Below are 72,089 nucleotides of genomic sequence, written 5' to 3'. Positions count from 1 at the left end.
ATATGCGTATTGGTTCCCCCTGAATGTAATTTGGTTCTTTTCTCTCACAACCTTTAAAATTCTGTCTTTATTTTGTATGTAGGTATTTTCATTATAATGTGCCTTGGTGTGGGTCTGTTGTAATTCTGTGTATTTGGAGTCCTGTAAGCCTCTTGAACTTGATTTTCCATTTCATTCTTCAGATTTGGGAAATTTCTGATATTATTTCATTGAATAGGTTGTTCATTCCTTTGGCTTGTTTCTCTAGGCCTTCCTCAATCCCAATAATTCTTAAATTTGGCCTTTTCATGATATCCCATAGTTCTTGTAGATTCTGTTCATGATTTCTTACCATCTTCTCTGTTTGTTCAGCTTTGTTTTCAAGGTTAAATATTTTGTCTTCAATGTCTGAGGTTCTGTCTTCCAGGTGTTCTATCCTATTGGATATGCTTTCTATGGAGTTCTTAATTTGGTTTATTGTTTCCTTCATGTCAAGGATTTCTGTTTGTTTTTTTTCAATATCTCTAACTCTTTATTGAAATGATCTTTTGCTTCCTGTATTTGCTCTTTTAACTGTCGATTGGTGCAATCAATCAATGCTTGCATTTGCTCTTTCATCTCATCATTCAATGCTTGCATTTGCTCTTTCATCTCCTCGTTTGCTTCTCTGATCATTTTAATTATGTACATTCTGAACTCCTTTTCTGTCATTTCTTCTGCCATGCTGTCATTGGTTTTATTGATGTAACATCTAGATTTGTTTGCAGCATTTTCTTTCCTTGTTTTCTCATGTTGTTCAGATATCAGTGGACCGCTGAGATATTGCAGATTTCCTCTGTTGATTTACAATGACCCTGAAGATTTCTATATATATCCCCTCTTAGCCTTCAGTAGGCTGAAGTCTTGGAGGAGGTTGATAATGCGGTGCTCCACAAGGAAGCTGCCTCTCTAGGAGTGGTGTCCTTCAGGTGGGGTATATTCCCTGCTAGTGGGCAGAGGTGCCTCCACTTGTTGACCAATGGTCATCCAAAGGGGACCTAGGCTGTGGGCTGAGGCAAGGCCTGTTTGGGCCTGTGTCTCTGGTTTTACTGTCCTTGTGGGGAAACCTCACCAGGCAGGGAAGACTCACCCAGTGGGGAGGTCTCGCTGGTCAGTTTCCTCCTAGAGGTTCCCCTCAATTTACAGCTACTGCCTGGGCTGGGCTGCCTTCCTCTGCAAAGTTTCCAGGGGCCCGGCCCTACCTCCTGGGCCTGGGAGCCTCACCCTTCGCAGATGAATCTCCTTAGGCTGCCCCTCCTCAGAGAATTTGCCCGCAGGCCTGGAACCTTCGCTCCGCCCTAAGCCTGTCTCTGTGCGGCTCTTCCACCCAGAAGCCTCCTAGATCCTGGGACCCTGTTCTGCACCTAATCGCCTGGCTGCGTGGCCCCTCCTCTGAGCAGCCACCTGTGGCCCCGAACAATCGCTCTGAGTCCCAGAGACCCGCCACAGGCCTCTTCCTCCAGACAGCCGCCCAGTATGCCGGTGCGGTCACTAGGAGTCCAAGAAACTCACTTCGTGCCTCCTCCTCCCACCAACCACCCGTAGCCCGGGGAAATCAATCACTCCGAGTCGAAGTGACCCTCCCCGTTCCTCCTCCTTCTCCAGATAACCCCCCGGGTGTTCAGGAGCAGTCCCTCTGAGTGGCTCTGAATCCACGTGACCCGCTGCACGGGTCCTCTGGGCACCGCCCGGAGCTCTGGTGTGGCCCCTCAAGACCAAGCGTCCCACCACGCTTCTCCTCCAGGCAGCCCCCCTGTGTTCAGGAGCTGTCACTTTAAGACCAAACAACTCACCACTCGCCTTCTCCTCTGAGCAGCCGCCTGGAGCGCTAATGCAGTCACTGCGAGTCCAAAGGACCCACCGCGCTCCTTCTCCTCCTTCTCCTACTCCTCCGGGCAGGCCCCGGGGTTCAGAAGTGGTCAGAGTCCAAACAGCTCGCCACGCAGCCCCTTCTCTGGCAACCGCCTGTAGTTCCCGTGTAGTCACCCGAATCCAAGCGGCCGCTCCTCTTCCTCCTCGTCCTCAGGGCAGGCCCCGGTGTTCAGAAGCGTCGTTCTGATTCCAAACAGCTCGCCGCGCGGCTTCTCCTCTGGCAACCGCCTGCAGCTCTGGTGCAGTCTCTCCGAATCCAAGTGGCCACGCTCCTCTCCTCCTCCTCAGGGCAGGCCCCGGTGTCCTGAGTCCACACAGTTCTCCCCGCCACTCCTCCCCCGGGCAGCCGCCGGAGCCCCAGTGGCTGCTCCGAGTCCCAGCGCTGTGCCGAGCGGCCTCCTCTATGGCGCTCCAGTGGGGGGAGGGGCGTCTCGCCGGCAGTTCTACTTCACAAAGTTTCCTGCGTTCCGGGACCCCCGTCCCATCCGGGATGCCCCCCCAGGGGGTGAGAGTCACCCGGCTACTTTGAGTTGGTCCCAAGCGTCTCAATATCTCCTCTCTTGAATCCTGAGTTCTGGAGCAACACGTAATGCAGCCACCCTCTAGGCCGCCATCTTGAAAAACCCTGAAGGTACATTTTGCTGGGTATAAGATTCTTGGTTGGCATCCATTTTCTTTCAGGGCTTGAAAAATGTTGTTTCAGGCCCTTCTAGCTTTTAGGGTCTGGATTGAAAAATCTGCTGATATCCGTATTGGTTTCCCCCTGAATGTAATTTGGTTCTTTTCTCTCACAGCCTTTAAATTTCTGTCATTTTTTTATATGTTAGGTATTTTCATTATAATTTGCCTTGGTGTCGGTCTGTTGTAATTTTGTATATTTGGAGTCCTATAAGCCTCTTGTACTTCATCTTCCATTTCAGTCTTCAGATTTGGGAAATTTTCTGATAGTATTTCATTGAATAGATTGTTCATTCCTTTGGTCTGTTTCTCTAGGCCTTCCTCAATCCCAATAATTCTTAAATTTGGCCTTTTCATGATATCCCGTCATTCTTGGAGATTCTGTTTATGATTTCTTACCATCTTTTCTCTTTGGTCCACTTTGTTTTCAAGGTTAAATATTTTCTCTTCGATATCTGAGGTTCTGTCTTCCAGGTGTTCTATCCTATTGGTTATGCTTTCTGTGGAGTTCTTAATTTGGTTTATTGTTTCATTTCAAGCATTTTCGTTTGTTTTTTTTTTTCAATATCTCTAACTCTTTATTGAAATGATCTTTTGCTTCCCATATTTGCTCTTTTAACTGTCGATTGGTGTGATCATTCAGTGCCTGCATTTGCTCTTTCATCTCATCATTTGCTTCCCTGATCATTTTAATTATGTACATTCTGAACTCCCTTTCTGTCATTTCTTCTGACATGCTGTCACTGGATTTTATTGATGTAGCATCTAGATTTGTTTGGAACATTTTCTTCCCTTGTTTTCTCATACTGTTCAGGTATCAATGGACTGCTGAGATATTGCAGATTTCCTCTATTGACTTATAATGTCCCTGAAGATTTCTAGTATATCCCCTCTTAGCTTTCAGTAGCCTGAAGTCTTGGAGGAAGTTGATAATGCGGTGCTCCACAAGGAAGCTGCCTCTCTAGGAGTGGTGGCCTTCCGGTGGGGTATATTCCCTGCTAGTGGGCAGAGGTACCTTCACTTGCTGACGAATGGTCATCCAAAGGGGAACTAGGATGTGGGCTGAGGCAAGGCCAGTTTTGGCCCGAGTCTCTGGTTTTACAGTCCTTGTGGGAGAACCTCACCCAGCAGGGAAGACTCACCCAGTGGGGAGGTCTCGCTGGTCAGTTCCCCTCCTAGAGGTTCCATTTAATTCACAACTACCGCCTGGGCTGGGCAGCCTTCTTCTGCAATGTTCCCAGGGACCCAGACCTACCTCCTGGGCCTGGAAGCCTCACCCTTCGCAGACGAGTCTCCTTAGGTTGCCTCTCCTCAGAGAAGCTGCCTGCATTCCTGAAGCCTTCGCTCTGCCCCTCAGCTTGTCTGTGCAGCTCTTCCACCAAGAAGCCGCCTAGGTCCTGGGACCCTGCTCTGCACCTAATCGCCTGGCTGTGCGGCCCCTCCTCTGAGCAGCCACCTAGAGCACCTTACAGTCGCTCCAAGTCCCAGTGACCCACCTCTGGCAGCCACCTGATATTCCGTGAGGTTGCTCTGAGCCCAAGTGACCCACCGCGCACCTCCTTCTCCTCCAGGCAGTCACCCAGACTTCTGGTGCGTTCGCCACAAGTCCCAGCAACTCACTGTGCACCTCCTCCTCCCGACTGCCACCTGTAGCCCTGGTGCAGTCACTCTGAGCCCAAGCGCCCTGCCGTTCTCCTCCTCCTCCTCCAGGCAGCCCCCTCCAGGCAGCCCCCTGGTGTTCAGGAGTGGTCGATCTGAGTCCAAACACCTCACCATATTCCTCCTCCTCCGAACAGCCACCTGGAGCTCTGGTGTGGCTGCTCCAAGTCCAAGTGACCCACTGTGCTGCCCCTCCTCCTCCAGGCAGCTCCTCTGTGTTCAGGAGTGGTTGCTCTGAGTCCAAACCACTCACCACGCTCCTCCTCTGGACAGCCACCCAGAGCCCTGGTGTGGCTACTCCAAGTCCAAGTGACGTGCTGTGCCCATGCTTCTCCTCCTCCTCTGGGCAGCTCCGGGTGTTCAGGAGTGGTTGCTTTGAGTCCACACAGCTCTTCTTGCCACTCCTCCTCTTTTGGGTAGCCTCCCAGAGCCCCAGGGGGTTGCTCCAAGTCCAAGCACTGTGCTGAGTGGCCTCCTCTCTGATGCTCCCAGTTGTCTGCGTTCACTGCTCCAGCAGGGGGAGGGGTGTCTTGCCGTGCAGCTCTACTTCACAAAGTTCCCTGTGTTCTGGGACTACCGCCCCATCTGGGACACCTCCTCAATGGGAGATACTCACCCGGCTGCTTTGAGTTGGTCCCAAGTCTCTCAATATCTCTTCTTGAGTCCTGAGTCCTGGAGCAACATGAAATGCAGCTGCCCTCTAGTCTGCCATCTTGAATCTCCTCAATTCAAAGTTAGTCAAAAGGGATAAAGAAGAATATTTCATTCTGCTTAAGGGAAGCATAAATAAGCAAGACATAACAATCATAAATATTTAGGCCCCAAACAATGGCACATCTATGTACATTAAACAAATCCTTCACAATTCCAAGAACTAAATAGACCACAATAAAATAATTCTTAGTGACTTTAACACACCTCTCTCACAATTGGACATATCTTGCAAACAAAGATTGAACAAAGAAACCATAGAATTCAATAACACAATCAATAATTTAGACTTAACAGACATATGTAGAATATTCTATCCATCTATGAGTGAATATACTTTCTTAGCAGCAAATGGATCCTCCTCTAAAATAGACCATAAGTTATGTCACAAAGCCACTCTTAGAAAATACAAAAAATCAGAGATAATTCCTTATATTCATCCTATTAGATTATAATGGAATATTAGAAATCAATGACAAAATAGAAAACAGAAACCACTCTAATACCTGGATATTAAATTATATGCTTATTGAATGATGCATGGATAACAGAAGACATCAGGGGGGAGACAAAAAATTCTTAGAGATAAATGGGAACAATGATATAATATATCAAAATCTCTGGGATGCTATGAAAGCAGTAGTAAGAGGAAAATGCATTGCATGGAGTGCATTCAATAAAAGAAGAAAAAGTCAACAAATAAACAACCTAACATTACAGTTCAAAGCCCTAGAAAAGGAACAGATCAACACCAAATGTAGTAGAAGAGAGGAAATAATTAAAATCAAAGCCAAAATCAATAAAATTGAAACCAAAGAAACAATTCAAAAAATTGACAAAACAAAAAGTTGATTCTTTGAAAAAATAAACAAAATTGATAAATCCTTAGCCACACTAATGAAGGAGAAAAAACTCAAATTACTAAAATTTATCATGAAAAAGGAAATATCACAACACACACTACTGAAATACAAAACACAATTAGAATCTATTTTGAAAATCTATATTCCAACAAAATAGAAAATCTTGAAGACATCAACAAGTTTCTAGAGCCATATGATCTACACAAACTAAATCTGGAGGACATATACAATTTAAATAGATCATTTCCAGCAATGAAATAGAAGTAGTCAACAAAAGCCTACCAAACCAAGAAAAGTCAGAGACCAGATGGATTCTAGGTCAGGTTCAACAAGACCTTCAGAGAAGAACTCATTTTAATACTCTCCAAAGTATTCCATGAAATAGAAAATGAGGGAACCTTTCCAAACTCAATCTATGAAGCTAATATCATCCTGACACCAAAACAAGACAAAGACACATTGAGGAAAGAAATATCAGACCAATATCCCTAATCAACATAGATGCAAAAATTCTTAACAAAATTTTAGCAAATCCCATACACAGACATATTAAAAAGATAGTGCACCATGATGAAGTGGGTTTCATCTGAAGGGTGCAAGGTTGGTTCAACATCTAGAAATCAATAAATGTAATTCACCACATCAGTGGAAAACTAACCTATTCACAATAGCCTAAAAAAATACTCTGGAATCAATCTAACAAAAGAGGTGAAAGACCTCTACAATAACTACAGAACACTAGGGAAAGAAATCAAAGAAAACCTTAGAAGATTAGAAAGATCTGTCATGTTCTTAGACAGGCAGAATTAATAGTGTCAAAATGGCCGTACTACCAAAAGTGCTATACAGATTCAATGCAATTCCAATTAAAATCCCAATGATGTACCTCATAGAAATAAAGAAAGCAATTTATGAAATTCATTTGGAGGAAAAAGAGATCCAGAATAGTTAAAGCAATCCTTAGCAGGAAGAGCAAAGCAGGTGTTATTACAATACCAGAACTTCAACTATATTACAGAATAGTAACAAAAATGGCATAGTATTGGCATCAAAATAGACAAGTAGATCAATGGTACAAAATACAGCACACAGATAAGCCCACACAAATACAGATATCTCATAGTAGATAAAGGTGTCAAAAACATGTGTTGGAGAAAAGATACTCTATTCAACAAATGGTGCTGGGAAAATAAAATTAAACCCCTATCTCTCACCGTGTACAAAACTCAACTCAAAATGGATCAAGGACCTTGGAATTAGATCAGAGAATCTGTATCAAATAAAAGAAAAAGTGGGTCCAAATCTTCATCATGTCAGCTTAGGACCAGACTGCCTTAACATGACTCCTAAAGCACAAAAAATAAAAGTAGGAATCAATAATTGGGATAGATTCAAACTAAAAAGCTTTTTTTCAGCAAAGGAAACAATCAACAATGTGAAAAGTGAGCCTACAGCATGGGAGAAAATCTTGCCACACACACATCTGAAGAGCACTAATCTCCAGAATCTATAAAGAACTCAAAAATGTTTTCACAAAGAATACAAATAATCCAATCAATAAATGGGTTAAGGAAATGAGCAGACACTTCACAGAAAAAAATGATCTGCAGGTAATCAATAGATAAATGAAAACATATTCAACATCTTTAGTAATAAGAGAAATGCAAATCAATACTATCCTAAGATTTATTCTCACCTGATTAGAATGGCTATTATCAAGAATACAAGCAACAAGAAGTGTTTGCAAGGATGTGGGGAAAAAGTACACTCATACATTGCTGGTGGAGTTGCAAATTGGCGCAACCATTCTGGAAAGCAGTATGGAGATTCCTTAGAAAACTTAGAATGGAACCACCACTTGAATCAGCTATCCCACTCCTTGGACTATATCCAAAGACTGAAATCAGCATACTACAGTCATGAAGCTACATCAATGTTTATAGCAGCTCAATTCACAATAGCTAGATTGTGGAATCAACCTAGATGTCCTTCAATAGATGAATGGATAAAGAAATGGTGAGATATATACACAATGGAATATTATTCAGCCATAAAAAATAATAAAATTATGGCATTTGCCAGTAAATGGATGGAGTTGGAGAGTATCAGGCTAAGTGAAATAAGCCAATCCTAAAAAATCAAAGGCCAAATGATTTATCTGATAAGTGGATGATGATACATAATATGGGCTGGGGAGGAGGCAAGAATGGAGGAAAAATGGAATGTACAGAGGAAAAGGAGGAATGGGGAGGGGTGGAGGGATAAAAAATAAAATGAGACAAACATCATTACCCTATGTATATGTATGTGTACAACCAGAGAAATGAAATGTACCCCATTTGTGTACAATAAATCAAAGTATAATAAAATAAAATGAAACAAAAGGAATCCCAAGGGAAAAGGGTAGCAGCACAGCATCATACAGTGCTTACTGACTGCATTTTTTCAGAGATGGCAGTCAAATATTCTGGTTTGTGGCTGAATGATCAAAAAGATGGGTTGTGGGTAAACACTGGAAAGCCACTAAGGAGAGCCTGTGATCAGGTGAAACCAGAAACAGTGGCTTGTAAAAGGAGAAATGCATTCATAGAAGAAAAAGACTTCAGCAACTTCAGGGAAACTAACTGGGTGGAAAAGTGCAATCTTTCCTTTGGTGTCTGATGGAAATGTCACCAACCGAATTAGGAAATGGAGGAAAGGAATAGATGAACAGGTCTTAAAATAAGAAATATGAATTGCCCACAATCAAGTGAAAAAATTTTTTTCAACGTCTCTCGCATTCAGGAATATACTGTTCAAAATTCCATTGAAATTTCAGCTCATCCTGTCAAGTGACATTTATCAAGTATTCAAATAATAAGTTCTAGAGAAGATGTGGGAGGAAAAGTAAATAATATTCTGTGAGAATAAAATTTAGCATTTCCACAAATCCACATATGGGGGAGAAAAACAGTTCCCTACAAATTTCTATAATGTAAAATTTGTAACATCAAAATCTTTCTAAATTTATAAAATGATGATATTTTATAGAAAAAATATGAAACATGTAAATTCTTCTCAACTCAAGCACATTTTCTGCAAAGTAAAAATTTGGATTTTCCAAAAGATATCAAGGAAAATTCTATGTACTACCAAAGTTTCCAGGGAGAATCAGAGTGTCTGTTCAAGAGCCTCTTCACTAAGATTAATTTATGTGGGCTCTTTCCCTAGAAAATCAAAAAAAGAACCACGCATTTGTGTTCTTAACTTTTGTAAGACTGAACTGTAGCATAAAACTGTAGTTTGGAGGCACCCACCAAAAGAATCAGGGGGGTATAGAAAGAGTCAGGCATAGATCTACTGATAACACTGGGCAGCTACAGCAAGGTCCTGTGTTCTATCTAAAGAATAGAGACATATAGCATATTCACTGAAACCTGATATTTGCAGCTTTGTGACAGCAAATGCCAGGAATAAGTCTGATAGAAAACAGGATGCATGAAGAACACAGGATCAGATGTACAGGTGAACACACTCTGTTGAGAGTCATTTGGATATGTTGTCCCATTTTCACCACACTGGAGTTTGGAGGTACCCTCCTGGAAATTACAATAGACTACTGGGATAAAAATCTTTTAAGAAGGGTATCATTTTAGCAACACTGAGTGAGAGATTACAAACCACTGTATGTCTTGTGCCTTGAAGACACATAGCCAGCTCTCCTCACAGAATGTTGGAGGTTCACCATTATCATATAGTCTGAAGACAGTGAGAGGAAGGGGCTGAAAACTCTCATAAGAAAGACGTTGTTGTTCTTGTTGGAAAGTTTGTAGATTACAGTTCAACAGGGGCATTGCCACTTTCAAATATGTGCTTTGAGAATAATTATACTGAAGGAGAAGTGCTATTTCAGATTTGAAGCGACAGAAGATTCTCGAACTGCTGGGGCAGCATCAGGTGGGATGATACTTTCAGGAAGTTTGCAGAAGTAATCACAGATTCTGCAGGGATGTCATGTTAACAATGATTCAAGACTGAAAATTCTTAGGAGACTTGGAATCATCCACACTATATTATCACTGACTGCAAAATTCTGTAATGGGATCTTCGTTACAGACTAGTCCCCAGTTTCCACAGACTGGAGGGTTTATCAGGAATATTCTTAATTAGAGAAACCCACATCATTCAGTACAAAACCAAGTACTGAGATTGCATTTCCTCTAACACTTGCAGTGTTCCCTCAGCATTCTCTAGATGGGGTAAGGGAGAAGAAAGCAGGTGAGCTAAGGTTGTGCTTTCCACCACGAAGAAAGGCCTGGTTAAGCTAGAGCAGAAAGAAAACTACTGGACCACATTTGCTTCCTCAAATCTCCTGAAAACTATATGTTTCCAAAATTAGAAATCATGGACAGAGGTCCCTCTATTTCAGTTACATTAGTACCAAAGAAATGGGAAGATTTCAGAGCTTTATAGTGTTTTTTTTTTTCTTTTTCTTTCTTTGGTTTGTTATATCTTTGGATTTCCCAATTTATTTCTTTTCTAATTATATATCTGATTTTCTGAGATATGTTCATTCATTACTAAAGGCCCCTTAATCCCTTTGTCTTCTTATTTTAAATCCTTCCTATTCTAAATCTTCTTGAATTTCATCCTTATCTCCTGCTCAGTTTCTGCTTACTCTCAGCACTTTTAATGTCATTTCTTTTTAAAATTTATTATGATAAATTTATTGTCCCTAAGGCTCTTATTTAGGAGCAGTGCATACTGTTATTTTTTACTGATCCTCTTCAAAGTCTGGGCTTATAAGAACATTTGAAATATACATATAAGAAATATACTATGGATATTTTTCTATGTTTTGTTTGGCCTAATTTACCTTCTGGAAGCAAACAAGATAAGCTGACCACAAATATAAAGAGACACATTTACACACCCATTGCTGGCAATTTTCAATGCCATCAACCCACTCCTGCTCTTTGGCTGATAACAGGTCCAAATGTACTTAAGTTACATTAAATTGTCAGAATGAGCAAATATTGGAACAAAGAAAGGGATAACATGAATAGCCCTGTAATTTTAATTTCAAAATTATAATTTTAAAATAAGCTTAAATTTCGGTGAATGTTTATGTTGTTTGAAAATGTTTGATTCTTGTCTGAAGGGCATAGAGATTGTATACAGGCACAGGTGAATCCTTGCAAAGAAATGTATCACTGCTTCAAATCCCAAGCCTCTTGTATTTGGTAACGGGGGTATACAAATTCCCAAGCATGCCTGAGCCTCTCAAGAATCGGCAGATACAGATGTGCCCCAACATCTCCAAGGGCACACTGAGTTACATAGGGGAAAATTACACTGATCAAAAACTCCTGAGGCACTATAATTCATCAAGTTCAATGCATATGATGAGGCAAAGGTTCAGCCTTTCAAGGAAAAAGGATATTTTGAAGAAAAAAATACAAAATTACAAGAGAAACAAGAGCCAACATAGAGGCCATTCAAAAGATAAATGGATAAAGAATCAGTTAGATATACATACACAATGGAATACCATTCAGTCATTCAATGAATCAAAATGCAGTCTCTATAAAGCTGAAGAAAATAAATGAAAGAAAAAGAAACTTCACATTCCTTACTAGGTCTTTATCAGAATAGTAACTTTCCAAGAACCACTGCACATCATTACTAGAATTCAACATCAACAACAGCAACAAGAGGTCACTGTTCCACTTTTATCAGTGAACCGCATGTTCCTTTTCCTTCCTTTGTCTTCATTTCCTCTATTAGTATTCACTTGACCTCTGGAAGCAGGAATCATGGTGCCTGCTATTCCTGACATAAACTGGATTTGCTTCCCTGGTGCTACCTCACTCATGCACCCTCATTTCTACAGGGGAATAACCACTTGTCCTCTAAATTATTCCCTTTCCTCTCTATTCCACGAGGTCCTGGCCTTCCAGGGGCTGGTTTCCTGGCACATGGGGGTGAACACTTTATATACTGGCAACCATAGTTGAGTGTGAGGTCAGAATCTGAGGCCATGACAGGTTCATGGATGGTACCTTTTTCGAGGTAGGGATTAATGCAGACTTGAAGAGTGAGGGTATCACGCAGAGGCACAAAAACATCACAGTGTGGAAGACTGTACCATGGCATAGAGAAAAGTCTTAAATCAGACCTGTCAGAATGGTTTCATCCATGTTATGGTAAGCATGCAACCCGTCCCTCATTTGTCTTATGGTCTAAAAGTCCAAAGGTTTGATGAGAATCCAGGGGAAGATATAGATTATTTCTCATCACAAAGGATTTTCTTAACTAACTGGATCAGATATATGCTTTCAGAATCAAAGCTAATATATGTAGGGTTGTTTGTTTCATACCCATGGGGGACAGTGGCACATCTCCTTTGACTGAATACTCTGGTTTCGGCCATTTCATGTATCTTTTTCCACCCTTGTGTACAGATGCAGGTTTCACATCTGAAAAGAAAAATGAAAGAATAACACACGATAAGGAATATAGAATTCAGATAAGCCAATCCTAAGCAAAGTGAGTTCTGAAAGCCTCACATATGGGACAGATTGCAGAGAAGGATTTTGCATCAAAGTCTTTGGTATATACACAGTCAGTATCAGTCTACATGTTTGAGGAATAAAAAAATGAATTTCATCACGAATCCTGGTTCAAAATGAATCTACCAGAGCATAGCTAAATGTGATTTCAAATACTTTCAGAAAGGGCTGGCTGTGCAGAAAACTATGTATCTAGAGGTCAGAATTGAGCACCCTGAGAGATGGCACATTTGCCATACCCAGGGATATGGATTCTTTCCAATGCAGCAGTAGATTAGTGCTAGCGGTAGGGGTGATAGTAGTAGTAGTAGTAGTAGTTGTAGTAGTTGAATTAGTAGTAATAGTCAAAGAAGCCCACATAATAATGAAATAATCGCTGCCTTTCAAACAACAAAAGCTTCAAAGTGCTAGGCCTCTCATCTGATTCACTGATATGTTTTCACACATATGAGTGTGGGCCTGTTAGCTATGGAGGAGAAATTCGTATCTGCTGGTTGAACTGATTCTTCCAGTCCATACTGGTTTCAATCATCTGTGCTCCATGATCATCTCACCTTTGGTTTTAAGGCAGCTACCCTGACAGAAGCTGAACTGCATTCTTTCAGATTCCTCCTTTATTCCCTCCAAAATTAGCTAGCTAACATCTTTGGTTTTTCCCTCATTTCCCCTTCCCTTTAGGTTTTTCAAAAGACCCTTTAGAGCTGGGTACATGATCCTTTCCATTTCAGATTCTTTCTATGCCGTATGCCAACTCCTTGCTTGCCAAAGGACAAAATTTATCTAAAAAATGATATTTCTAAATCTGTCTTTTGCACTCTTCACGTTACTCAAGAGACATGCTCAGAATTATAGCAATCTTTATGCTGGAATGTCAGCTGCTTTGTATTCTGATGTGTGGGATCCACTACGATTCTTCAAAATACACCAAAGGGACCTTCTTATTCTGGCTAACAAAAAAAAAAAAAAATTGTCTGCACAACACATCAATGCAAACACCTTTGAATATAAAGTAATCATGAAAGCAAAGATCTGCTGAGTCAGAATGAGATTGTGAACATGGCCACATCACATGATTCATCACAGTTTGCGAATTCCTGTAACAACTTCCTTGCCCTCCAGGACCTCTACCTTAATTTGAACATAGTTCTGGGTTACTCCCTAGGATGTCCTATTCCAATCAAAGTTTAGAACAAGCTGTCAGCTTTCCAAATCGAATTGGACACACCTGTGGTTTTGGGGCCCCTTCATGGTCATTCAAATTGTTTTCTACTTTCATAACTGATGTTTTTCCCCTACAAACGTTTTCACAGGTAGTAGCAACATATTTGGTGTCACTAGATTGTATACATGGACAATCATTTCTGGTAAATAAATGTAGCAATGTGGGATCATCCCTTCTCTTCTCAATTCCTTTCCAACTGCCAACAAGTCAGGAAGGTTGGGTATGTAGTACTCTATCCCTCTTTCAAATTTGGACCTGGAAACTCACGCATGCTTCCCACACATTGAAAGCACTGCTCTTTCCCCTGCTCAAATGTGACCTGAATGACCTTCCAGCTGCTCAGTACAACTGCTCCTTCTTCCGTCATTAACTCCCGGGAATCAGCGCCTTCCTCACTCTTTGATCCCCCTTCCTCTCTCCCTTTCTTTATTTCAACTTGCCCTTGGTTGATGAATGTATCAAAATGCAACTCACAATTCACTTTCTTCTGCACTACCAGCCCTATAACCTGTGGCACAAACCTAATAATGTATGACTCATTCTATTTTTTTGTCCTTGCTAGCCGTCACATCGGTACAACCTTGGAACAGATGAAATACAGTAATGCTCATGTTTGAAGGCCACAGTCTCACCAAGGTAGTGTGCGTCATATATGGTTCTTACCTTCTACATGTCCACTTATGATACTCTTTGCTCCTGGCTTCTCTTCTCCATCAGATCCTCCAGATATGTCAGAAGCACACACCTCTGGATGTTGCTCCCAAATACTCTGTGTAACAGAAATATCAATAAAGAGGAGAGCAAAGATTTCATCAACACTCTTAACACATCACCATATATGTCAGGATGAAATCAGTGTAACTGGAAATAACATGAGTGCCTTCTGAGCGAGAACATTTCCTGGAACTTTCATTACCCTAGGCACTGCCACACGGTATGAGCTCTCATGTTCTTCTGGCTACTGTTGGAGTACATCAGGATGAGGGACCTAGGAAATGTTTTTCCTCTCAACAAACACACTGATGTACATATGACTAAAACAGTAGCATCGATAGCCAATCAGTCAACTTTGTAGTGCCCCAACAAATCCACAAATGCTGTATAAGTCTTCTTTGAAATGTTTTGAGAATTGCACTTGACATTATACACCTTCAAATTTGTAAACACTGAACGGCCAAAATTTTACCCTTAAATTATTATACTCCATTGGATGAGAGAGTTTCATTTCCATCACCTTGCTGCAACACAGTATAATGTGAAAGTTACATGACTTCTGAAGCTATTCCCATCTTTGGGTGCACTTGAATTGCTCAAATTTGAAGAGTACATTATGATGCTTGATTTCCAAATGGATATTGCCTGATTTCCCTTCTGGATGCAAAGAAGGTCAATTGACAAGAAATTCATTATTATTATTTTTTTATTTTTTATTTTTTATTTTTTATTGTAAACAAATGAGATACATGTTGTTTCTGTATACATGGCATAAAGGCATACAATTTGTGTAATCATAAATTTATATAGAGTAATGTTGTTTGATTCATTCTGTTATTTTTTCCCTTCCCCCCACACTTCCCACCACTCTTTTCCCTCTATACAGTTCTTCCTTCCTCCATACTTGTCCCCCACCCTAACCCTAACTCTAACCCTTCCCTCCCCCCATTAGGTGTCATCATCCACTTATTAGTGATATCATTCATCCTTTGCATTTTTGAGATTGGCTTATCTCACTTAGCATGAGATTCTCCAATTTCATCCATTAACCTGCAAATGCCATAATTTTATCATTCTTTATGGCTGAGTAATATTTCGTTGTATATATATACCACAGTTTCTTTATCCATTCATCAATTGAAGGACATCTAGGTTGGTTTCACAGTCTGGCTATAGTGAATTGAGCAGCTATAAGCATTGATGTGGCTGTATCTTTGTAGTATGCTGATTTTAAGTCCTTAGGGTATAGGGCAAGGAGTGGGATAGCTGGGTCAAATGGAGGGTCCATTCCAAGTTTTCTAAGGAATCTCCACACTGCTTTCCAGAGTGGCTGCACTAATTTGCAGCCCCACCAGCAATGTATGAGGGTATCTTTCTCCCAACATCCTCACCAACACCTGTTGTTGCTCGTATTCTTGATAATTGCCATTCTAATTGGGTTGAGATGGAATCTTAGGGTGGTTTTGATTTGCATTTCTCTTATTACTAGAGATGTTGAACATTTTTCCATATGTTTGTTGATTGCTTGTAGATCTTCTTCTGTGAAGTGTCTATTCATTTCCTTAGCCCATTTGTTGACTGGACTGTTTGAATTCTTGGAGTAGAGTTTTTTGAGTTCTTTATAGATTCTGGAGATTAGTGCTCTATCTGAAGTATGATTGGCAAAGATATTCTCCCACTCTGTAGGCTCTTTCTTCGCATTGCTGATAGTTTCCTTTGCTGAGAGAAAGCTTTTTAGTTTGAATCTATCCCAGTTATTGATTCTTGCTTTTATTTCTTGTGCTATGGGAGTCCTGTTAAGGAAGTCTGGTCCTAGGCCAACATGTTGAAGATCTGGACCTACTTTTTCTTCTATAAGATGCAGGGTCTCTGGTCTGATTCCAAGGTCCTTAATCCATTTTGAGTTTAGTTTCGTGCATGGTGAGAGATATGGGTTTAGTTTCATTCTGTTGCATATGGATTTCCAATTCTCCCAGCACCATTTGTTAAAGAGGCTATCTTTTCTCCATTGCATATTTTTGGCACCTTTGTCTAGTATGAGAAAATTGTATTTATTTGGGTTTGTGTCCGTGTCCTCTATTCTGTACCATTGATCTACCTTTCTATTTTGGTACCAATACCATGCCGTTTTTGTTACTATTGCTTTGTAGTAGAGTTGAAGATCTGGTATTGCAATACCCCCTGTTTCACTCTTCCTGCTAAGGAATGCTTTAGCTATTCTGGGTTTCTTATTCTTCCAGATGAATTTCATAATTGCTTGCTCTATTTCTGTAAGGTACGTCATTGGGATTTTAATTGGAATTGCATTGAATTTGTATAGCACTTTAGGTAGTATGGCCATTTTGACAATATTAATTCTTCCTATCCAAGAACATGGAAGATCTTTCCATCTTCTAAGGTTTTCTTTAATTTCTTTCTTTAGTGTTCTGTCGTTCTCATTGCAGAGGTCTTTCACCTCGTTTGTGAGATTGATTCCCAAGTATTTTATTTTTTTCGAGGCTATTGTGAATGGGGTAGTTTTCCTAATTTCTCTTTTTGAAGGTTCATCACTTATGTATAAAAAAATGCATTAGATTTATGGGCATTGATCTTGTAACCTGCTACTTTACTGAATTCACTTATGAGTTCTAAGAGTTTTCTGGTGGAATTTCCAGGTTCCTCTAAATATATAATCATGTTATCAGTGAACAGGGATAGTTTGAGTTCTTCTTTTCCAATTCGTATCCCTTTAATTTCTTTGGTTTGTCTAATTGCTCTGGCCAGAGTCTCAAGAATGATGTTAAATAGAAGTGGTGAAAGAGGGCATCCCTGCCTTGTTCCAGTTTTTAGGGAGACTGCTTTCAGTTTTTCACCATTTAGAATGATATTAGCCGTGGGCTTAGCATAAATGTCCTTTGCAATGTTAAGGAATGCTCCCACTATCCCTATTTTTTCTAGTGTTGTGAGCATGAAGGGGTGCTGTATTTTATCAAATGCTTTTTCTGCATCTATTGAAATAATCATGTGATTCTTGACTTTAAGTCTATTAATATGGTGAATTATGTTTATTGATTTCCTGATGTTGAACGAACCTTGCATCCCTGGGATGAAACCCACTTGATCATGGTGCACTATCTTTTTAATATGTTTTTGTATGCAATTTGCTAAAATTTTGTTGAGAATTTTTGCGTCGATGTTCATTAAGGATATTGGTCTGAAATTTTCTTTCCTTGATGAGTCTCTGTCTGGTTTAGGTATCAGTGTGATATTGGCTTCATAGAATGAGTTTGGGAGGGTTCCCTCCTCTTCTATTTTATGGAATACTTTGAGAAGTATTGGAATGAGCTCTTCTTTAAAGGTTTTGTAGAACTCGGCTGAGAACCCATCTGGTCCCGGACTTCTCTTTGTTGGTAAGCTTTTGATGACTTCTTCTATTTCAGTACTTTAAATTGGTCTATTTAAATTGTGTATGTCCTCCTCGTTCAGTTTAGGCAATTCATATGTCTCTAGAAACCTGTTGATGTCTTTGAAATTTTCTATTTTGTTGGAGTGTAGATTTTCAAAATAGCTTTTAATTATGTTTTGTATTTCAATCCTGTCTGTTGTGATATTTCCTTGTTCATTCCGAATTTTGGTGATTTGGGTTTTCTCTCATCTTCTCTTTGTTAGTGTGGCTAAAGGTTTATCAATTTTGTTTATTTTTTCGACGAACCAACTATTTATTTTGTCAATTTTTTGTATTTTTCTTTTGTTTCAATTTCATTGATTTCAGCACTGAGTTTAACTATTTCCTGTCTTCTACTACTTTTGGTGCTGTTCTGTTCTTCTTTTTCTAGGGCTTTGAGCTGTAGTGTTAGGTCGTTTATTTGTTGAGTTTTCCTTCTTTTATTAAATGCGCTCCATGAAATAAATTTCCCTCTAAGTACTGCTTTCATAGTGTCCCAGAGATTTTGATATGATGTTTCTTTGTTCTCATTTACCTCTAAGAATTTTTTAATTTCCTTCCTAATATCTTCTGTTATCCATTCATCATATAATAGCATATTGTTTAATCTCCAGATGTTGGAATAGTTTCTGTGTTTTACTCTTTCATTTATTTCTAACTTCAATCCATTATGATCTGATAGAATACATGGTAGTGTCTCTATCTTCTTGTATTTGCTAACATTAGCTTTGTGGACTAATATGGTCTATTTTAGAGAAGGATCCATGTGCTGCTGAGAAGAAAGTGTATTCGCTCTTGGTTGGATGGTATATTGTATAAATGTCCGTTAAGTCTAAATTATTGATTGTGTTATTGAGATCTATGGTTTCTTTGTTCAATTTTTGTCTGGAAGATCTGTCCAGTAGTGAGAGAGGCGTGTTAAAATCACCTAGTATTATTGTGTTATGGTCTATTTGGTTTCTGAAATTGAGAAGGATTTGTTTGACATACATGGATGAGCCACTGCTTGGGGCATAGATGTTTATGATTGCTATATCTTGCTGATTTATGCTTCCCTTAAGCAGTATGAAATGACCTTCTTTATCCCTTCTGACTAACTTTGGCTTGAAGTCCACATTATCGGAAATGAGGATGGATACTCCAGCTTTTTTGCTGAGTCCATGTGCATGGTATGTTTTTCCCCATCCTTTCACCTTTAGTCTATGGGTATCTTTTTCTATGAGGTGAGTCTCTTGCAGGCAACATATTGTTGGATCTTTCTTTTTAATCCAATCTGCCAGTCTATGTCTTTTGATTGATGAATTCAGGCCATTAACATTCAGGGTTATTATAGAGATATGATTTGGTTTCCTGGTCATTTGGTTCATTTTTTAAATTTTATTTATTTGTTTGACACAACTTGGTTCCTCCTTTATTTGACAATTCCTTTAGGATAATTCCTCCCTTTGCTGATTTGCTTTTTTGTTTTTCATCTCTTCCTCATGGAATATTTTCCTGAGAATGTTCTGTAATGCTGGCTTCTTTTTGTAAATTCTTTTAGCTTTTGTTTATCATGGAAGGATTTTATTTCATTGTCAAATTTGAAGGTAACTTTTGCTGGGTATAAGATTCTTGGTTGGCATCTATTTTCTTTCAGGGCTTGAAAAATGTTGTTCCAGGCCCTTCTAGCTTTTAGGGTCTGGATTGAAAAATCTGCTGATATCCGTATTGGTTTCCCCCTGAATGTAATTTGGTTCTTTTCCCTCGCTGCCTTTAAAATTCTGTCTTTATTTTGTATGTTAGGTATTTTCATTATAATGTGCTTTGGTGTGGGTCTGTTGTAATTTTGTGTATTTGGAGTCCTATAAGTCTCTTGAACTTGATTTTCCATTTCATTCTTCAGATTTGGGAAATTTTCTGATATTATTTCATTGAATAAATTGTTCATTCCTTTGGCTTGTTTGTCTAGGCCTTCCTCAATCCCAATAATTCTTAAATTTGGCCTTTTCATGATATCCCATAGTTCTTGTAGATTCTGTTCATGATTTCTTACCATCTTCTCTGTTTGTTCAACTTTCTTTTCAAGGTTAAATATTTTGTCTTCTATGTCTGAGGTTCTGTTTTCCAGGTGTTCTATCCTACTGGATATGTTTTCTATGGAGTTCTTAATTTGGTTTATTGTTTCCTTCATGTCAAGGATTTCTGTTTGTTTTTTTTTCAATATCTCTAAGTCTTTATTGAAATGATCTTTTGCTTCCTGTATTTGCTCCTTTAATTGTCAATTGGTGCGATCATTCAATGCCTGCATTTGCTCTTTCATCTCATCATTCAGTGCTTGCATTTGCTCTTTCATCTCATCGTGTGCTTCTCTGATCATTTTAACTATGAACATTCTGAACTCCTTTTCTGTTATTTCTTCTGCCATGCTGTCATTGGGTTTTATTGATGTAACATCTAGATTTGTTTGCAGCATTTTCTTTCCCTGTTTTCTCATATTGCTCAGGTATCAGTGGACCGCTGAGATATTGCAGATTTCCTCTATTGACTTACAATGTCCCTGAGGATTTCTATATATATCCTCTCTTAGCCTTTAGTAGGCTGAAGTCTTGGAGGAAGTTGATAATGCGGTGCTCCACAAGGAAGCTGCCTCTCTAGGAGTGGTGGCCTTCAGGTGGGGTATAATCCCTGCTAGTGGGCAGAGGTGCCTCCACTTGTTGACCAATGGTCATCCAAAGGGGACCTAGGCTGCGGGCTGAGGCAAGGCCTGTTTGGGCCTGAGTCTCTGGTTTTACCGTCCTTGTGGGGAAACCTCACCCGGCAGGGAAGACTCACCCGGTGGGGAGGTCTTGCTGGTCAGTTCCCTCCTAGAGGTTCCCCTCAATTTTCAGCTACTGCCTGGGCTGGGCTGCCTTCCTCTGCAAAGTTCCCAGGGGCCCGGCCCTACCTCCTGGGCCTGGGAGCCTCACCCTTTGCAGATGAATCTCCTTAGGCTGCCCCTCCTCAGAGAATCTGCCCGCAGTCCTGAAACCTTCGCTGCACCCTAAGCCTGTCTCTGTGCGGCTCTTCCACCCAGAAGCCTCCTAGATCCTGGGACCCTGCTCTGCTTCTAATCGCCTGGCTATGCGGCCCCTCCTCTGAGCAGCCACCTGGGGCCCCGTACAATCGCTCTTAGACCCAGCGACCCGCCGCAGGCCTCTTCTACCAGACAGCTGCCCAGTATTCTGGTGCTGTCACTAGGAGTCCAAGAAACTCACTTCGTGCCTCCTCCCACCAACCACCCGTAGCCCGGGGCACTCAATCACTCTGAGTCGAAGTGACACTCTCTGTTCCTCCTCCTTCTCCAACTAACCCCCCCGGGTGTTCAGGAGTCGTCGCTCTGAGTGGCTCTGAATCCACGTGACCTGCTGCACGCGTCCTCTGGGCAACCGTCTGGAGCTCTGGTGTGGCCACTCGAGACCAAGCGACCCACCACGCTTCCCCTCCAGGCAGCCCCCCTGTGTTCAGGCACTGTCACTTTAAGTCCAAACAACTCACCACTCGCCTTCTCCTCTGAGCAGCCGCCTGGAGCGCTAATGCAGTCACTGGGAGTCCAAACAACCCACCACGCTCCTCCTCTTCCTCCTCCTACTCCTCCGGGCAGGCCTCGGTGTTCAGAAGTGGTCTGAGTCCAAACAGCTCGCCGCGCCGCTTCTCCTCTGGCAACCTCCTGTAGCTCCGGTGTAGTCACTCTGAATCCAAGCGGCCGCGCTCCTCCTCCTCCTCGTCCTCAGGGCAGGCCCCGGGGTTCTGAGTCCACACAGCTCTCCTCGCCACTCCTCCCCTGGGCAGCCACTGGAGCCCCAGTGGTTGCTCCGAGAACCAGCGCTGTGCTGAGCGGCCTCCTTTACGGGGCTCCCAGTTGTCTGAGTTCACTGCTCCAGTGGGGGAGGGGTGTCTCGCCGGCAGCTCTACTTCACAAAGTTCCCTGCTTTCTGGGACCACCGTCCCATCCGGGATGCCTTCCCAACAGGTGAGACTCACCCGGCTGCTTTGAGTTGGTCCCAAGTCTCTCAATATCTCCTCTTTTGAATCCTGAGTCCTGGAGCAACATGAAATGCAGCCACCCTCTAGGCCGCCATCTTGAAACTCTCTCTTCTTGGATAGTTTATACATTACATTTGTACAGGGGCACTGCCTCTTTCAAATATGGTCTTTGAGATCATGACAGTGAGGGAGAAGAGCCATTTGACATTTCAAATGAGAGAAGATAATACAACACCTGCGGCTCGCTCAGCTGGAATGATATTTTCAGGAAGTTCTCAGAAGTAATCACAGTTTCTGTAGTCATGACATGTCTGTCGTACTCCAAGACAGCATGTGAAAATCCCTCAAAGACTTATGTAAGTGAGATCTATAGAGGAGATCAGGTTGTGCTCCCCAGCACCAAGTTAGGCCTTTTGGAGCTGGAGCAGAAAAGGAAATTGCTGGACCATGTTTCTTTCCTCAAATCCCCTGAAAGCTGTATGTTTCCACACATAGAAACCCTGAACAGAAGACCCTCTATTTCAATTACATTAGTATGAGGGAAATGGAAAGATTTCAGGGCTTTTTAGTGTATCTTTCTTTCTTTTTTTTTTTTTTTTTTTTTCTTTTCCTCTTCAGTGTGTTACATCTTTGGGTTTCCCAATTTATTTCTTTTTTCTTGATATATCTGTTTTTCTCAGATATGTTCATTCATTCCTTGTTTTAGGTCCCTTGATCCCTTTTTCTTCCATTTTAAATCTTTTCTATTCTCATTCTTCATGAATTTCATCCTCATCTCCTCTTAAGTCTGCTTTCTCTCAGCACTTTCGATGTAATTTTTAAAATTTATCATGATACTTTTATTGTCCCTAAGATCTTTTTTCTCAGCCAGGTGCACATTGTTATTTTCTACTTCTTCTCTTCATTTCCTGGTATTATAGAAATCGTAGAGTATATACATAATATATATGTGCTATGCATGTTTTGTTTTCAGCTTTGATTGTTCTCCTAGTTTAATCTCTCCCCTTGGTGAGATTTGGTAAGAAAATAGAGTGTGATAAACATGCTCCTTTGGGGAAATGGTGCTGAAATATGTGCCCGGACCCAGACACAAGCCAAAGGCAAACCTGCATACCAAAGGGACACACACAGGACACTGGGAAGAAATTCCATGCTAAATCTCATCCTAATAATGCAGCATCATTATTAATAGCATTATTAATAGCATCATTAATAATGGAAGCATCAAGATACCTACAACATTATTTAAATTCCCAATAACTGCATCCAAGGTCTTTTTGCTAATATCCACTTAGAAGGAAAAATAAAAGTGTCCAGGATATTTCCTGATTTCCTGCATGAAAATAAAATGAACTATAAAGTCATTTCTTATACCTTAAGGAAATGGACACACAGTGAAAGGATCTCATTTGATTAAACAGTATTTTGGTGTTTAAGCCTGCTGTCTGCCTCTACCTAGACATTGGAGTCAAGGGAGACTGGAATTTTTAACCAAGGCATGGAGAAACTGCAATTTTGAGCCTTTGGCAATGATGGTCTTTTAACATGAATGTGTTCACTGGCTCTTGCAGTTATGTGTGTTCCTGCTTTCAACAGGGTCTTTTTGAGTGTCAAATTTATTCTTAATTATGTTAAGAGGACACACTGAAGAAAACGGAAGCAGCATTCAAAAGTTTCCTCAAATGCTAAGACACAGTTTACTGTGAAGCTTCCATGACTTCTGAAGCTATTCCCATCTTCAGGTGCACTTAAATTCCTCAGATTTGAATAGTACATTTTGATGCTTGATTTCCAAATGGATATTGCCTAATTTCCCTTCTGGAAGCAAATAAGGTCAGTTGATAAGAAATTTAAATGGACACTTCACGCACCCGTTGCTGGCTCTTTCCCATGTCTTCAAGCTGCTCTTGCTCTTCTTCTGGTACCATGTCCAAATGTGACTCTGCTGATAAACAGAAAGATGTATGTAAGTTACTTTAAACCCTTAGAATGAGAAAAATCTGGCCAACTAAGAAGGGTAACAGTAATACTTCTTTAAATTTATTTCACAGTCATAATTTTCAATTGGGCTTAATTTTAGGTGAAGGTGTATGGTTTGAAACTGTTAGATTGTTGTGTGTGGGAGCCTAGAGATTGTACACAGGCACAGGTGGGCCCTTGCAAAGAACTGTATTATTACTTGAAATCCCATGTATTTTGTATTTGGAGACAGGGGTCGGCAAATTCCCTGACTGACTGAAAACCTAAAAACAGCCTGCCTCAGCCTCCCAAGAATCTGCAAATTACAGATGTGCCCCTCTTCACCCACAGCACACTGAGTTATTTAGGGAGTAATTAGGCTGATCCAAAACTACTGAGAAACTACACTTCACCATGTTCAATGCATAGGATGATGCAAAGGTTCATCCATTCAAGGAGAAAAGGACATTTTGAAGAAAAAAATATTAAAATTACAATGGAAACAAGAGCCAACCTAGATGCCCTTCAACAGATGAATGGATAAAGTATCGGTCATATGTAAACACAATGGAATATCATTCAGCCATAAAGAAGAATAATGTTTTGGCATTTTCAGACAATTGGATGGGATTGGGGAATGTCATTCTAAGTGATATAAGCCAATCCCAAAAATGCAAAGGCCAAAGTTTTCCCTGATAAGGGGATGATGATATATAGTAGAGGTTGGGAGGTGGGAGGTGAGAGAAGAATGGAGGAACTTTAGATTAAATAGAGGAAAATGAGAGGGAAGAGCATGTGAGTGTATGAAAGATGGTGGGATGAAACAGACATCATTACTCTTTGTACATATATGATTACACCAATGTTATGAATCTACATTGTGCACAGCCATAGAAACCCCATTTGTATACACTGAATTAAAATGCAGTCTCTAAAAATTTGAAAACAGTAAATGAAAAAGAAACTTCACACTCTTTACTATGTCTTTGTTGTAATAGTAACTTTTCAAGAACCAGTACACATCACTTCTGGAATTTAACATCAAGAACAACAATTGGTCACTATTCCACTTTTACTAGTGAACTGCATGTTCCTTTCCTTTCCTTTGTCTTCATTTCCTCTATTAATATTCACTCCACCTCTGGAAGCATCAATCATGGTGCCTGCTATTCCTGACATTAACTGGTTTTGCTTCCCTGGTGCTACCTCAGATATTGACCTGCTTATGTACTGGGTGTACCAATTCCTTTCCTGGTCTAGCCCATCAAGTCCTGGACTTGAAGGGGCTGCTTGTACATTACATTGGTATTAGCAGTGTTTTATATTTCCACCCATAACTGAGTGTGTGGTAAAAGCCAGAGGTTGTAACATGTACCAGATTTTGTGTTCCTTGTAGATGAAGGGATAAAAAGAGGTTGAGGATTCAGGTTTACAGTCAGAGGCAGAAAAATGGTAAATGCATGGAAACCTGTAGCATGACATATAAAAAAAGAATTAAATGGGACAGTATTCATCTAGAGATATAGGGGTTGGAGAGGACACTGCAGGTGAAGAAAGGGTTGAAGACAGATTTAGACAGACTTTTTATTGTGAAAGATGCCTAGGAAAATTAAGGCGCTTGAACAATCAGGTTCCAAAGAGAGCTGGTGGCCATATATGCCATATGCACATACATAGCAGGACCACTGTTAATCTTGTGGGCATGTTAAACTGGAAAACATATACATGAATGAAGATGAATGATGATAAGGCAACTATGCACTATGATAGCCTGAATGGAGAAAATATTTCTAGAACTAGGGATAGAATATTCTCAGTGACCGGTGTAGAATGAAGGTTATTGAAATGAATGAAGCAAGTACCTTGGTTCCTGGAATGTGACATTTCACTGCTGACTTTTACTCAAGGTTTCAATGAGATGTGTCATAAAGCACAGCAACTATGAATGTTGCTTTCATTTACCACGTATTTACTTCTTTGGCAATATCTTCCAATGTGGTGGGAATTTCTTTAGTTGCTTGGTGGACAATTTTCTGAAAGCTGCTATGTAGCAAACCCAGCAGTGAATCAGAGAGGTCTGGAGGGGTGAGGCTCAGCAGTTGAGCAAACACTTAGCATGGAAAATATTCTGGGCTCAATCCATACCATTGAGAAGATGACAAGGAAACAAGTCAAATAATTATGTGTAAACACTCCAATGGCATGTATTAAGTATATAAAGATTGACTATTCTTAGTCAAAATAGCAGGAAATATTTTTCTCCAGTAAATGTTTATTTCACAGACAAGGGGTAAAACAAACTACATGTGCTAATGCATTTCATAATTTCTTCCTACAGACTGACAACAAGAATCATGAAACTCATGGAAGAAAGTGGAATATAAAGCATGACACAGGCTTGATACATTTATTTGACACACTGGAAGTCACAATAGAGTTGATACTGTCTTATAGATAAGTGTTTCCTGTGTTTGACAGACTGGTCTTGACATCCTGGGTTCAACAAAAATCCATTAGCTCAGTCTCCCAGGATTGGGGACTTTATCCCTACTCCCCCTAAGCTCTGTTTAAACTTTTTGGGGAAAGAAAATCAACCTCATAATCCAACTACAGGTGTAATGATTCTAATGTGGGAAGTTCGAGAAATATCTATGATATATGTTATTTTAAAATATCTTTTCCTAATGTTTGTACAGAAACATTTTGAACAGTGTATGCAATCATCCATACAGATACTGTGGAAAAATACATATCATGAGTGACACTGCTGTCACTTCAGAGGCCTTAATGTGCATGTTTCCACAGACAGTGAAATGCAAGAATTACCTGATTTGAGTTTCCCTGCTTTCTTCTTCAATTTTTCTTTTTTAAGAAGACCTTTCAGTCTGTTGATAAACTTCACCTTCTCAAAGACATGACATTATATAAATATTATGCATTTCATCCATCAAGCAGTTAATAATATAGCATAGAAAATAACTTACTTTCCCAGAAGCATGTACATCCTGAGATACTGAAAAGCAAATGAGATACATACTCAATGAAACCTGAGTATGACAAAACCACTTTAATTTCCTAATGAACAAACATGGAGTTGAGTCTCAGTGGTTAGTATTGTCAAAGTTTACTTTAGCTTTGGGGTTTGTGTTTTTGTTTGGAGCTTTTTGATGAGTATAGCCACATGTCAGAAATGTACTACATCAAAATTAGGAATGTAGATTTACTTTAAAGTTTCCAATGGTAAGATTACATTTTTAATAATAAATACAGACAAGTTTCCATATACCAATGTTAATATGCAGAATCATGGGAAGCAGTTATCCATATTCACTGAAGCAAGAAGGGACCTGTAATGTTCAGTGTCAAAGTTGAAGTAAAATTGTTGTAGCATATAGGTCTAGTGAAGCCTATGCCAATTATTTAATCCATTTTATTATAGGTATGTTTTATGTTCCTCATTTGCCTTATAATAAATAAGTCCCTAGTGCTGATGAGATTCCAGGGGCAGGTATACTTCATTTGTCATCAGAGAGAATTTTCTGAACTAATAAGCTCAGATATGCTTTAGAATAACAGGCTAATACACATATGGTTGTTTTTTCATACCCATATGTGGTACTGGTGAATCTTCTTCTTCTGTATCCTCTGGTTTATCCAACATCAAATTTCTTTTCTCACCATTGTATGAATATAGAGGTCCCAAATCTAATAAAAACATATTATAAAGCATAAATAATTGAGATATGGCAATTCAAAGGAAAAAGTTATCTGTGATTTCACAGAATCATCAGATACCAGTAAACTGTTGTGTTTCAAAGTCATTTGTATATATACTGAGTAACAGCCTTGGTATTCATGGAATAAACTTCATAAAATCTGGTTAAAAATGAGGCTTACATAGCATATTTGATAGCCTACCACGTATTTTTATAAAAGTATTGTCCAATAAATTAGCTATCTAGAGATGACAATTTAGCTCAGTAATAGAGTACATTTCTGGAACTCTCAGGGACATGATTTGAGTTCAAAGCACCAATAGAGTAATAATAAAAAAAACTGAAAAAAATTAGGGCTGTCTTTACAACAACCAATGCATCATATAAGCTATGTTTTCCATGCAAATAAATCAAATGGATGCTAGATACATTTTGATGCCTGGTTGTGATAGGGGAGAAGTTGATAGCTGCAGGTTGCCCCTATTCTTCCTATCCCTACTGATCTCTGGAGAGGCAATAGACTCACCTTTGGTTTAAAGGGAGATGCACTGAAAGCAACCAAATTGCATTTTCTCAGTATTGACATGATTCCCTCTAAAATTACCCAGCTAACTCTTTTGTTCATTTCTCATTTTACCTTCCTTTACCTTTTCCAAAGCAATGTCTAGAGGTGTGGATTTTATACTTTGAATTTTACATTCTTTGGTTGGATTATTCCCCTCCTTCTGGCCTCTGAATATAGCAAATGTATCTTCAATGTATAATTTTTTTATGGTTTTTGTCTTTTGAGAACTTCCACTTGCTGAAAAGACATGCTGAGACTTTATGCTTGTACTTCATATGGTTATGTCCTAAGTATAGGATTCAATAAATGTTCATTTATATTTCCCAAAAGGACATCCATTCCCTCATGACAAACATTGCAGTCTGGGAAACCAGATCATTTGCATCATCTCAGAATGTAATGGGAATGTACAGAAAAAGACCTGTTGTGTCAGAATGACCTTTGGAACATGTTCCCCAGAAGACAATACATTACAGTCTGAGAGTTTCAGTGTGAACTTAGTCCATGTTCAATTTTTCTATTTAACTTGAATATCACTCTAGATTCCTCCCTATGATGTCCCCCCAAATAAAAGTTAAGAAGGAGCTGTAATATTTACATAGGGAATATTAGAAACCTGTGAATTTGTGGATCGCTTCATAACCACACATACTCTTTTCGACTTCATTCTTAACTCTTTATAAAATATATTTTGTGTCCTAGGTAGTAGCATCATGCTTCATGTCAATAAATTTTATAGATGAGTGATCATTTATGGAAAAAGAACTCAGCTCAAAGTGATAAGGTCTTCATTCCTCAAATTCCTTTCAACTGTTCCTAATTTATGAAGTATGGGAATATTTTACTTTATGCTTCATAAAACTTAGGAACTCATGTTTATTGCCACATTTTAAAAGGCCTGGTGTTCTTCCTTTTACAGGAGACCTGAATTTCCTTCCCCTCACTGATAACAACTGCTCTTTTTCCCTTCATTGACTCTATTCACTGACTTTCTCAATTTTCACTCCCTTTTCTTCTCTCCTGTTCATTATTTCCAAATTTTCTGATTGAAGCATGTATCAAAATGCAACTCATAATTCAATTTTTTTGCAATACCTGTGACTGAAACCTAATAAGATATGCCACTTATTAACTTTCTTTTTTCTTACTAGATATTTAAATGTACATTCCTTAAACAATTAGAATACACTACTGCTCATGTTTTAAGGCAATATTCTCACCAAGGTACTTTGTATCCTATGTGGTTCTTACCTTGTTCCAGTCCACTGACTCTCATCTTTGCTCCTTGATAGGATGCATCAGATATACCAGAAGCACACATCTCTGGATGTTGCTCAGTTTCACTCTGGTAAAATTTATGTCAAAAATTAGTTAAATAAAGATTTTATCACACTCTTTGGACATCACCATGTTTCTAATTGTGAAATCATGGGAATTAGAATTTAGACAGTACATTTTGAGCAAAAAGACATTCCATAAGACACACTCTCCAGTGCACTCCAGACGAAGCTGAGCTCTTCTCTTCATCTGGCTGCTGATGGGGTAAAACCAGGATGGAGGACATGGGAAATGTATTTCCTGACAACAAACCCTCTGAGGTCCTACATCTAAAACAACTAGCATCACTGTTTAATTAGTCAAATTTGCATACCACAGAAAATCTACAAATTCAGGAGTATATGTACTTAAAACTCCCTTGATAAATGCACTTGATGTTATACAGTATTCAACATTTTAAATAATGAATACCAAATTTTAGTGTTAAAATATGATACTTGATGTGATAAGAGTGTTTCTATTCTAGCACAAGTAGCAATGAAAGACTGTTGCACTTGGTTCATTTCGGTCATTGAATACTTCCAAAATTTAATGTTTTTCAGCTAAATAGTTATTGAGTCAAAGTGTCATTTTGCAAAAGAGAAAATAGGAAAATAATGTGTCTGTATTTAACTTGGACATAGCAGCACACACAATTTGGGTACATTATGCAAAATTTTCCATTGAAGAAAGACCCAAAATGTATTCCAGTGGATTAACGTGGCAGCCCAGAATCATATAGTGCTTATTTACCAATTTCAGAATCAGGAATTGAATATATGTGGGTGCATAATGAAAAAGACGGGCTGTGGGAAAACACTGGCAAGTCACAACAGAGAGCCAGTGATCAGATGAAACCCACAAATATTGGCTTTTAAAAGCAGAAATGCATTCATAATAGAAATAGCATGCAGAAATGCCAGGGGAATCCTAGCTAGGTTGAAGAGAGGTATCTCCCCTCTGGTGGTCTGAAGAGAATCTCAGAAATTCTATTAGTAAATGGGGGAAAGGAATAGATAGGTAAGTCCTCAAAATTAAAAAAAAAAACAAACATAAATTGCCTACACACCTGAAAAAATTCAACATCTCTAGCATTCAGGGAAATACCAGTCACAATGCCATTGACATATCAGCTCACCCCTGACAAAATGACATTTATTATTTAACAAGTATTCAAATAATAAGTTGTGGAGGGGATGTGAGGAAAAGCATACAATCATACACTGTATGACTAAAAATTAAGACTTCCACTCTGGAAAATAGTATTGAAAATCTTCAGAATACTAGGAATATGACCATCATATGACCCAACTTTCCCACTCCGTGCTATTTATCCCAATGTACTAACATCCGTATACACATGTGACACATGAACTTCAATGTTTGTTTCAGTGAAAGTCAAAATTAGAAAGTTATGGAAATAGCCCAGATGCCTATAACAAGAATGAAGACCATGTGGAGATACTTGGCACAGAGTTTGAGATATTAGTTTTTCATGGTTTAACATTATGTCAAAATGAAACCCCACATAATATATAAAAACAATCGTCTAAAAATTTCTAAAATATAAATATTATGACATCAAAATCTCCCTTATTTTACAGACATAAGATATTTTATACAAAACAATAGGAATCTAATGTAGATTACACTAAATTTAAATACAAGTTTTTCACCCATTGAGAGACTTTGATTCTGCTGAATATGTCAAGAAAAAATGGATGCATTGCAGAATCTTCAAGGCAGAAGTAGAGAGCAAGCACAGGGGCCTCTTCACTCAGGGTCTGAATTACCAACTAGTCCCCCAACTCCAAAGACTAGAGGGTTCGTCAGCCTGTTCCTGCATTAGATAAACCCACAATTCTGAGTACATAAACAAAAGCTGAGGGTGAGTTTTCCTCTGAAACTTGCAAAGTTCCCTCAGCATTCTCTGGGTGGGGTGAGGGGAAAGCAGCAGCAAAGCTCAGCTTGTACACTCCACTGTTTAGGCCTATTTGGGCTGGAGCATATAAAGAGCTGCCCCATACTTTTTTCCCAGAAAACACCAAATTGTATAGGTTTATAAATTTGATATGCCAGACAGAAATATTTGTATTTTAATTGCATTAGTATAAGGAAAATATGAAAATTTTGGAGTTGTCACTCTTTTTTTTTGCGGTACTGGGGATCGAACCCAGGGCCTTGTGCTTGCAAGGCAAACACTCTACCAACTGAGCCATCTCCCCCACCTGGAGTTGTCACTCTTGATTTTGTTTTGTTTTCTTTTTGGTCTGCTGTCTTTATGAGGTTTATATCTGATTTTCTAAGATGGTTTCATTTCTTTCTTGTTGTTGGTCACTGAATGCGTTTACATTCTTGTTTTAATTCCTTTTTTTGGTCATTTTTATTTCCTTTCCTACTCCTCATCTGACTCTGTTGACTCACATCACTTTAATTCTCCTTCCTCTATTTTCAGCCACGTCTACTCTTCTCTTTAGATTGTGGTGTTACAAAGATCATTTAAAATATGCATTCTATTTATAGGAGATTAATGTTTTGTGTAAGCTGTGATTGTTTTCAGAGCTTATTTTCTCCTCTTAAGGAGATGCTATTGAGTAAAATTAGCACATTGGACATGCTCAGGATGTGGAGAGAATGTTGAGATGTAAACCCTGCCCAGAACATATCCGAAACAGAAAACTCCAAACTAGAACACTGGAAGAGAAATTCATTCACATGCATGCAAAACTTCAACCTACCAACACAGACAACATGAGAAAAGGAGGCAATAAGACACCTACTATTTTAGTGGATATTCGAAAACAGACTCTTAGTTTTGGAGTACTTTATCCAAGGTCTGTTTTCTAATATCCATTAAAATAGTAGGATAAAATGTTTACTGAATTTATTAACTTTAGTAATGGAAAGAAAATGAATTAGAATGTTACTTTTTGTATGCCAAAAACAAAGCACCCATCCTTTAAGGTTTTGATACTTCTAAGAGGCAGGTTGGTATCCAATTGAGTCTCTTATCTGCCTCGACCTAGACACTAATGAAATGGAAAAATGGAAGCTTTTAACTTGGCATGAATGAGAGGTAATATGAAATTAGAATTTTAAGCCTTTGGGAATGATGGGCTCTTAACTTGAATGTGTTCAGTGGCCATTAAAGTTACATATGTTCATAATTTCAACTGGATATTTCTAAGTCTCATTAAATGAGGTCACACAGATAAAAGAACACAATATTGATAAATAACAATGTTCAATTGCTATTACAAAGCTTGCCTTTAAGCTGCCATGTTTCCTAAGCCATTTTCAAGTGGATAACAAGTTAATTCTTTTAGACTTAAATATCTGAAATACAAAAGTGTATTCTATGAAATCATTTCATTTGGCATAATTTACCTTCTGGGGTAAAATAGAGGAGTAAACCAGGAATTTAAATTGAATGTTTACATACCAGTTGCTGGTTATTTTGAGTACGATCGAGACTCTCCTGCTCTTCCGCTGATGACATGCCAAAATGTGACTCTGCTGATGAACATATATATTTACTTAAACTACTTAAAACAATTATAATGTGTGAATATATATAGAAATAAAATGAATAACTGCAAAAATTATATATATATTTATTTTTCCAATTATAATTTTAATTTAAGTGTACTTTTAGGTGAATATTTATTTTTTAAGACTGTAAAATTTCTGTTTGTATGTGGTCTGAGTATTGTACTCAGAGACTTGTGTATCCTTGGAATGAATTGTAGCACTTCAAATCCCAAGCCTTTCTTATTTGCAGACAGGTCCTCTTTAAGGTGTCCTCTCTGGCAGAAAACCTGTCATTGGTCTTCATTACCCTCCAAGGTATCTGCAATTACAGATGTGCCCCTCTGCACACAGTATATACTCAGATATTTAAGAAATGATTTTACTGGGTCAACACTTCAGAACACCACTTGGGAAGAAACTAGGTGTCACCAAGTTCAATGCATATAATAATTCACAGATTCATAGACTCAAGGTAAAAAAAAAATGCAAAAAAAAAAGAAAATTACCATGGAAACAAGAAACATCACAATGTTTACTTTCTCTTCATCCAAAGAGTAAGTTATAAACAACTGCTATATATCATTTTCACATCCCAAATGATTGAGTCCATTTACACCCATTCATCCCATTACATCCCGTTCATCAAAAGAAATCCATGTTCCTTTTCCTCTACTTTCCTTTCCTTTCCTTTCTTAATGTATACATTTAAACCTTCTGTGATTATGCTTGTTATTCCTGACAAAAACTTGTTTTGCTTTTCCTGGAGCTACATCAGACAACTGACCAGTTTTTGTATGATATTATAACCACTAGACCTGAAAATTATTTCTTTCCCTGTCTAGTCCATTGGGCCTGGACTTGTGTGGGTTGCTTGTACATAATGTTGGTTTCAAAAGTTTTATTATTTCCACCAACAATTTAGTTTTGGGTTAGAGCTAGAGGAGATAACAGATGCCAGAATTTGTGTGTTTTCTGGAGATGAACAGAGACATAAGTAGTTAGGATATCATCAAGAGGCATGAAAGGCTAAACCATGACATAGAGACAAGTGTTAAATGGGATGGTATTTGTCTGAACGTAAGGGGATTAATGAGGATAATTGCCAGAAGACAGTGCAGGCATGTAAAGTGCTAATGATACAGAGGTAGGAAGAGTTTGTATCATAAATGATTCCTAAGAAATTTAGGATGTTTGACATACTCAATATAAAGAGGGCCAATGATCATATATGCAGGGTGCAAGGCCATTTTAATGCTGTGGGCAGGAGAATGTGAGGGACATGTGAATAAAGGGAGATGAATAAAAAGAAAGCAACAATGCAGGCCTGAATGGAGGGAATGTTTCCAGAAATACAGAGGATAGAATAATTCCAAGGACCTATGAAGAATGAAGTTTAAGGAAATAAAAATAATTAAAAAGATGGGCCACCGGAATTTGAGATTCTGCTCCTGTTACTCAAGATTTCAAATGAGATGTGTAATAAAACACAGGAACCATAATGTTGCTTTTGTTTACCATGCAATTTCTCCTATGGCAATACCCTCCTAAGTTGAGGGATCTCACTTATGTCCTCAGGCAATTTTCTTGAACTTGGGTATACCAAGCCCACCAATGACTGAAGTCAGTGGTTAATATTCAGTGGAAGAAAAACTGCTTAGCATGCAAAAGAATTTGGATTAAGTCCCTACAAATGTAGGGAAAGCAAACAACAAACACACCAATAAGAGCAAACAAAAGTATTTTGGGATTAACATCTCTTAGTCTAAATTCTAGGCAAGTGTGCTCTCCCATGGACACAGTGTACATTTTACAGGAAAGGGATGAAATAAAGTATGTATGAGTATACATTGTATAATTTCTTACATATGACCTGACCTCATGAGTGGTGGAGAAATGGAATAAAGTGTGCATAGAGCAGAACAAATGTTTCATGAATGTGGCAATTTACTCAGTGTCATAATAGAGTAAATATTGTCTTTAAGACATGTGTTTCCTGTGTTTCAGAGATTGACATTAACATAATGTGCTCAACCAAAATCTGTTTCCTCAGTCTTAAAATCATCTGAGACTACAGCCTAGCTCTCCTGTAAACATTTTTAAATATTGTGGGGAAAGTAAAAACATCTCAAAAACTAACAAAGAGGTGTAATGATTCAGTTGGGGATCTGAAATCATAGAATTATCTAAGTTACAAATTGTATTTGAAGATTTTTTTCTATGATTTCCCTGAAAATTTTCAATATATTGATGCAAACATAGGCACTTAAATATCGGGCTAAATTCTATCAAAGTATGGTATTAAAATAGAATATGTGTGGAAAGTCTGCTAGCATTTTCAATATTTAACATAGCTCTTTGCAGAAATCTGTACTGTAACAATTACCTGAATTGAGTGTTGATGCTTCCTTCTTCACTTGTGTTTCAGTTGGAAGAGGATCTTTGATTTTCATGGCATTCTCAATCTTCTTACAGACAAAATAATTAGTAAACACTGTGTACTTCATCCAGTTTTCAGTTTAAAATTTGACATAAACATAGAAGATGAATTACCTTCCGGGAATCACTTGAGTCCTGAGATACTGAAAAGCAAGCAGGATATATACTCAACAAAACTTGAATGTGACAAAGCCACCATCATGTTACTGCTGAATTACTGCTGACCTGATTCTGGGGGATAGTGTTGATAACAATTTCTTTAGCTTTTGGTTTTCTGTTTCTTTTTCCATTTTTATAACAGTCATGTGACAAAAATGAAGACTACTCAGGAATATAAATATAATAAAACAAGCAACTTAATTTCCAAATGTGAAATCATGTTACTGTTGAACATAAATAATATATATATAAGGTACATATACCAATGTCCAGATGAAGAAAGGTGGAGAGTATAGTGATCTCCAGTCACATGAGTAAAAAAGGACCATGAGAGTTTCAATGTCAAAACTGAAGCAATAGGGCTGGGGAGATAGCTCAGTCGGTAGAGTGCTTGCATTGCAAGCGCAAGTCCCTGAGTTCGATCCCCAGCACCACAAAAAAAAAAAAAAAAAAAAAAAAAAAAACAAAAAACTGAAGAAATAATGATAGCAAATATCTTGAGTGGACCCTATCAGAATGAGTTAATCCATTTTATTTTAACTATATATCTGTTCCTCCATTTGTCCTACAATTTAGTAAGTCCAAAATTATAAGAGGATTTCAGCCTAGATAAGTATCATTTCTCATCAAAGAAATTTACCTGAAGTAATTTGTTCAGATATGTAATTTTAGAATGCCAGATAATTCATGTATTTTTTTTTTCATACCTGTATGGGACTCCTCTGAAACTGCTTTTCCTGTATCCTCTTCTTTAACCAACATCAAGTTTCCTGATACACTCTCATGAGGAGATACAAGTTCCAAATCTAAGAAAGAATGTATAATAAACAAAGAATTGAGATAGGGCTATCCAAAGAAGAAATGTTCTGAAAGCTCACAGAATTTCAGATATCAGTAAACTTTTATATTTCAAAGTTAATGGTATATATACTGAGAGTAACACTCTTGATTTCCAAAGTATGAACTCAACAAAGACTTCCATTTACAAAAATGACTCTGCTTTAGTACATCTTGTCAGCTTTTCAAGTATTTTCATAGGCAGGTTGCATTATCAGAAAATTAGTAGTCTAGGGATAAGTATGTCACTCAGTAATGAGAGTGCATTCCTGGAATGCCCAGGGCCAGGTCCTCATTTTGAGGAAAAATAAAGGAACAACTAGCTGTCTTTACAACATCAAATGCACTAAAAATACTATGATGCTCATTGGAATGTCTCATATGGATGCCATTGGGATGCCACATACATTATGGTTACTGGTAGGTTTGGAGGTGAGAAGTTTGTAGCTGCAAGTTGCATAAAGATATGAGACATAGTATTCCAAAGAAAAAAATAATCTGAAAGCTTGCAGAATGACAAGATATAAGTAAACACCCTTATTTAAAAGTCATTGACATATATAGTAAGAATAGCACCTTGGTGTTCAAAGAATAAGCTCCCTCAAGTTGTTTACATGGGAAAATGAAACTGGCATGGTGTATCTTGACAATTGTTCAAGTATTCTCATGAAATACTTCTGGGAACAGAAAATTAGCTATCTAGAACTATCTATGGAAATTTAGCTTAGTAGTAAAGTGCATTACTGGCAGGTCCAAGGACATGGTTTCAGTTCAAAGTACCAATACAGTAAAAATAACTAATAATAATAATAATAATAATAATAATAATAATAATGGAAAATGTAGCTCTCCTTAGAACAACCAATTAATCAAAAATGCTAGGTTTCTCATCCAAATGACTGATATGAATGCCACATATATCATGGTGCTTGGTAGGTATAAAGGGGAGAAATTGGCCACTGCAAGTTGGCTGAATTCTTCCAGTTCATACTTTTCAAATCATCTCTGGACCAGAAATAGTCTCATCTTTGGTCTGAAGGCAGATAAACAGAAACTGAATTTCATTCTCTTAGTTTCAACACAGTTCACTTCAAAATTACCTAGCCAATTGTCTGGTTCCTTATTCATTTTCCCTTTCTTGTAACACTTCCAAAAGAACTTCTAGAGGTTTGTGTTTGAAACTGTGAGTTTTACATCCTTTGATTGGATTATCCCCACTCCTCCTTGCCTCCCTATATAGCAAATATATCATGGAAGTATAATTTCTGTCTTTGTCTTTTGAGACCATCCCATTGGCCAAGGTTCATGATGAAAAGGAAAGCAAGATTTATGCCTGCATTTGATCTTTTTCTCTCCTGAAGTACAAGAATAAATAGGGTTCACTTACATTTCCTAAGGGGACCCCATTTCCCTGGCTACAAACAATGTTGTCTGTGGACGAGGATCATTGGATTCACCTTAGACTCTAACGGAAATGTAGAAGGAAACATCTGCTGCATCAGAATGAGATTCTGAACATGGTCCCCAACAATCAATACATTACAGTTTGAGATTTCCAGTGTGACTGCAGTCTTCTTCCAATTCTTCTACTCTAACATAAATTTAGCTGTGGTTTCCTCCCTACGATGCCCTCCTAAATGAAAGTTTAAATGGAGCCATAATGTTTGCAATGGGAATTTTAGATCTGTGACTTGGAGATCATTCCATAACCATTCATACATCTTTCTACTTCCCCATTTTCTGTTTCTGCCCTATACATATTTTTTCCTATCTAGGTAGTAACATGTTGCAATAACTAAATTATATACATACATAAATTTGTGCTAAAAGAGTTTAGCTCTGAATGATCATTCCTCAAATCTTCACTCCTCAAATGTTTTCATAACATACTAAGTTAGGAAGTTTGGAAAAATTTTACTCATGCATCAATCAACATTTTAACAGGAAACATTTCTTACCACATTTTGAAATTGTTTTTTTTTTCCTTTTTTTTTTCCTTTTCTTAGGTGACGTGAATTTTCTATCCTCTACTGAGTGAAACTGTTTCTTTTTTCTTCACTGACTCCCTGTACTAAGTATGTTTCTAAATCTCCCTTCCCTCTTTCTCTCTTATATTTACTTCCCATTTTCTTGTGATCAAATTATGTATCAAAATGCAATTCATAATTCAGTTCTTTCAGCAAAACCCCTAATTTAATCTGTGTCTGAAATAAGATATGTCCCAGTATTACATTCCTTTTTTTTTCTTTTCAGCTATTTAAAAGAAACACTATCTGAATAATAAGAACATACTCATGCTCAAGGTTGAAGGCAATATTCTCTCCCAATTATTATGTACTATATAAAGAGATAATATATTTTGCAATATACATGTATATTGTGTGTGTGTGTATATATATAATATATATATATTATATATATTAATATATATATATATAATACATTACCTTGTATATGTCCTTTTTCTCTCTTCTTTGCACCTTGAGAGGGCTCACCAGATATGACAGAATCACATACCTCTGGATGTTGCTCACAGACACTCTGATAAAATAAATGTCATTAATCTATTGTATAAAGATTTCATCATCACTCTTTAGATATCACCATAATTCTAATTGTGAAATCATGGGAATTGGAAATTAGACCAGTACATTTAGAGCAAGAACACATTCCATAAGACTCTATCCTATGCACTCCAGATTAAGCTGAGCTCTTCTCTTCAACTGGCTGCTGATGGGGTAATACCAGGATGGAGGACATAGAAAATGCTTTCCCTGATAACAAAGTCAATGATGTTCCTATATCCAAAACTACTAACCTAAGTGTTTAGTTAGTCAATGTGGCATTCCCAATCAAATCTATGCATACAGGAGAAATTATATTTTAAACTGTTTATACAAATGCACATGATGTTACACAGTACCCAACATTTTTAACACTGGATGATCAAAATTTTTCATGTTAAATTATGATACTGGATGTGATGACAGTTTCAATTCTGTCACCTTGTGTAACAATGAATCACTGTTGCACTTGCTTTGTTTGAGGCATCAGAGCCTTCTAAATTTTAATGTCTTTCTGCAAAATATTTATGGAGCTAAAATCACATTTAGAAAAAGAAGAAGGTAGAAAGAACAAAAGGGATATATTTTACTTGGAAGTAAGAGCACATGCAGTTTGGATAGAATATGCAGCAATTTCCTTTCAAGAAAAAACCAACATGTATTCCAGTGGAGAAAGGTGTCAGCACAGAATCATAGAGTATTATTCACTATTTCCAGAGATGAAGGTCAGATGAATCAGTGTGTTGCCGCATAATGAAAATGACATGCTGTAGGAAAACATTGGAGAGCCACTACAAAGAGCCTGCGACCAGATGAAACACAATATGTTGGTTTTGAAGGAACAAATATACTCATAGAAGGAAAAGGCTACAGCACTGCCAAGGGAAGCCGGCTGGGTGGAAGACAGGAATCTCCCTTCTGGTGGGCTGAGAATCTCATCAACACAATTAGGAAATAGAGATGAGTCATAGATCTAAGAACAAGAAATACAAATAACCTAAAAAATTACAAAACCTTTTCCATGTCCATAACATTCAGGGAAAAACCATGCAAAACTCCACTGACATTTCGGCTCACCCAGTCACATTAGCTTTTACAAAACATTCAAATTAAAAATTCTGGTGAGTATGTGGGGAAAAAAACACACTCTAAGACAAACTTAGGCCTTCCACTCTGGAAAGCAGAATGAAGATTTCTCAGATTACTAGGAATATGACCACCATCTGTCCCAGCTTTCCTACTTTTTGCTCTGAAACCCAATTTAGTAAAATCAGCATAACTGCATGACACATGACACATGGCACCGAATTTAAGCAAATTAGTTTTTAATGATATATCAAAATGAATCCCCATAATATAGAAAATGGTCCTAAAATTTCTAAAATATAACAATTATAAAGTGAAAATCTCCCTCATTTTATAGGATAACTGTTTATAGGAAAAAATGTTTTATAGATTATCACCAGTTATAACACAACATTTTCAGCAAAGTCTTGGACTTTTGCCTAAAATATCATGTAAATTCAGATGCACTATACAATCTTCTAAGTAGAATCAGAGTCTGTGTGACCTTCACTCAGAGTCATTTATTTAGGCTATCTTGTGGAGATATCTGAACAAAAATGGCTTTCTTTTTTTAGCCTTTCTAAATCTAAAGATGTTCCCCCTCTGTGCCTGTATAATTGAGATCATTAAGGAGTAATTTTACTGATACAATACTTAAGAACACCACTTGAAGGCATATGAGGTGTCACCATGTTCGATGCATACAATAACTCACAAGTTCATCCAAAGTAAAAGGAAATTTCATGGAAAAAAATTTTAAATTTCCATGAAGACAAGAAACATAACACTGTTTATTATCTCTTAATCCAAATAGTAAGGTTTCAACAATGACTGTACATCATTCTCGTTGTCCCAACTGATGGATCCCATTTCAGCTTCATCAAAAGAATGTGTTCCTTTTCTGTTCCTTTTCATCTTGACTTTTACATTTTTTGTTCTTTCTTCTATTAGGACTCACTATGTTTGGAGAAGCTTCTGTGATTATGCCTCTTATTCCAGACAAACTGCTTTTGCCTTTCCTAGGCTAACTCAGACAGGTAAAATTGACCTGAAAATTAGCCCCCTCCCTGTCTAGGCCATTGGCTCCTGGACCCAAGAGGAGTTCTTTGACATCATGTTGGTGTCAATAATTTATTTATTCCCACACATATTTGAGTTTGTGATAAAGATAGAGGAGATAACAGGTGTCACAGTTGGTGTCTTTTCTAGAGGCAGGAATGAACAGTGATATAATGAGTGAGGTTATCAGTCAGAGGTCAAGAAATGTAGAGAGAATGGAGACAAGGGCTAAATGGGACAGTGTTTGTGTGACAACAGGGATTGGTGAGTAGAACTGTCAGAGAAGAGTGCAGGCAGGGAAGTGCTAAAAATACAGAGGTATGAATAATGTTTATTACAAATGGCTTCTAGGAAATTTAAAAAGCTTGATATCCTCCATCTAAAGAGGGCTGATGGTTATACATTCATGTAGCTAGACCATTCTTAAGGTTGTGGGCAAGAGAACATGAGGGGCATATTCATAAATGGAGTTGAATGATGAGGAGACCACAGAGCAGTGTGAAGTTCATGTAGGCCTGAATAGAGGGTATGATTCCAGAAATACAGAGGATAGACAATTTTAGTGACCTGTGTAGAATTAGGTCATACTAAATGAGCTCCTGGAATGTGAGATTCTGCTCCTATTACTCAAGGTTTCAAGTGAGTTATGTAATAGACCATAGGAACTGTGAATGTTGATTTAATTTACAATGTAATTACTCCTAAAGACAGTATCTTCCTATGTTGAGGGAAATCTTTTAAGTCCTTGGTAGGCAATTTCCTTGAACTTGGATAACAAGCCCACTAGTGAATCAGTGAAGTCAGTAGATGAAAGTCAATAGAAAAGTAACTGCTTAACATGCAAAAATATTTGGATTCAATTCCCACAAATATAGAAAAAACAAACAACAAAACACATCAATAAAATATGAGCAAACAAAAGGTGTTTTGGGATTTACAGCTCTTCATCTAAATTTCAGGAAAGTGTTCTCCCATAAAAACAGTATTCTTTTTATAGGAAATGGATAAATTAAAGAATTAGGATAATACATTGTGTGATTTCTTATTTTGGTCATTTTTACCAAAATAAGAAATTTTGGGTAGGGGGCATGGAATAAAGTTTGTATAAAGAACAACAAATATTTATCAAATTAGTCAATTTACTCAGTGTCATGATAGTGTTGATGTTGTCTTCTAGATATGCTTTTCCTGTATTTCACAGACTGGCTTTGACCTACGGACTTCAAGCACAATCTGCTTCCTCAATCTCAATCATCTGAGCCTATAACCCAGTTGTCCTACAAGATTTTTAAAATATTCAGTAAAGAAAACCCACATGAAAATCCCACCAATAGGCATAATGACTCCAATTTGGAAACTTTAATTGTAGAAATATCTAACTTATAATTTATTTTTAACAATCTTTTTCATATGCTTTTTCTGAAAATTTTTAATATGTTGATGCAAACAGAGGCACTGATGTATTGGGCCAAATTCTCTCACAATACTGTATTATATGAGTGGAACATCTTACATTTTCAATGTTCATCCTAGTTCTTTGCAGAAAATTTGTACTGCAACAATTACCTCGTTTTTTTGTCCATGCTTCCTTCTTCACTTTTTTTTCAGTTGGAAGAGGATCTTTGATTTTCATGGCATTCTCAATCTCCTTACAGACAAAATAATTAGTAAATACTGTGTACTTCATCCAGTTTTCAGTTTAAAATTTGATATAAACATAGAACATGAATTATCTTCCAGGAATTCTGAATTACCTTCCAGGAGTCCTGAAATACTGAAAAGCAAGCAAGATATATACTCAATAAAACCAGAATGTGACAAAACCACCCATTATGTTCCTACTGAATTACTATGGACTTAATTCTGGGGGATAGTATTGATAACACTTTCTTTAGCTTTTGGTTTTCTATGTTTCTTTTTTCATTTTTAGAATAGTTGTATGACAAAAATGAAGTAAAGACTAATCAGGCATAAAAATATAATAAAACAAGCAGCTTAGTTTCCAAATGTGAAATCATGTTTCTGGTGAACATAAAAATAATACATATAAGGGTATATATACCAATGTCCAGAAAAAGAAGGGTGGAGAGCACAGTGATTTCCAGTCACATGAGTAAAAATGTACCATGAGAGTTTCAATGTCAAAGCTGAATAAGCAAATATCTTGAGTGGATCCTATCAGAATTATTTAATCTATTTTATCTTAACTATATATACTCTCTCCATTTGTCCTTAAATTTAGTAAGTCCAAAAATATGACAAGATTCCAGGATAGATAAGTATCATTTCTCATCAAAGAAATTTACCTAAAGTAATTTGTTCAGATACATACTTTTAAAATAACGGGTCTCCATGAAGGACCCTGCTGAAACTTCTTTTCCTGTATCACCTGGTTTAACAAATATCAAGTTTCTTGACACACTCTCATAAGAATATACAAGACCCATATCTAAAAATGTATGCATGGTAAACAAAAAACTGAGATATGGCAATTCAAAGGAAAAATGGTCTGAAAGCTCACAGAATATCAAAATAAATTTTATATTTCAAAATGAAAATGATATGCACATACTAAGAATATGTGTCTTGTTATTCAGGAAACACTTGTTTTTTCAAAACAAATCTGGTTTGTATATCTTGTCAGCTTTTCAAGTATTTTCATTGGCAGGCTGCATTATCAGAAAATTAGTAGTCTAATCAGTATGTTGCTCAAAACTGAGAGAGCATTCTGGGAATGCCCAAGGTCAAGGTTTCATTTTCTAGGCAAGAATAAATCATAAATAATTAGCTGTCTTTACAACAAACAAGGCACCTGAAATGCTGTTTCTCATTTTAATAATCCACATGAATGCCACATACATCTCAGTGCCTGGTGTTGAAGGAGAGAAATTGATATCTGCAGATTGCCACAATTTTTTCAGTAACTACTGCTTCCATTTATCACTGCATCAATGCAGATTTTCTGAAAACTGCTGAATTGCATTCTCTCAGTTTCCTCATGATTCCCTCCAAAACTGCTTTGCTAGCTTATTTGGTTCTAACCTCATTTTCCATGTGTTCAGCTTTTCAAAAGCAAGATCTAGAGCTCTGTTCATAATTCTTTTCATTTTACATACTTTGCAGATGATTCCGACTCCTTCTTGACTACAACTGTAGCAAATGTGTCTTAGAAATATAATTTTTAGGTCTGTCTCTTTTGAGTCCTTCTCATTTACCAAGGGACAAGCTCAAAATGGAAGCAAGATTTATGGTTGCACTTTTTCTGGTTTTGTAATAATCTGTCATCCAATGTCTGCTTATTTAGTTTCCCTTATGGGAAATCCTTCTGCTCACTGAGAACCAGGTCCTCCTCAGACCTGGATTAATGGAATCACCTTATTGTATAATAGAAACGTAGAAGCAAAGACCTTTTGAGTCAGAATGAGCTTTTGAATATGGTCCCCCAACAGACAATGAAGTGTGAGAGTTCCAGTGTGAATTTAGAAGGCTTTCAATTCCTCTACCTTGAGTGTAGCTTTGTACTCCTCTTTATGATATCTCCCCCTACATGAAAGTTTGAAAGAAGCCATAATGTTTCCAAAGTAAATTTAGATCTGCGGATGTGGAGATCATGCCATAATAATTAATACTCTTTGCACTTCCCCATTTGCTATTTCTGCCCTATGTATTTTATCCTAGTTAGTAGCAATGTGTTGCATGTCATTAAATTGTACTCATGCATAATAATTTGTGGTAAACAAACAGCAGTTTGGGATTGCTTTTTCACTCAATTACTCTTCAACTTTAACTAAGTGAAGAAGGTTGGGAAAATTTTACTCTACCCATCATTCAACTTTGGAAAAGAAAACTCACAAATTCTTCCCATATTTTGAAATTCCTGTTCTTTGTCCTTTTCATATGTGACATAAATTTTCCTGTCTCCACTGAGTATAACTGTTTCTTTTTTCCTTCACTGACTCCCTGTATTTGCTGTCTTTGTCTTCATCCCCTCTTTTTCTTTCCTTTTCCTGTTTCTAAATTTTTTGTGGTCAATGAATGTATAAAAATGCAACAGATAATTGAGCTTCTTTACTGACACTCCCAATGTATCCTGTGATTTAAACCTGAGAAGATAGACTTCCTATTACATCTCTTTGGTCTTACTTCCTATTTAACAGATATGTTACTTGAATGATTAGAAAATACTATTACTCATATTTTAGATAGAAATTCATCAGAATAATTTTGTATACTACACAGTCCTTACCTTCACCATTTTCATTTACTATCTTCTTTTCTTTTTGAATAGATTCACCAGATTTATGAGAGAGACAAATATCTGGATGATGTTCAGAGACTCTCTGTTAAGATTAATGTCAATAATTAGTTGCATAGCAATTCCAACACCACCCTTTAGAAGTCACCAAATTTCTAGTTTTATACTAATAGGAACTAAATATCAGACAAATGCATTTTGAACATCTAAATATTCCATAGGATAACATAAGGTACACACTCCGTATTAAGCTGCATCACTATTTTCATCACTCTACTCATGGGGTAAAAAAAGGATGAATACATAGGAAATGTATTCACTGACAGAGTACTAAATGATGAGCATATATCCAAAAGCAACTGTCCTCGGAATTGATACCCAACTTTTTATTCCCCAACAACAGGAACACAGTAGAAAACTTATCTAGAACTGTTTTGGAAAAAGAGATTGATCTTAAGCAGATTTAGATATTTGTAACACTGGACTGACATGCACTTCCTTCATATTGGTCCTCTAAATTTTCCAAACCCTGTCTTTCAGGAAAATATTTACTGAGATGAAGTCGAGTTCAATGAAATGTCAAAGAAGGAAGGAAAATGCTTTGATATTTTGTTTTGACATAACACATGCACTTTGGCTAGAGTATGCATCACATTTCATTGAAGAAAAACTAAAAATTCATCCAAGAATAGTGGCAGCACAGATACACACAGTGCTTCCTGATGTTTCCACAGATGGAGTCAGACTGAGTGGAGTGAACCCACATGATAAAAAATGGGGCTGGGGAACTCAGTGGAGAGTCAGCACAGACAGTCTGCTGATAGATAAAACCCAGAAATACTGGCTTTTAGAATGAGAAAAGCATCCACAGGAGGAAGAGTCTACAGCTGTACCAGAGAAACCTGGCTGAGTGGAAGATAAGAAGCTCCCCTCTAGTCAGCTGAGGAGAATCCCACCAAACCAACTATGCAGAAAAGAAGTGGACCACGAGCCATGCATGTTGATCAAGTTCAGTGGGGATCTGACACTGACACCTCACCAATGCCTAGGCACATCACCTGGAAGAAGCTAAACCCCAGAAGGACTCACACCTAAGAGGGGATTCTTCTAAATGCATGCAAAACTTCAGCCTATTAACACACCCAACATGAGAAAACAATAAGACCCCTCCAAAATTTTCATAGTTCCCCAATAACTGCATCCAAGGACTCTGTTTTTAATATCCAATAAGGAAACAGACTGGAAAATTACTGATTGTACCCAAACAATGAAGGTCCCATTCTAGAAGGTTGCTCTTTTGTAAAAAGGTAGATGTGGGACTCATTTGAGACTATTATCTGCCTCAACATAGACAAAAACTTCAAAGGATGATGGAAGCTTTAACCTTGGCATTAATGATTGGTAATGTGAAATTAAAATTTTGCACCATTGTGTATAACCATACTTGGACATAAATGAGATCAGTGGCAATCACAATTACGTATGTTCATAATTTTAATTGTTTATTCATAAGTCTTATAGTTAATGTTTTCATCACTTAGTGAGGTTTTACCAATGAAAACACAAACAATATTCAGAAAATACTGCTTCAATTACTAGAATAAAATTCACGTTTAGGTTGCCATGATTTCCAATGTTATTTTCAGACTCATTAGATTGCATTAGATCTAAATAAATAATAAAAATAACATCATAAATTATGATATTTAGATTCCTAAAGAATTTTGCAAAATGTCATTTCATTTGAACTAATTTACATTCTGGATGCAAGGAAAACAGGATGAAACCATGAATTCAAATTCCCATGTTTACATACCTGTGACTGCTTATTTTCAGAGCCACTAAGCCCTTCCTCCTCTTCCTCTGATGTTACATCTAGCAGTACTTCTGTTGACAAATGGTTTACTTAAGTTACTTAGTACTCCTAGGAAGAGTAACAGTCTATCAAATTAAAAACTAGTAATAGGTTTTATACTAGATCATCATTTACTTTAGAAACCATCTTATTGTGCTGTGTGTGTTTATGTGTGCTTGTGGGTGTACGTGGGTATGTATTCATGTTTTCTGATTTTATCCAGGGACTCTTGCAACCTTAGCAATTACTTTACTAATGAGTGGTATTGCCAAACCTATTGTACATTGAGACAGAGTCACTCTAAATTGTTCAGGGTGTCATCAATCATGCCATTGACCCTTCTCAGCCTCCTAAGAAGCTGTGTTTGTGTGACTGACTACACCCAGCAAATATTTACTACTCTATGCATGCTTTTCCTGATCGAGAACTTCAAAACTCATCAGGGAAAAACTACATGTCAACAGGTTTAATGCACAAAAATAACTCAAAGAATTATCCACTCCAGAAAAATTTAAAGTTCCCAGAAATATATTTTGAAAAAGACTCATAAAACATCCAAATTCAGTTTGCTATTCTCTCCTCATAACAATTTTTCAACAGACTCTGTTCATCAATATTGTTTTCCTAATGGCTGATACTTCTGACTCATTTGTCAATGAATACCTTCATATCTAAAATGTTTTTTCCACTATTCTGACAAATTGATTTTCTTCTTTTAGAAGGCAAACTATTTGTTCAGTCCTTCAGGACTATGGCTATCCTTCCTGATGTAGTGTTGTCCCCCCTTGGGGCTACCTAAGTAACCCAGCAACTATTCTACTTAGGGTCTAACAAATTGACCTGTAAAAATTTCCTGTACAAATCTAATCCATTTGCCCCCAGGTTTTTCGGGTGTCAACAGTTCTAATTATTTGAACCAATAACTGAATAAGTTATTGGTAAGAGGTAGTTGAGAAAAAAGGTGCCTTTTCTGGAGGTTAGTATGAAGAGAGTCTTAAGGAGTGAGATTATCAGCCAGAGGCAGGAAATGGTCAGAACAGGGAAGGCTGTAGCATGACACAGAGAAAAGCACCAAATGGACCCATATTTGTATGACCATATAGGGATGGGTAAGGAGAAATGACAGAGTATAGCATGGGCAGGAAAAGGGATAGAGGGCTGATACAGGGTAGCTAGACCAATATCAATGCTGTGGGTGGCAGACATGAAGGGCCTTTGTGTGAATACAGATGAATAATGAGAAGGCAACAGTGCAGTGTGACGTTCATGCAGGCCTGAATGGAGGGAGTGTTTCCAGAAATACAGAGGATAGACAATTTTCAGTGACCTGTATAGAATGAAGTTTAATTAAATGAACAAAGTTTAAGAAGCTGGACCAGCTGGACCAGCTGAAATGCTTCCTCTGTTTCCTTTACATTCCTTTCCAGAGTTACCTAGCTCATTTCCCCTTCCAGTTAGCTATTTAAAAGCAATTTCTAGAGCTTTGGTCTTGATTCATTTTATTTTACATTCTTTTTTTGGATTATTCCTACTACAGTTTCTTCCATATTCAGTAGTTGTATCTTAAAATACATATATTTGGTACCAGATATATAACCCAGGAGACCTATATAACTGAGCCTCATCCTCAGCATTATTTACTTACTGACTGACTGACTTATTTATGTATTTCTGAGATAACTTCTTGCTAAATTGCTTATGGCTTCACTCTTTGCTAAGGCTGGCCTAGAACCTGCAATCCTCCTACAACAGTTTTGGGTTCACTGTGATTTCAGGTGTGTCACTGTACTTGGCTAGGAATATAATTATTGTATCTTCCTTGTTTTTGTCCTTTTCCTTTCCACAGAGATATGCTCGCAATAAAAAAAAAATCTGTGCTTTTACTGGATCTGGTTATGATTGAACTAACATGCAACAGCTCTTCATTTAGAATTCCTCAAGGCAGTTCCCTCCCTTGCAAATCAGAATGTGGTCCACAGATCAGGAGAATTGGAAACATCTTTCAATGTTTCAGAAATGAGGATGCAAAAACCTGTTGAGTACAATGTGCATTTTGAACATGGTCCCCAATATTTGATTCACTAAAGTTTGAGCATTCTTGTGTATAGCTACTCTTCTATCAGTTCCTTTAACATAACTTGCCTATTTGAAATCCTCATAGTTTGTTCCCCAAATTGTAGGTGTATTAGTACTCATAGTCTTTCAGTGAATATTTTATCAGAGTACACTTTGCTGATCCTTCCATAATAGTCCTACCTTTTTCATTTCCATATTATATTATTCTATACCATATTTACTTTTCTAGGAAGTCAGAACTCTTTCACATGGCATTAAATTATATACATCATATGTGTTTTATTTACTTATGACAAAACAAATATAGCCCTGCATGATGTGGCATGCATTTCTTAATTACTTTCCAATGCTGATAAAGAAAAGAACCGTTGGAAAATTCTACTCTATCTCTCAGCCCAGTGTTGTTACTGGAAACACAATTTTTTCTAATGCTGTGCTCTTCCACTTTCTAATGTTTAACCTGAGTTTACCTCCCTTCAAAATGTGTGCCCACTTCTTTTGCTTTCTTTTGTTGTCTGTGATATTTAACTTTCTTATTCTTTGTTCTCTCTTCTCTCCCCTTTTTTATTTACCAACTTTCCTCTGATATAAGCTATGGGAAGCCATCCTTATTTAGCAGAATCAGGCTAGGCTGAGCCATGGAATGCAGAGGCCTGATTTCCAGGAACTAACAGGTACAAAGTTCTGTCCCAGATTACGAGGAAGCATGTGGTGCTGCTTGCCAGTGGTTCCCTGTCTCCTTCTGGAATATCTCCCATAAGAGAATGGCTTCCCTAACTCCTCTCTATCCTATCAATCACAGAAGAAGTTCCTCCAGGTCTTAACCCCCTTTACCTGTGTATTAAAAACAAAGGAGTGTTAGGCAAGTTGTTGTTGTTGTTATTAGAGGCCAGAGATGGTATGGCCAGACCTGTCATGCCCCCTCTCATTTAAAAAGAGTATTGGCTCTTATGTGTTTCTTGCATACATAAGTTTTTGGTAAATAGACTGAAAAACAGCCAACATCCTCCTCCAGCAGTTAACCCTTTCCTCACCCACGTGGGATGAGGCAGAGATGACCTCCAAACTAAGCAGATCCTAAAATGGGATTCAACTCCTTTATTAACATTCTCAATTTAATCTGTTACTGAAACTTAATAAGATATGCCACTTAATACTATTTCACTCTTTTTCCTTTCTATATATTTATTGTTTAATTCTTCAACTATTAGAATCTACTAGTATCCATGTTTTAAATAAACATTATAACCAATGTTATTTTATAATATGTGGTTCTTACCTTCTGTAGGTCCTGATATGCTATGTTTTTTTCTTAGATATGCATCATCAGGAAAATATCTAATGCATTTCTGAGGAAGACTCAGAGAGATGGCCTGGCAAAATTAATAACAAAAATGAATGCATAAAGGTTTATTAATCACTAAGGTGACACCCAATTTTCCAGTTTTAAAATAAATTAAACTTAGAAATTAGAGAATTAGACATTGAAAGAAAGTTGACATATTTTATACCATAAGCTTGTATATCCTCTGCAAATAAAGTAAATTTTACCTTCTCTTCTTCAGCTGATAAGGGTTCCATAACACTTCCCGGTAGGCAAGGACGGAAGTTTGCATTAAAGTCTCCAAATGAAGCATTGGCCTGCTTGAGCTAGAATTGAGAAGAAACAAGTAGAAATATAGTTGCTCCACAGAAACCTCCCCAAGCTGGTATATTATACAACTAGAAGTTCTGGAAACAAGTGTCAACATTTTAATTACATCAGGAGGAGAAAACCATATACTCCTCTTGGTCTGGCATTTTTTAAATGTCCTCCATGTTTTTTAGTTATCATTTATGTTTTTAATCTTTCTATTTCATATGTTCTCATCATTGTTTTACTGGTTTACTTTGCACTTGTTTTCTTGTCTTTCATCTGTATCTGCTCAATATTCCATTTGTAATATTTTCCTCATTCTCCCTCTTTTTCCCCTCCACCACTTACTTTTTGGTACCAGGGATTGAACTGAGGGGTGCTCAACAACTGAGCCACATCCCCAGCCCTTTTACATTTTATTTACAGAGTCTCACTGATTGTTTATGGCCTCACTAAGTTGCTGAAGTGGCTTTAGACTCATGGTCCTCCTGATCCAGACTTCGGAGCCACTGGGATAACAGGTGTGCACCACCATTCCCAGCCCATGTTTGCCTATATAATTTAATATTAATTTTGGAATCACTAGTGGCTAAAGTGTTCTTCATTGTACATCATCACTCATCACTTCTCATTGGTATTTAATGTTACAGAGATCATTTTAACTTTCTATAAGTTAAACATATGCTTTGTTTCTAAGCTTTTGCTACTACTGGTAGTTATTCTTTATTCTTAAAGAATTTTGGATGAGTGAGTGATCCTAGAACTTTTGTCACACTGAGTTAGGACTTTAACAATGAAACATAAACCATGCTCAGGTTATATCAAAAGAGAAACTGTTAAAATAATATGACCACAAATAAGAAGGGAAAAGAACTCTATTTAAATGCATGCACAAACCTATGCATATTAACACAGAAAACATGAGAGAGCAAGACAATAAGAAACCACCAAAAGCTCCAAGTTCCCCGAGAACTTAATCTACAGACATTTATGTGGAAGATGTGCTGTATAAAAATTCAAATAATTGGTTGTAAATAATTGAGGAACTAGGAGAAATAAGAAATAAGTTAATGAACTCAATACAGATTTTGAAAGGACATTCCAACAAGGAAATTGAGTTCCTGAAGAAACTTTGAAAATGATAAATTCACTAACTCAAATAAATATCTGAGTAGGAAGTATCATCAAAATACTGTATCAGGCAGAAGATGATGTGGATGAAGTAGACTTCCATACAGTAATAAAAATGAAAGACTTTAAACAAAAACATGTAAAAGAGTTCTGGGACAAGTTTAAAAGACCCAATGGAAGACTCAGATCTTGAGGAAGGAATGGAGATACAGACCAATATCACAAAAAACTTAAGTCAGTGAGCATATAACTAAACAGTTCCTTACTTGTGAGAACAATGGACATTTAGGCACAGGATGCATTTTGAAGCCCAAATAGATGTGGCCTATAAAGAAACTGTCCAGGTTATACTTCAGTAAAAATGCCAAAATTTGAGAGCAAACCATTGTTTGTATAAATTCCAGAAAGAAACACCAGATCACTTACAAAGGCTGATACATCTGCATAACTCTAAAGGCCAGCAGTACATTTTAAGTGCTAAAACAGAAATATTGCCAACCTTGCTTTCTATCTGTGTCAAAGTTATTCTTCAGAATCAAAGCAGACATAAAGACCAAGACAAGAATTAACTGAAATAATTTATGATAAATAAGTAAACATCGTGGAAAATACACAGAGGAATCTGATGTGAACTAAAAGAAAAGCAAAATTCATCATGAGAGCATAGGAAATAATACATTTTACTAGAATAATACATAAGCAGATGAGAATTAATAGTGAATCCTATATTAGAAAGCAACACACACCTCACTATTTTAACATGCATGCAAAAATGACTTAATTGTTAATTCTCCACTTAAAACACATAGCCTAAAATACACCCAAATGCATATTGTCAGCAAGAAACACTGCTAACTTCCAAAGATGTTCACATACTAGACCTGAAAGGATGGAAAAATGATATTCCATGCAAATGAAAGCCAAAGGTAAGAAAGGGTTGTTATTCTCATACTTGATGAATGGGACTTCAAGCAACAATTACTCACAGGTGACAAAGAAGGTGACTACACATTGGTAATGGGAAAAACCAAAAAAGAAGATAAATGGCTGTAGATATTTATGCTTCAATGAGAGTGCACCCAATTTTATATAATAAACACTACTTGTCCTCTAGGGACAGATAGGCCCCAATGAGGTAAGAGCAGGAGACTTTTTTTTTTTCTTTTTTTTTTTATTGTAAACAAATGGGATACATGTTGTTTCTCTGTTTGTACATGGCGTAAAGGCATACCATTTGTGTAATCATAAATTTACATAGAGCAATGTTGTTTGATTCATTCTGTTATTTTTTTCCCTTCCCCCCACCCCTCCCACCCCTCTTTACCCTCTATACAGTACTTCCTTCCTCCATACTTGCCCCCCTCCCTAACCCTAACTCTAACCCTTCCCTCCCCCCCATTATGTGTCAACCTCCACTTATTAGCGATATCATTCGTCCTTTGGCTTTTTGAGATTGGCTTATCTCACTTAGCATGATATTCTCCAATTTCATCCATTTGCCTGCAAATGTCATAATTTTATCATTCTTTATGGCTGAGTAATATTCCATAGTATATATATACCACAGTTTCTTTATCCACTCATCAATTGAAGGGCATCTACGTTGGTTCCACAGTCTGGCTATTGTGAATTGAGCAGCTATGAACATTGATGTGGCTGTATTTCTGTAGTATGCAGATTTTAAGTCCTTTGGGTATAGGCCAAGGAGTGGGATAGCTGGGTCAAATGGTGGTTCCATTCCAAGTTTTCTAAGGAATCTCCACACTGCTTTCCATAGCAGCTGCACTAATTTGCAGCCCCACCAGCAGTGTATGAGTGTACCTTTCTCCCCACATCCTCGCCAACACCTGTTGTTGCTCATATTCTTGATAATCGCCATTCTAATTGGGGTGAGATGGAATCTTAGGGTGGTTTTGATTTGCATTTCTCTTATTACTAGAGATGTTGAACATTTTTCCATATGTTTGTTGATTGCTTGTAGATCTTCTTCTGTGAAGTGTCTATTCATTTCCTTAGCCCATTTGTTGACTGGACTGTTTGAATTCTTGGAGTAGAGTTTTTTGAGTTCTTTATAGATTCTGGAGATTAGTGCTCTATCTGAAGTATGATTGGCAAAGATATTCTCCCACTCTGTAGGCTCTTTCTTCGCATTAGAGCAGGAGACTTTAATACAACATCATTAGTGAAAAGGTCACCTGAATAAAATATCAATAAAGTTCCTACAGTTTAACTCAGAATGACTTAACAGTTGTCTACAGAATGTTTCATCTGATAACAGAAGAATACACATAGTTTCCAGTAACACAAGGAACTTAATATATCAAGTATTAGAATACAAAACAAGGGGGTTTCAAGATGGTGGCCTAGAGGGTGGCTGCATTTCATGTTGCTCTAGGACTCAGGATTCAAAAGAGGAGATATTGAGAGACTTGGAACCAACTCAAAGCAGCAGGGTGACTCTCTCCCATTGGGGAGGCGTCCCGATTGGGGCAGTAGTCCCGGAACGCAGGGAACTTTGTGAAGTAGAGCTGCCGGCGAGACGCCCCTCCCCCTGCTGGAGCAGTGAACTCGTTCAACATGGAGCAATGTAGAGGAGGCCGCTCAGCACAGCGCTGGGACTCGGAGTAACCACTGGGGCTCCGGTGGATGCCCAGGGGAGGAGCGGCGAAGAGAGCTGTGTGGACTCAGAACACTGGGGCCTGCCCTGAGGAGGAGGAGGAGGAGCGTAGCCACTTGGATTCGGAGTGAATATACCAGAGCTACAGGCGGTTGCCAGAGGAGGAGCTGCGTGGTGAGCTGTTTGGACTCAGACCACTTCTGAACACCGGGGCCTACCCTGAGGAGTAGGAGGAGGAGGAGAAGGAGTGCAGTGGGTTGTTTGGTCTCACAGTGACTGCATTAGAGCTCCAGGCGGCTGCTCAGGGGAGGCAGAGATTGGTGAGTTGTTTGGACTTAAAGCGACCGCTCCTGAACACAGGGGCTGCCTGGAGGAGAAGTGCGGTGGGTCGCTTGGTCTCGAGTGGCCACACCAGAGCTCCGGGTGGTTGCCCAGAGGACACGTGCAGTGGGTCACGTAGATTCAGAGCCACTCAGAGCGAATACTCCTGAACACCCAGGGGGTTACCTGGAGGAGGAGGAGGAACGGGGAGGGTCACTTCGACTCGGAGTGATTGATTTCCCCGGGCTACGGGTGGTTGGTGGGAGGAGGAGGCACGAAGTGAGTTTCTTGGACTCCTAGTGACCGCACCGGCATACTGGGCGGCTGTCTGGAGGAAGAGGCCTGTGGCGGGTCTCTGGGACTCAGAGCGATTGTTCGGGGCCACAGGTGGCTGCTCAGAGGAGGGGCCACGCAGCCAGGCGATTAGGTGCAGAACAGGGTCCCAGGATCTAGGAGGCTTCTGGGTGGAAGAGCCGCACAGAGACAGGCTTAGGGCGGAGCGAAGGTTCCAGGCCTATGGGCAAATTCTCTGAGGAGGGGCAGCCTAAGGAGATTCATCTGCGAAGGGTGAGGCTCCCAGGCCCAGGAGGTAGGGCCGGGTCCCTGGAAACTTTGCAGAGGAAGGCAGCCCAGCCCAGGCAGTAGCTGTAAATTGAGGGGAACCTCTAGGAGGAAACTGACCAGCGAGACCTCCCCACTGGGTGAGTCTTCCCTGCCTGGTGAGGTTTCCCCACAAGGACGGTAAAACCAGAGACACAGGCTCAAACAGGCCTTGCCTCAGCCCACAGCCTAGGTCCCCTTTGGATGACCATTGGTCAACAAGTGGAGGCACCTCTGCCCACTAGCAGGGAATATACCCCACCTGAAGGCCACCACTCCTAGAGAGGCAGCTTCCTTGTGGAGCACCGCATTATCAACCTCCTCCAAGACTTCAGCCTACTGAAGGCTAAGAGGGGATATATATAGAAATCTTCAGGGTCATTGTAAATCAACAGAGGAAATCTGCAATATCTCAGCGGTCCACTGATATCTGAACAACATGAGAAAACAAGGAAAGAAAATGCTGCAAACAAATCTAGATGTTACATCAATAAAACCCAATGACAGCATGGCAGAAGAAATGACAGAAAAGGAGTTCAGAATGTACATAATTAAAATGATCAGAGAAGCAAACGAGGAGATGAAAGAGCAAATGCAAGCATTGAATGATGAGATGAAAGAGCAAATGCAAGCATTGATTGATCGCACCAATCGACAGTTAAAAGAGCAAATACAGGAAGCAAAAGATCATTTCAATAAAGAGTTAGAGATATTGAAAAAAAAACCAAACAGAAATCCTTGACATGAAGGAAACAATAAACCAAATTAAGAACTCCATAGAAAGCATATCCAATAGGATAGAACACCTGGAAGACAGAACCTCAGACATTGAAGACAAAATATTTAACCTTGAAAACAAAGCTGAACAAACAGAGAAGATGGTAAGAAATCATGAACAGAATCTACAAGAACTATGGGATATCATGAAAAGGCCAAATTTAAGAATTATTGGGATTGAGGAAGGCCTAGAGAAACAAGCCAAAGGAATGAACAACCTATTCAATGAAATAATATCAGAAAATTTCCCAAATCTGAAGAATGAAATGGAAAATCAAGTTCAAGAGGCTTACAGGACTCCAAATACACAAAATTACAACAGACCCACACCAAGGCACATTATAATGAAAATACCTAACATACAAAATAAAGACAGAATTTTAAAGGCTGTGAGAGAAAAGAACCAAATTACATTCAGGGGGAAACCAATACGGATATCAGCAGATTTTTCAATCCAGACCCTAAAAGCTAGAAGGGCCTGGAACAACATTTTTCAAGCCCTGAAAGAAAATGGATGCCAACCAAATATCTTATACCCAGCAAAACTTACCTTCAAATTTGACGATGAAATCAAATCCTTCCATGATAAACAAAAGCTAAAAGAATTTACAAAAAGAAAGCCAGCATTACAGAACATTCTCAGGAAAATATTCCATGAGGAAGAGATGAAAAACAAAGAAGCAAATCAGCAAAGGGAGAAATTATTCTAAAGGAATTGTCAAATAAAGGAGGAACCAAGTTGTGTCAAACAAATAAATAAATAAAATTAAAAAATGAACCAAATGACCCGGAAAACAAATCATATCTCAATAATAACCCTGAATGTTAATGGCCTCAATTCATCAATCAAAAGACATAGACTGGCAGATTGGATTAAAAAGAAAGATCCAACAATATGTTGCCTGCAAGAGACTCACCTCATAGAAAAAGATACCCATAGACTAAAGGTGAAAGGATGGAGAAAAATATATCATGCACATGGACTCAGCAAAGAAGCTGGAGTATCCATCCTCATTTCCGATAATGTGGACTTCAAGCCAAAGTTAGTCAGAAGGGATAAAGAAGGTCATTTCATACTGCTTAAGGGAAGCATAAATCAGCAAGATATAGCAATCATAAACATCCATGCCCCAAGCAGTGGTTCATCCATGTATGTCAAACAAATCCTTCTCAATTTCAGAAACCAAATAGACCATAACACAATAATACTAGGTGATTTTAACACACCTCTCTCACCACTGGACAGATCTTCCAGACAAAAATTGAACAAAGAAACCATAGATCTCAATAACACAATCAATAATTTAGACTTAATGGACATTTATACAATATACCATCCAACCAAGAGCGAATACACTTTCTTCTCAGCAGCACGTGGATCCTTCTCTAAAAGACCATATATTAGTCCACAAAACTAATGTTAGCAAATACAAGAAGATAGAGACACTACCATGTATTCTATCAGATCATAATGGATTGAAGTTAGAAATAAATGAAAGAGTAAAACACAGAAACTATTCCAACATCTGGAGATTAAACAATATGCTATTATATGATGAATGGATAACAGAAGATATTAGGAAGGAAATTAAAAAATTCTTAGAGGTAAATGAGAACAAAGAAACATCATATCAAAATCTCTGGGACACTATGAAAGGAGTTCTTAGAGGGAAATTTATTTCATGGAGCGCATTTAATAAACGAAGTAAAACTCAACAAATAAATGACCTAACACTACAGCTCAAAGCCCTAGAAAAAGAAGAACAGACCATCACCAAAAGTAGTAGAAGACAGGAAATAGTTAAACTCAGAGCTGAAATCAATGAAATTGAAACAAAAGAAACAATACAAAAAGTTGACAATATAAATAGTTGGTTCTTCGAAAAAAATAAACAAAATTGATAAACCTTTAGCCACACTAACAAAGAGAAGATGAGAGAAAACCCCAATCACTAAAATTCGGAATGAACAAGGAAATATCACAACAGACAGGATTGAAATACAAAACATAATTAGAAGCTATTTTGAAAATCTATACTCCAACAAAATAGAAAATTTCGAAGACATCAACAGGTTTCTAGAGACATATGAATTTCCTAAACTGAATGAGAAGGACATAAACAATTTAAATAGACCAATTTCAAGTACTGAAATAGAAGAAGTCATCAAAAGCCTACCAACAAAGAAAAGTCTGGGACCAGATGGGTTTTCAGCCGAGTTCTACAAAACCTTTAAAGAAGAGCTCATTCCAATACTTCTCAAAGTATTCCATAAAATAGAAGAGGAGGGAACCCTCCCAAACTCATTCTATGAAGCCAATATCACCCTGATACCTAAACCAGACAGAGACTCATCAAGGAAAGAAAATTTCAGACCAATATCCTTAATGAACATCGAAACAAAAATTCTCAACAAAATTTTAGCAAATCGCATACAAAAACATATTAAAAAGATAGTGCACCATAATCAAGTGGGTTTCATCCCAGGGATGCAAGGTTGGTTCAACATCAGGAAATCAATAAACATAATTCACCATATTAATAGACTTAAAGTCAAGAATCACATGATTATTTCAATAGATGCAGAAAAAGCATTTGATAAAATACAGCACCCCTTCATGCTCACAACACTAGAAAAAATAGGGATAGTGGGAACATTCCTTAACATTGTAAAGACCATTTATGCTAAGCCCATGGCTAATATCATTCTAAATGGTGAAAAACTGAAAGCATTCCCCCTAAAACCTGGGACAAGGCAGGGATGCCCTCTTTCACCACTTCTATTCAACATCGTTCTTGAGACTCTGGCCAGAGCAATTAGACAAACCAAAGAAATTAAAGTGATACGAATTGGAAAAGAAGAACTCAAACTATCCCTGTTCGCTGATGACATGATTATATATTTAGAGGAACCTGGAAATTTCACCAGAAAACTCTTAGAACTCATAAGTGAATTCAGTAAAGTAGCAAGTTACAAGATCAATAAATCCAACGCATTTTTATACATAAGTGATGAACCTTCAGAAAGAGAAATTAGGAAAACTACCCCATTCACATAGCCTCGAAAAAATAAAATACTTGGGAATCAATCTCACAAAAGAGGTGAAAGACCTCTACAATGAGAACTATACAACACTAAAGGAAGAAATTAAAGAACACCTTAGAAGATGGAAAGATCTTCCATGTTCTTGGATAGGCAGAATTAATATTGTCAAAATGGCCATACTACCTAAAGTGCTATACAAATTCAATGCAATTCCAATTAAAATCCCAATGACGTACCTTACAGAAATAGAGCAAGCAATCATGAAATCCATCTGGAAGAATAAGAAACCCAGAATAGCTAAAGCAATCCTTAGCAGGAAGAGTGAAACAGGGGGTATTGCAATACCAGATCTTCAACTCTACTACAAAGCAATAGTAACAAAAACGGCATGGTATTGGTACCAAAATAGAAAGGTAGATCAATGGTACAGAATAGAGGACACGGACACAAACCCAAATAAATACAATTTTCTCATACTAGACAAAGGTGCCAAAAATATGCAATGGAGAAAAGATAGCCTCTTCAACAAATGGTGCTGGGAGAATTGGAAATCCATATGCAACAGAATGAAACTAAACCCATATCTCTCACCATGCACGAAACTAAACTCAAAATGGATTAAGGACCTCGGAATCAGACTAGAGACCCTGCAGATTATAGAAGAAAAAGTAGGTCCAAATCTTCACCTTGTTGGTCTAGGATCAGACTTCCTTAACAGGACTCCCATAGCACAAGAAATAAAAGCTAGAATCAACCACTGGGATAGATTCAAACTAAAAAGCTTTCTCTCAGCAAAGGAACCTATCAGCAATGCGAAGAAAGAGCCTACAGAGTGGGAGAATATCTTTGCCAATCATACTTCAGATAGAGCACTAATTTCCAGAATCTATAAATAGCTCAAAAAACTCTACTCCAAGAATTCAAATAATCCAGTCGACAAAAGGGCTAAGGAAATGAACAGACACTTCACAGAAGAAGATCTACAAGCAATCAACAAACATATGGAAAAATGTTCAACATCTCTAGTAATAAGAGAAATGCAAATCAAAACCACCCTAAGATTCCATCTCACCCCAATTAGAATGGCGATTATCAAGAATACGAGCAACAACAGGTGTTGGCGAGGATGTGGGGAGAAAGGTACACTCATACATTGCTGGTGGGGCTGCAAATTAGTGCAGCCACTCTGGAAAGCAGTTTGGAGATTCCTTAGAAAACTTGGAATGGACCCTCCATTTGACCCAGCTATCCCACTCCTTGGCCTATACCCAAAGGACTTAAAATCAGCATACTACTGAGATACAGCCACATCAATGTTCATAGCTGCTCAATTCACAATAGCCAGACTGTGGAACCAACCTAGATGCCCTTCAATTGATGAGTGGATAAAGAAACTGTGGTTTATATATACAATGGAATATCACTCAGCCATAAAGAATGATAAAATTATGGCATTTGTAGGCAAATGGATGAAATTGGAGAATATCATGCTAAGTGAGATAAGCCAATCTCAAAAAGCCAAAGGACGAATGATATCGCTACTAAGTGGAGGATGACACATCACGGGTGGGGAGGGAAGGTTTAGTGTTAGGGTTAGAGTCAGGGTTAGGGAAGGGGGCAAGTATGGAGGAAGGAAGTACTGTATAGAGGGTAAAGAGGGGTGGGAGTGGTGGGGGGAAGGGAAAAAATAACAGAATGAATCAAACAACATTACTCTATGTAAATTTATGATTACACACATGGTATGCCTTTACGCCATGTACAAACAGAGAAACAACATGTATCCCATTTGTTTACAATAAAAAAAAAGAAATGCAGATGACAATAAGTGCATAAAAAATGTTCAACATGTCTAGCAGTAAGGGAAATACAATGTCAACTATTAATATATGTTAACAGGGATGCAAGGAAAAGGTTCACTCATGTGTTGTTGATGGAACTGCAAATAAGCACCATCACCCTGGAAAGCATTAGAGAGAAACTTGAAAACAATACTAATGGGACCACCATATAATCTAGCTATCTCAGTTACTAATACATATTCAAAAGATCTAAAATAAGCATACTATATATTGGTAAAAACATAATGTATATAGCAGCACAATTCAACATAGCCAGGCAATGTAGGGTACCAATCAGCAGATTAATAAACAAGCAATATATATATATATATATATATACACACTCATATACACACACATACATATATGTACATAAATGTGTATACAGATGTGTGTGTATATATGATATTTTAATATTTTTATTTGTTGATGAACACATTATCTTTATTACTTTTTTAATGTGGTGCTGAGGATCAAAACTAGTTCCTCATATGTGCCAGGCAAGTGCTCTATAACCAAGCTACTATCCCAGCCCCTATAATGAAGTTTTACTAAGTCATAAATGAGGATGAAATCATGGCATTTGCTGGTAAATGAATGAAACAAGAAAATATATCAACCTTGTGCAGCCTCCACACCCCACTGTGGAGGGGCTGGGGACTCTGGGGACCTGGGGGTGGGGGGAGGACCTGGCCGAAAGTGGGTGAGATCTGGCCAGGCCAGCATACTGCCAGAACATACAGTCATGGATAAAAATGAGATGGCGCAGAAGGCCAAACTGGCTGAGCAGGCTGAACAATATGATGACATGGCAGCCTACATGAAGTCTGTAACTGAGCAAGGAGCTGAATTGTCTAATGAGGAGAGGAATCTTCTCTCAGTTGCTTATAAAAATGTTGCAGGAGCCCTTAGGTCATCTTGGAGGGTCATCTCAAGTAGTGAGCAAAAGACGGAAGTTGCTGAGAAAAAGCAGCAGATGCCTGGAGAATACAGAGAGAAAATTGAGAGTGAGCTAAGAGATTTATCTGCAATGATGTACTGTCCCTTTTGGAAAAATTCTTGATCCCCAAAGCTTCATAAGCAGAGAGCAAAGTCTTCTATTTGAAAATGAAAGGAGACTATTACCGTTACTTGGCTGAGGTTGCTGCTGGTGATGATAAGAAAGGGATTGTGGATCAGTCACAACAAGCCTACCAAGAAGCTTTTGAAATCAGCAAAAAGGAAATGCAGCCAACACATCCTATCAGATTGGGTCTGGCCCTTAACTTCTCTGTGTTCTATTATGAGATTCTGAACTCACCAGAGAAAGCCTGCTCTCTTGCAAAGACAGCTTTTGATGAAGCCATTGCTCAACTTGATACATTAAGTGAAAAATCACACAAAGACAGCATGCTAATAATGCAATTACTGAAAGACAACTTGACATTGTGGACATCAGATACCAAGGAGACAAAGCTGAAGCAGGAGAAGGAGGGGAAAATTAACTGGCCTTCCAACTTTTGTCTGCCTCATTCTAAAATTTACACAGTGGACCATTTGTCAACCATGCTGTCCCACAAATAGTTTTTTGTTTATAATTTGACAGGTTTATGTTACTTCTATTTGAATTTCTATATTTCCCATGTGGTTTTTATGTTTAATATTAGGGGAGTAGAGTCAGTTAACATTTAGGGAGTTATTTGTTTTCATCTTGAGGTGGCCAATATGGGGATGTGAAATTTTTATACAAGTTATAAATGTTTGGCATAGTACTTTTAGGTACATTGTGTCTTCACAGGGCCAGTGTTAAAACTGCTTCCATGTCTTACCAAAGAAAACTGTCTACATATTGGTTTGTCCCGGTGGGGAATAAAATGGATCATTGGTTCCAGTCACAGGTGTAGTTATTGTAGGTACTTTAAGGTTTGGAGCACTTACAAGGATGTAATAGAAACAGATATTCCATGGATCCTACATGTGCGAATCATGTGTTTCTGTGGAATAGTCAATCTCAGTGTGCACAGCTTTGACTATAGCTGCAGAAGTGCTCCTTTGAACAAAGTTGTGACCCAATTTACTCTGGATAAGGGCACAAAGGGTTCACATTCCATTATTTGTAAAGTTACCTGCTGTTTGCTTTCATTATTTTTGCTACACATTTTATTTGTATTTAAATGTTTTAGGCAACCTAAGAACAAATATAAAAGTAAAGGTGTAGTGAAACTGAATTGCTTAATATCCATTACTTTATATATATCAAGCTCAGCAGTAAACAAAACAAAACCCATGTATTTAACTTTTTGTAAGGTTTTTTTTTTGCTTTTGATTTTTTTTTTTTTTTTTTTGGATACTTGCCTAAACACGTGTGCTGTAAAAATAGTTAATGGAAATAACTTGAGATGATGGCTAGCTTTGTTTAATGTCTTATGAAATTTTCATGAGCAATTCAAGCATAATTGTTAAGAACCCATGTATTAAGTTCATGTAAGGGGAACAAAAGTTTTATGAATGGACTTTTCAACTACTTTCTCTACAGCTTTTCATGTAAATTAGTCTTTTGGTTTTGAAACTTCTCTAAAGTAAATTGTACATTCTTGGAAATGTATTCCTTATTCCCTCTTGGCAGCAATGGGCTTTTACCAAGTTTAAATGCAAAGTTTATAACAACAAAAAGACTACTAATATAACTACGATTCTCAACCATGTCCCATGTTCCCCCTCTTCCCTCCCCACCAAAAAAAAAAAAAAAAAAAAAAATTTCTGGGGGACATTGAGATTGATTGGAAAGCGTATTATATTCCATTCAAAATTTTGGTATATGGCATTTTCTAACTTAGGAAGCCACACTGTCCTTGGCCCATCATGACACTGGGTAGCATTAACTGTAAGTTTTGTGCTTTCAAATCATTTTGGCTTTTAAGAATTTCTTGATATTCTATGGCCTGCCTTCAATTTTTGATCCTTTATTCTATTTGTCAGGTGCACAAGATTACCTTCCTTTTTTAGCCTTCTGACTTGTCACCAACCATTCCTATTTGGTGACCATGTACTTGGGAAAAGGCCACATAATCTTTCTGGCTCCACTCAATGTCTAAGATACCCACCCTGCTTCCTGTGCTTGCATCCCATCAACTATTCCCCATATCCTGTTAACTGCAGCACATCTCTCTTTAGTTGATGAGATTGTGTTTATCTCCCTGTAAACCCCACCAATCCTGAATGGTCTGTCATTGTCTGCCTTTAAAAACCTTCCTCTTCCTCTCTTTAAATAATGATGGGGCTAAATTATACCCGAAGCTCACCCTACAGAATATTTCCTCAGTACTTTACAGAAAACACCAAACAAAATGCCATTTTAAAAGAGTTGTATTTTCCCCCTTTTAGAATGTAAGCTCCTCAAGAGCAGGGACAATGTTTTCTGTATGTTCTATTGTGCCTAGTACACTGTAAACACTCAATAAATATTGATGATGGGGAAAAAAAAAGAAAATATATCATGCTAAGTGAAACAGACAAGAGACTTAGAAAGTAAAAGGTTTCCATCATTTGAAGAATGTTTTCTGTCATTTGAAGACAGTAGACAAAAATAAGGGGTAAGGGGCTGGGGAGATAGCTCAGTCAGTAGAGTGCTTGCCTTGCAAGCACAAGGTCCTGGTTCGATCCCCAGCACCCAAAAAAATAAAAAATAAAAAAAGGGTAAAAATGGGGAATTTTATGAAAAATAAAAGAGAGAACAGATGAGTAGAGGAAATGAATTAAGGCTGGAGAGAGGAGGGAAAGAAATGAATCTGAACAAACTTTCCTGTGTATACATGTAAGAATACCACTGTGATTTTGACCTTTATGTATATCCATAAAGCACAAATTAAGACAACTATAAATAAACAGAAGAATGATCAGTGGACTAGAGGAAAGGTAATAACAGGAGAAAGGATGGAAAGGAACGGGAAAGTATTGGGTACTTCATTGGACAAAGTTTTATTCCATGCTTTATAATTCTGTCAAAATGAACCCTGATCTTATGTATAACAATGAACTAAGAAAAAGAATTAAACAGCAATAAAAATCTACAATAACTGTACAAACACTTGGAGAATGATCAATACACTTGCATGTTTAATGGATCACTGATGAAGTTGGGGTCAATTTTTAAAAACCTCAGAATGAAATGAGAATAGAGACACAGCATCCCAGGATCTATGGGATACAATGAAAACAGTTCTTTTTTTTCCAGTGTTTTATTTTCTTTAATTGAAGCATATTCATACATAATAGTGGGATTCTTTATGACAAATACATAAATTTACATAGTAGTCCCTTTCTTTTACCTTCCCCTTCTCTCTCCCCTGATCTAGCAAAAGCAGTTGTAAGAGGAAACTTCATAAAAATGACTTTCTACATTTAAAAATCTGAGAGATTTCAAATAAAAAACCTAATGTTACAACCCAAGGTATTAGAAAAACAACAACAAATCAATTTGAACAAGAAGAATAAAAGAAATATTAATTATCAGAGTTTTAACTATAAATAGAAAATTTTAAAAAATACAAAGTAATAAAGGAACAGAGTTTATTTTTGAAAAGGGAATCGAGATTGATAAACCCCTAACTGAGGTAATGAAAAGAAAGAGAAAGAAGAAACAAATAAATTAACCTAGAAACCAAAAGAGAAATATTACAACAGACAACACTGAAATCCAGAACACTACTAGGAATTATTTGGAAAACCTATTGTTCAACAAACAGGGATATCTAGAAAAACATTATGAAGACTGACATAGTAAAATATGGAAAGCCTAGAATATATGTATGAAGTACTAGATATGAATCTAAACAACTCAAAATATGAATCAAAGGAATGCAAAAAACCAACCTAATAACAGCGTATTATATTGAAGCAGTTTACAAAAGCCTCCAGGACCAGAGGTGAACACAGGGCTGAATTTTATCAGATATTCAAAGAAGAACTGATACCAATGACCCACCATTATATATAAGAGAGAAGGAAAGACACTTCCAAAGTAATTCTACAAAGTCAGTATTACCCTGATTGAAAAGGAAAATAAGGACACAACAAGGAAAGAAGACTACAGGCCAATATCCTTGAGGGCTGTAGTCTAAAAATCTTCATAAAATACTTGTAAAATATATTCAACATCACATTAAAAACAACAAACACTGCTAGACAAAGTGGTGTATTTTTGCAGTCCCAGAAATTCAGGAGGTTGTGTCAGGTGATTTGTAGTTTCAATCAACGTGGGAAATTTAGAGACCTGGGCTCAAAGTGAACAACAAAAGGAGCTGGAGGTGTGGCCAGTTGTAGAGTACACCTTGGTTAAGTCTCTGGACACACACACACACACACACACACACACACACACACACACACACACCATACACAATGATCCAGCTGGTTTTATTCAAAGGATGCAAGAATGGTTTAATATATGAAAACTAATAAAACTAATACACCAGATAAAGAATCAAGGACAAAAATCATAAGATAATTTCAATAGTTGCAGGAAAAGTCTTTGACAATATTCAATGGCCCTTCATTACAAAGCCTTGAGGAACTAGAAAGAGGAGGAACTTACCATAACATACCAAAGGCCAAGTATAACTTTCCCTTCATAAATGAATTTTCCTATTTATATTAATGAAGTCATACTTTTGGCTTACATTCTGATTCTTTTGTTATATGCTGATTTACCACAGGATTGACTACTCCCACCATATTCTACAAATGTTGATTCTATACATAAACCACAACTGTTGTTATCCTTGTTATTAGGACTCTGAGGCCTAAAACCTATACCTAGGTTATTTGGCATCATTATGTGCATATGAGAGATGATACGTAAAAACAACTGAGAAAATATTTCTTAAAAAATTTTACCTTTGGGCCAACAAATGTGAACAGCAAACGATCGTTCTTTATGCAGCAAGGTTCCACAGGAGTGGTTTCAACCACCTTTTTCTTTTTACGATCAGCATTACAGTTTTCAGGTAATGTTCTGATTTCTGGTTCCCTAGTGTGAGTGCTTGGTTCTACAATAATAAAAACAAAGTAGAGAGTATAGGAAAAAGCTCCATAATTTCAAATCAATGAGCAGCTCAGCAATAGGTGTTCTTCAAATAGTTTACCCTCTTTCCTTGATTCAACAGAAGCTTGATGTGATTCTTCTTCTTCTTTGGGGACATTCTAAGAAGGAAAAATATTTAGGTGTAAATGCACCAAATATAAAAAATTATCATAACAGTTTCCTTTACTGCAGGATATAAGAGAAAGAGAACATGTTTCTGACCCATTCCAATATAAAATCAAACTTCAATTCTTCCTCTTATTAAGCTATGTCTTCTCATGCAGGTGAGAATGATTAGAGATAAGAGAGAGATCTGAAATGTTACTCCCCTTACCTCCAAAATAATTGCATAAATACTGACATTCATAAAACTATTTTATTAGTCCAAATTACCTAGGATAAATTATAGCCATTTATAGTTGAGTGTACTTTTAAAAAAATTAGAAATTTAAATGTGCTATTTTGAATGAGCTTTTGTGACTTATATTGGCACAAATTATCTCGTGAGGTGAAAGCATAAGACCTGAGCTTTAAGAGTACCTTATTAAAAAAAATCCGTTGGAATCACAAAGAGTATAAGCTCTGTCCATCCTGTGTGTTAAATAGCTAACAATAAATGTAAATATAAATGTAGATCCTTCCAAGAAAGAGAAGAATGCCACAATCTTGTGGGGACAGTGAATGGAAACCACACACAGTTACTAAAAGAAAAGAATTACTAAATAACAAAGAATGGTGACAGAGATGGCACAAAGCTCAGGTCTTATGCTTTCACCTCACGAGATAATTTATCCTAGGTAATTTGGACTAATAAAATAGTTTTATGAATGTCAGTATTTATGCAATTATTTTGGAGGTAAGGGGAGTAACATTTCAGATCTCTCTCTTATCTCTAATCATTCTCACCTGCATGAGAAGACATAGCTTAATACTGAAGAAATATTTTCTGCAAGGGAATACTGAGTCTTGGAGTATATCATTTAAAAAAATTAGCAAATTTTCATCTTAAGTCCAAATATATGCTTCATGATTAGAGGATGCTTGGAGGATATTCTGGTTCCTACTTTCATATTTATGACATTTCTCTAACTTGACTGCTTCATTTTATGGCAACATTTCAAGATAACTCACCTGAATTTATACACCCCATAAATCAAAAGTGAATACAAACTTAAAAGCATAATTTTTAGAATTCAGTAGAGTTAACTGATAGACATTTCATGTATGTTATTTAGAAAACTTCATTATATAGCAATTTTTTCTACACATTTATTCACGTTCAAAAAATTAAGAAGTTTTTTTACATTTGAAACCTTAGTGAAGCTGCTCCAGAAAATATGCAAATATATTTATTAACTTTGAAAAGCTCATTAAAAATAGAAAGCTATAAAGTGAATAGATACATAACTAAGCAAATAACTTTTAAAATTTGGGATCTCAGAATGTGACATAAGGGCTTGGATACTTTTAGATACTATGATACAAAAAATTATAAAACTAACATAATCATATGGTTATTGAGAGTCTCTGCTTCTAGAACTGGTTATTATTTTTCACAAGACATCTAACTTAAATGAAATGAAGAGTTTTAAATATAATCTAAGTGGAAAGAGCCAGAAAGCATGGTGAAATCCCTTTTAAATGAAAATATTTTATAATGTTATTATATTTTCATGCCTTTATTTATTTACTTAGTTTTATGTGATGCTGAAGATTGAACCCAGTGTCTCACACAGCCTAGGCTGTACAAATGAGCTACAACTGCAGCCTCTGATGAATAAATTAATATACATATTCTAAATTTCTATGTTTCCAAAATTTCTAACATTATTTTAGCGTAAAAATGGAGCCAAGAATAGAAATAATGAAAAAGTTTTCCTAGAAATATATGGTAGTAAAATATAAAGGATCCAATAAAAAAAAAAAAAAACTGCAAGCAATGTGCTTTACTTATTTCAAATTAAAGGCATGAGGGAAATTCCATGATTCTACAAAACATAACTTGGCATGAATGTTAAAAATCATTTAACTATGGTTTAAATTTCACACTAATGTAAACCTAACAAAAAAGCCTTGACCAAATTTCCTATTTCGTCTGCAATGAGACATTTATTCCTAATACAGTTTTACTGTCATATGTATTTTCCATCCCACTTTTTCCTACAGCCCCCCTACACTAAACTACTCAATGGAACACTGGCATTTATACATGTTAAAAAATATCAATGTAATTCTCTTAAAATGTTTTTATTTTCTGAGCAAATTTGCAAAAAATATATCAGGGAAACCACTGCTATGTTTCAAGTATTAACACCTCAAAACTCAATTTTTTTTTTTTTTTTTTTTTTTTGCGGTACTGAGGATCGAACTCAGGGCCTTGCGCTTGTGAGGCAAGTGCTTTACAGGCTGAGCTATCTCCCCAGCCCTCAAAACTCAATATTGAGCAAGAAAATTAATTGCACAAAAGATCACTTTACCTTTAAATGAAATTGATAGTAGAGCTCATCCAATGTAAGACAGGCACCATCAGGATCAGTTTTAGTGGGACATCTTTAGAGCAAAAATGTATAATAAAGTGGGTAGGTAGGTTTTTCTTAATAAACTCTGGTGAAAATTTGGATTCACCTATATGAAATGCTATTTCTTGACTGATTTGATTAAAATATAAGTTGTATTATACAACTCTGCCTCAACTTTTTCAAACTACGAAATAGTCAATGAACATACCCATTTTGTTGATGGGTATTTAATTAATTAATTAATTTATTTATTTATCTATGTGTGGTGCTGAGAATCTAAATCAGTGCCTCACATGTCAGGCAAGTGCTCTACACTGAGCCGCAACACAGCCCCTGGATGAACACACTCTTAATTCCATTTCAGATTGACAGCCACTATACTGGCAGAACTTGAAAACAGTTTATTCTCAGAAACTGCCTGTCTTAAAGGCTGAACTTGAAATCCAATTAATAGCTGTCATAAAATTTTCTTTTTACCTGAAGTGGAACAGACCTTTGATAACCCAAAACAAGGGAGAAAGATTTAGACTGCCCTCTCTCTTGGTTATCCATGGATCAAATACTAAGTAAGCTAGCTTGAAAATTATGGTACTGGTTCTTCAGCATGGCTATCACCTACAGAAAATACCCCATTTTGCAGGGTGTGGTGATGCATGCCTGTAATCTCAGCAAACTGGGAGGTTGAGGGAGGAGCATTTTAAGTTCAAAGCCAGCCTCAGCAAATTAGTGAGGCCCTCTACAACTTGACAACACCCTGTCACAAAACAGAACATAAAACAAAAGGGCTTGGGATAAGTCTCAGTGGTTAAGCATCCCTGGGTTTGGTTCCCAGTACAAAAAGAGAAAGGAAAAACAAAAACAAAAACAAAAATAACTCAGCACAAGCAAGATCCTAAGCAACTCAGGGAGACTCTGTCCCTAAATAAAACACAAAGTAAGACTGGGGATGTAGCTCAGTGGGTGAGTGCACCTGATTACAATCTCAGAACCCATCCAAATAGATAAATAAATAAATAAACCTATTGTTTCCCTTTACCACAAACAGTATACTGAGTTTCATGAAACCTTAAAAAATTTTTCAACATTGAATGTTCAAGCATATGGTGTTATTGGGAATACTATGGTCAAGCACACTAAAATATTATAAATTATAAAATACCTTTTTACCTGTATAGTTCCCACTTTATTCAGAGCCACATGACCTAGTAAGCACTTATGTATATAGGCAATCAGAAACTCAAGAGGAAAGACTGCTACAAAAGCCGAATACTGGTAATTGTGCCTGTGTTTCCCTAAATATTATTGAAATATCATTCTTCCTTTGGGATCCCACTCCCCAGTCTCTCATTTTCAGGACTCAGTGGCACCCTCCAACCTTTAAATCTACATCCTGTGAAGATTCAGATTACTGACACAAGGTTACACTCAAAGGACCAAGAGTCAGAGCTCTTTCTGTTTTTGTTTCTGATTCTGGAAAATAAGCTGAATGGGGGTCTCAATCGCAGGCCTTAGCATAAACACATTACCAACTACTGCACTGAAGCTCTTGGATGACTTGCCCATCAGTCAGGATGACTTGCCCATTAGATCTCCATGATCTAACATGATCTACCACACATATACATGGGAAGGACATCAGTGAGTTGGGAAAAGAAGTGGAGGAGAATGGACACCTGCTGGAGGCTGTAGATCAACAGACGCTAGTCCCCAGTGTTTTAGTCTCTAAGCCACTCTCACATCTCTGTAAACTCTGAAAACTTTTCCCAATGGCTCAAATTACTTTAATATCTTTCAAAAGAACCTTGACTTTTGTCACTTATTGTTTAATACAACAAGAGTATAATGGGACAATCAGAACTTCCTTCAAATTCTATTTTAATATGCCTTTCTAGAGAGCATCCCATACTCTATGTCCTGAATATCCGTTTGTGTTAATCAAACTGATCATAAACCCCAAGGTTTTGGTCTATTTTATATAACCTTTATTTCTACCCAATGTGTGATGTCCCTCCTCAGTCTCTCCCTTCCCCTTCCTTAGTTTCACTCGGATACTTTACAGCTGGGCTCACTTAGTATTCCCATTCTTACCCACTTCAGTTGCTTTCCACAGTAACTCTTAACCTGTTATGTCTGTTGTAAATACATTCACTTCACGGTGATAATCAGGAAAAGCACTGAGTTTAGAATTGAAAAGCCTCAGTTCAAATCTCATTGCTACCCCTTTCTATACCCAGAAAAGTCCCATTAATATCTGTAAGTTCAGGTTCACCATGACCACCATTTGGCCAGCATGTCAAACACACACTGAAGAATGAGTGGGTACACTGACTAGCTGCTAAAATTTCTTAAAATTCTGAAATTCACTGAGCTTTAGATTCAGTCAATAGAAAAAAATAATATTCAATTGAGAGAATTAAAAAAAGAAACAGCAAG

The 72,089-nt window shown here is 37.6% G+C and overlaps 2 protein-coding genes, 1 long non-coding RNA gene and 1 pseudogene across 4 annotated transcripts; 1 reads left to right on the top strand and 3 right to left on the bottom strand.

Annotated features, from left to right (window-relative positions):
• Positions 1 to 14,279: 14,279 nt before the first annotated feature.
• LOC306639965 lies at positions 14,280 to 26,575 on the bottom strand. Its single transcript, XR_013757710.1, has 3 exons — positions 26,500 to 26,575; positions 23,586 to 23,659; positions 14,280 to 14,343 (listed from the first exon to the last, which is right to left on the bottom strand). It is a non-coding gene; the product is annotated as an uncharacterized lncRNA (long non-coding RNA).
• Positions 26,576 to 27,250: 675 nt separating this feature from the next.
• On the bottom strand, positions 27,251 to 38,812 carry LOC306639923 (uncharacterized protein; the record flags this gene model as incomplete). The annotated part of the gene is made up of 7 exons (XM_079103602.1): positions 38,682 to 38,812; positions 36,105 to 36,203; positions 35,353 to 35,381; positions 35,186 to 35,264; positions 32,714 to 32,784; positions 29,206 to 29,299; positions 27,251 to 27,378 (listed from the first exon to the last, which is right to left on the bottom strand). The coding sequence occupies exons 2-7, from the start codon at positions 36,157 to 36,159 to the stop codon at positions 27,251 to 27,253; spliced, it is 456 nt and encodes a 151-aa protein (XP_078959728.1). The 5' UTR covers positions 36,160 to 36,203; positions 38,682 to 38,812.
• A 1,145-nt stretch (positions 38,813 to 39,957) lies between these two features.
• Positions 39,958 to 69,851, bottom strand: LOC306639922 (uncharacterized protein; the record flags this gene model as incomplete). Its single annotated transcript, XM_079103601.1, has 9 exons — positions 69,615 to 69,851; positions 67,199 to 67,256; positions 50,660 to 50,758; positions 50,388 to 50,481; positions 46,994 to 47,064; positions 45,169 to 45,262; positions 42,677 to 42,696; positions 42,489 to 42,570; positions 39,958 to 39,971 (listed from the first exon to the last, which is right to left on the bottom strand). The coding sequence occupies exons 2-9, from the start codon at positions 67,253 to 67,255 to the stop codon at positions 39,958 to 39,960; spliced, it is 531 nt and encodes a 176-aa protein (XP_078959727.1). The 5' UTR covers position 67,256; positions 69,615 to 69,851.
• Positions 61,814 to 63,261, top strand: LOC306640244 (14-3-3 protein zeta/delta-like; annotated as a pseudogene). The gene has a single exon. The product of its transcript is annotated as a 14-3-3 protein zeta/delta-like (transcript).
• Positions 69,852 to 72,089: the final 2,238 nt, after the last annotated feature.

The sequence above is a fragment of the Sciurus vulgaris genome (assembly GCF_902686455.1).
Source record: "Sciurus vulgaris genome assembly, chromosome: 11".
NCBI lineage: Eukaryota > Metazoa > Chordata > Mammalia > Rodentia > Sciuridae > Sciurus > Sciurus vulgaris.
This window is presented reverse-complemented; position numbering and strand designations above follow the sequence as displayed.